We start from the raw sequence: 68,288 nt of genomic DNA, 5'->3' as shown, positions 1-68,288 counted from the left end.
GGAATAGCAAGAGCCCAGTGGAAGGATGAGCCCTGGTCCATCGAGCCATTCCTCCTTGCCACCTGCCAATGTTCGGGCTGTATCATCTCTTGCATTTCTTACTCTCACAGTCACTAACAAAGATGTTTGTCCATCGCTGGTCTCCATGAATGGGAGTCAGGCCTAAAGGGGCTGAGGAGGAACTGAAAGCACCTTGCTAATTCTCCTCCAACTCAGCCAAGGACCAGAAAGGTCATGGGAAGTGGGGCAAGGACCCACGCTGGGTACAAGGTCAGCCAACACCCAGAGTTCTCCCATCCTTTGCCAGTCCACCCTTTTGCGCAGCCTCTGACCCCTGAAGCACTAGTGGTCCTGCCCCGCGCCCCACCCTGACGGGGCTTGGGATGCTCATGACATGGCTTTCATATCATTGGGAACCTTCATCTTCGCCATGGGGTGTGGGGGAAGGAGGAAGTGGTCATGGCCAGCCTTCTCAAGGCAGCCAGAAGCCCAGCCCATGATGGAGTCAAGCCGGTCTCCCTTTCTGTGCATCTTGGAGCGTGCGTGATCAGGCCTGTCGGTCCAACTAGGACTAAGTGGGCACAGGGCCATGCCTGTGTGCCATGTGCTAGGCGTCTGTGCATCCATGTGTGCATGTGTAGTCATGCTTGGCTCTGTATGTGTGTGTGTGTGTGGCTGGGCGAGTGTAGTCCCGGTTTACCTCGATGAGCACCTGCTGTGGCTATGCGCATGTTGTATGTATGGCCACGAGTTCCGTGTGTACGTGCATGTGTCTCACTCCGTGAACCTGTGGGGCATCGCGGCTCTTGGAGTATAAGGGTTCCGTGGGGCACAGAGAGGGGGTGCTTGTGAGCACCCCAATCTCTGATTCTGGCAATCCCATCTCCTCTGTCTCTCTCTCTCTGTGCAGCCTCTGCCTCTGGGAACCACGTGGCAGGTTCACGTCACAGGCCCCCCCCCTCCATCGGCAGCTGCTTCCCTCCTCACCCGACCCCTCCCCCTCGCCTCCCTGGCCACCCTGACTCTTGGCACAGGGACGACACTGATGTCAGAGCCGAGCTGACAGCTTCCTTCTCCCACTGGATTTTCCAAAAAGAGACCACAGCGCGCGCGGCTCCTATTAAATAATCGCGGGGCAGACACAGCGAGGAGAGAGGGGGGACGGGCGGGAATGTGTCACTCAATGATTTCCTGATCTCGGAGGCAGTGACCAGAACAGGAAGTTGGCCTTGGACACACTCGGCCTGAAGCTGGCCATGTACAAGGTTGGGCTGAGGGTCGGGGGATGAAAGGATGCCTGCTCTCCTCTCCCTCCCCTTCCTCCATCAAGCTCGCTGGGGGCACCCAGACTGAGAAATGATGTCAGGGAGGACGCCGGAAGTGTCACCCTCAACAGCCAAGGGGGACCCCTGGGGGAGGGTATTTGAGGATGATTAGTGGGAGGTGGCTGTGGTAGACCAGATAAGCGGGAAATGATCCCATCCTAAAAGATAGGGTGGGCGGAGGGGGACGGGACCCTGTCAGAGTCGGGCTGTCCCCTTGTCTGGAAAGAGAAAGTGTGAACCCCTGAGTGTTAGAGCTGCAGACAGCAGCAGGTGGAGGGACAGCTGTAGAAGAGTGAGGGGAGGGACTGGGCTGCTCCCCCAACCCACTCCCGCCGCAGCTGACCCCTGGTGAAGCATGTTGGTGCCCATTTGACAGATTTGGAAATTGAGGCTCAGATGCATGAATGATTTGGCCAAAGTCCCACTGCCACCATGTGAATCAGAGCTCCTGGCTCCCCCTTCCTCCTCACACCCTGTTCTGTCTCCTTTAGACAGGACAAAGCAAGCTGACAGGTATCTCTCAGGGGAGAGGGGGGCCTTGCTGAGACTCCCCCTCCCTCCCCGGGTCAAGCAGCTCAGCTGCTTATCAACTCCAAAGCTGCATGACCCAATCTTGCTCTGATCCCCTGCCCGGCCCAGCCCCCGCCCTGCCCCACCCCTGGACCCCGTTTCCGTTTCCTCCCTTCTCGTTGGGACCCGTGCCTGGCCCTGGCGTCACCGTGGGCTGTCCTCGGAGGCCAGCAGCTCTGCTGTCTGCTCAACTCGTCCACCCTGGCAGCACAGGAGCCTTGTGGGGGTGAGGGGGGAGCACAAGGTGGCTTGTGGCTGCGACTCTAAAACCCAAAAAGAGCCACTTGTGGCTGCTCAGCTGGGAGAGAGCTCAGAGTGTCCCCTCTTGTAGCGGGAAAAGATTGGAGCAGAGAAGACTAAATGGTGGAGAGGAAGGGAAGGGACCTGCAGGTGGGAGGTGGTGGGAACTCTGGATTCAGGCTTCAAGCAGCCGACCTGCCAGCTCTGGCCTCAGTTTAAGCAACTGCAAAGGGTGTCATGCGCCTGTGAAGTTAATGATGCTCTCCCATGTAGCCCCACAGGCGTGGAAGCCAGGCCCTGGGCTATTGCTTTTACTCTCAGCTGCTGCTTCACAGGCAGGGGGCCTGGAGAGGGAGAGTCACTTTTCCAAGGCCACACAGCAAAAGGAGTCACACCTCTCTAAGAGTAGGAGGGTTGCTCACAGCTCTTGGCCTCCCTGGACCAGGGCTTCCTGGTGCTGCTTTGCTTTCTGAGAATTCTAGGAACTTTTTTAAGAGATTCCGTTTCCCTGTCTAGGAAAGGCTTTAAAGGACCTCACACTCCAAGATCTGTATTGTGGGGTGTAAGGGGCAAAGGGTGAGGAGGGGGGCCAGATAGACAAGGTCTCCCAGGTCCGCCCAGAAAGCTGCGGGCTGCTCAGATGTCCAGTGCCCATCCCCCACCCTCGAGCCCAGCTCCAAGCCATGGGCAACAGCGCCCTCCACTGCCCAGCCAGCAACAGGTGCCACAGCCACGGCCAGAGCCGCTGCTAGCCCTAGGTTTGCCTGGGCCAGTGCCTCGTGCGGGAGAGGGAGCTGGGCAGAGTGGGATTGGGGAGTTGAGGAAGTGAATAAGGGTGGCTGAGGCTGGAAGGGAAAGGTGGAAGAGGCTCTGGATCCAGGAAGGGGCAGGCGTCTAGATGGGATTTGTGTCCTGGTCCAGGGCCTTCTGGTGGGGGGCATAGGGGAGAAACATGGGGAGGGAGGGCAGCCTCAATAATGCGCCACAAGAGGGCGCCAAAGCCATGCACAGTGGACAGGGGTCAGCCAGCCTGGGGGGCCAGCTAAGCCCTCCAGGGAGAGGGGAAGGAGTCGGGGAGAGGAGAGAGGGAGGTCTCCCCAGCAGGGCCTTCCTGCCCGTCCTCAATCTCTTTCGGAGGGAAATTTTCAGTGCTCAGGCCTTGCAGACAACAAGACCCAGAAGAAACCCCCTTCTCGTCATCTGTGCCGCATTCTCCCCACTCCCACCCCCAGGCCAGGCTGTGTGCAGTCACTGCCTTGGTGTGCGCTGTCTCCGCATGGATACTGTGAGCTGGCACCTCTGTTACCGGGCCCATTTCACAGAGTGAATGAGATACAGTGCACTCGCACAGCTAAGCCCAAAGCCGAAAGTGTAGAGGGTGGGGGAGGATGACCTTGACTGGGCCACGCACACCCTGGAGTGTCTCCTGAGGTCCACTGTGGTCCCCATTAGAAGGACAGGGACCCTCTTGCTGTCTGTCTCGGAGGGAAAGTGGAGCCCCCAGGGCTCAGCACCTTGCACAGCGGAGAGGACACGAATCAAGGGTCCCTGGAAATCCAGACATACGCATTCCCAGCGACCCTGCCCCTTCCTCATCACACAGAGCCAGGATTCAGAGCTGGGTCTCCTTGCAGCGCCCGCTCCCTGGTACCCCACGCACCAGGCCTGGGACCATCTCCTCTCACCCTTTAACCCAACCCTGATCTTTAACCCCTTCCCACAGCCACCTGATGCTGTCACAGCTGACTCCCCACTGGGCTCCAAGCATAGATGGGCAACCAAAGCCTGATATAGGTGGGAGTGATAAGAGACCCTCAGAGCCATGCTGGAGTTGGGGTGGGGAAATGTGTACCCCATCAGGGAAGCCTACCGTGGCTGTGGCTGTGATCCAGGCCCACACTCGCCCCCTGTGCAGTCTCCAGCGATGTCCACTGGGGCTCAGGGAAGCAACGCCGCAGTCTTCGCAGTCTTTGGGGCCAGGCCCCCTCTTCTTCCTTCTCCAGCTGAGTCCTCTCTGGAGAGCCGGCTCCTCACCCCGCCCCCACCCCACCCCCAGCCAGACTTCCCGTCCTGAGCTGGGTGGCCCCAGGCTCCCCCCACTTCCACCCCACCCCCAAGCTCAGAGCTGGGGACAGCAGGTGCAGAGAGAGCCCCCCTCCCCAACCCTGGTATCCATGCTCCACCTAGGTACCTGACCCCGGCTGGTGCGTGGTTAGGGTAGGGTAGGGGGGCTTCAGGGTAGCTTCTAAGGGAAGCCACAGGGCCGAAGTGTGGGGAGGGGGGTGTCCCTGTGTGCCCGATGCCCCTGCTCAGGCTGCGTGGCAAGGCCGCTGGGGCCTGAGTCAGAGCTGACTGGGCCGCGCCCAGCCTGCTTGGGTGACCCAGGCCGGCATAAGGCGATGACTGGGCAGCTCTCCGCATGACCAGCCGGGGTCGGCTTTAGGTGTTTTGACTCAGACCTGCCACAAGCCGTGTGCACCACGGCCATCCTCCTCTTGTCCTCCCCAGCCCCAGAGGAATCGCAGGGCCTGTGGCCCTTGACTGCCACCCTTGACACCAGACCCTCCTGAGCCACCACCTTCTGCCACCTGACCTCCGGAGACCCACCTCAGCCCTGCCAGAGACAGGGACAGTCTGCTCAGAGCTCCACCCCCACGCTCCGGGGCCCCACCTGCCCATCCCCCTCCGGCAGAGACCTTCGCCCCACCCCGAGCTAGCCTAGACCTTGGGGACGCCCCAGGAAGCAGGGAGCTGGGCCGGCTGGTGCTCAGGGCCTCCCAGCCCTGACCGTGGACTATGAACCTTCCCACAGCACTGGGACAGGGAGGGGGGCGGGGCGGTTCCTGCAGGCATCCAGGTCCAGGACCAGGCATGGAGGCTGGGAGGTAGTGCCAGGGACAGTGAAACCATAAAGATAGTCACCAAGACCAGAGGACACAAGAGAGAGAGGCCAGAGAAAGACCAGGGATCCCTGCTGGGATCCGGCACTGACATCACCATTAGATCCCAGCAGCCCCATTGTCCTGATGGCAAAACTGAGCCAGAGGAGAGAGAAAAAGTGAACTTCCACCTACTGGTTCATTCCCCAAACGACCACAACAACCAGGGCTATGTCACATCAAAACCATCTAGGTCTCCTGTGTGGGAAGCAGGAGCCTATGAGCTTGGCCCATCCTCTGCTGCCTTCCCAGCAGCATTAGCAAGGGAGCTGAGGCAGGGCAGCCAGGACTCGAACTGACGTCCATACGAGATTCTGCTATCACAGGTGGTGGTGGTGGTGGTGGTGGTGGTGGCTTAATTGCTGCATCATAAAGTGACCCCTTCTGGGAGATCTCATGAATATCCAATTTCAAAATGTTTTGTATCAAAATGAATTTCTCTTTGGAATGTATCCATTCTATCCCAGAGACAGAGCGAAAGTTTCCATCCATTGCTCAGCTCCCACAAATACCAATCACAGCCACTGGGCTGTAAACGGGAGCCTGGGTGACCATTGGTGTGTCAGGGACCCAGCTATCTGCACCATCGCCATGGCTGCCTCCCACGGTGAGTTCTGGCAGGAAGTTGGAGCCAAAAAACAGCTGGAACTTGAACCCAGACCCTCCCATCTAGAACATGGGCGTACCTTCATCGCTACACCAATATCCCTGCCCCTAAACACAGTTTTTAATTCCCTGTTGCCAGGAACTTTCTTGAAGTGCTGCGCTAGTCTCTAGGAAGAAATGAGGCCTCAGGAGAAGCCTGGGACAGACCGGGGTTCTGGAAGTTGAGCTGGACAGGAAGCAGAAGACAGGTGTGGGGCCCCAGGGAGTGGGGAGGTCTAAGAGGCACTCCCAAGGTCTCTCCAAGAGGTGCTTACAGAAGCTAGGTCCCTGTAGTTTGGGCTTGGGGCAGGAGCTGGCTGGAAGTGGTACTTGGCACACACTTTCAAGGGGGGTGCATTGTGGAGGGAAGAGGTCGCCAGAACCAGATCTGGAGCACCCCTTTATCTCCTGGGTTACGGGGTCGTGTAGGGAGCAGCCACGTTGAGTTTTCTGGCTCTTCCTCACGAGTCAATCCCTGACCTTCTTCCTTGGGCACTCAGTGCCAGCTGCACAGTACTGAAATAGTCCAGGAACACAAATATGGGGGCATCTGCCACCCACAGCCACCCACCCCAACAGCCTGGACCAAGGAACCCCTGACCACAGTGCCTGCAAAGCAGGGCAGACCTGAGTGAGGGCTGGCTCCTGCAGCTGGGCAGGACATGGGGCAGGTGCATTCCTTGCTGCCTCAACTTCCCCCGTGGACACCCTAGCCCCTGTCTTCTTTTTAGAGCTGCAAGCTTGGGCCCCATCTGCCTTGCTTCCACCTGCAGTGTCTCCTGTGTGTGCCAGGCCCTGTGCCAGGTGTATCCTCAGAGACTCACCCCAGCAGGGGAGGGCATGGGTATACAAACAGTGCATGGAGTAGGGGGGATCCCTGAGTGGGTCAGCTTTGAGAGACTGTATTGGACACAGACTGGGGCAATGGGTTAGGGCGAACTGCTTTGATGCCGCTGAAGCTGCAAATTCTCTCTCTCTCCTCTCTCTCTACTATTTGCTTATTTACTTGAAAGGCAGAGTTAGAGAGAATCTTCCATCTGCTGGTTTATTTCCCCAAATGGCCACAACAATCAGGAGTGGGTGGGATCAAAGCCAGGAACTAGGAGCTTCTTCCAGGTTTCCTCCGTGGGTAGCAGAGACCCAAGCACTTGGGCCCTTCTCTGCTGCCTTTCCAGATGCCCTTAGCAAGAAGCTGAACTGGAGCAGCCACAGTGTCAGCCCCCTGGAGCCAAGATCTTAACTTGACCCAAACAAACAAACAAACAGGCCACAGCATTCCAGAGGAAGGAAACAGAAAGGTGAAGATCTTGTGCTAGAAGGAAGCCTTGAGCATTGATTGGGAAAGCTCCAAGAGTGTCCAGTGTGGCGGCAGGTCCCACGACAGGGAGGGGTGAGGTGGAGACTGAGAAGGGGCCCACGATGCCAGCCCCAGCCCTTGCACTCATGGACTCCATGACTTTGGCTAAGATGCTTCTGCTTTCTGGAGCTTTCTCATCAACCAGGATGCCCTCATCCGTTCTATCCGGATGCCCGAATGTTCCAAGGCTCAGCCCGCATTCTTCCCACCGCCCTTTCGTGTGCGCGTCACCCAGACCGTTGCTCAAACGTCACCTTTCCAGACAGCCCCGGGGCCACCCACAGTGCCCTGCGGCCTGAGGCTCTCTTGCATCAGCTCCCTCCCTCCCTGTATTTTTTTGGCTGAGCTCACGCTGCAATCTCAGATGTGGCTGTTGGCTCCTGTGCTCGCTTGCCTGCTGTCTGCCCCTTGCCCCGGAGTTCTCCGTCTCCAGGGGACGTGAACTTGTCGGCCAAACTGCAGAGGCGGAGTAGGGGGTGGGGGATTGCGAGAGGGGTATGGCGGGAAGATGCTTCCACCCTGGGAGTCTGACCATGCACACTGCCAGCTAGTGGGTTCCGAGCCTCAGTCTTGCCATCTGTCGAGTGGGTCCGCCATCTGTTGTGGATCCTCATCGTTGCTGTGGCCAAGTCCTGCTCCCATCCTAACGCCTCATTCCAGGAAGTGGGCATGGCCCGAGATGGACACCCTGTCAAGTTCATCTGCCTCTATGCGCCCTTTCCTTGTGGCTGTTACCTCAGCATGTCACAAGTTCAGAAGTGCCTCCTTTGAGGAGGGAACCCTGGGTGTCAGGAGCGAGGGAATGATTCTGGTGTCTTGGGGGCCAAACCCCCATTCTCCCACCCCCCAGAGGTTTTCAGGAAACAGCTGGAAGAAACACCCTGAATATGCTCAAAGTCATAGGCTTGGGGCAGGCACGATAGCTCAACTGGCTAATCTTCCACCTACAAGTGCTGAGATCCCATATGGCGACTGGTTCATGTCCTGGCTGTGACTTTAAGAGTATGTATATTAGGACCTGGCACAGTGGCCTCATGGCTAAAGTCCTCACCTTGAACATGCCGGGATCCCATATGGGTGCTGGTTCTAATCCCAGCAGCTCCACTTCCCATCCAGCTCCCTGCTTGTGGCCTGGGAAAGCAGTCGAGGATGGCCCAAAGCCTTGAGGCCCTGCGCCCGTGTGGGAGACCTGGAGGAGGTTCCTGGCTCCTGGCTTTGGTTAGGCACAGCACTGGCCATTGCACTCACTTGGGGAGTGAATCATTGGATGAAAGATCTTCCTCTCTGTCTCTCCTCCTCTCTGTATATCCGAGTTCATAATGAAAAGAAATGAATATATATATATATATACACACACACACACACACACACCTATATATACTTAAATATATATAGACGGCTTTGGCCATCCCCCCAGGGCATAAGCAGGGAGCTGGATGGGAAGTGGAACAGCCAGGATTTGATCCAGCGCCCCCGTGGGATGCCAGTGTTACAAGCAGAGGATTAGTCTGTTGCGCCCCCACACGAGCTCCTGAGCTAGGATTCTGACTCCAAGGCTGGGTCTCCACCTACTCTAGCTGTCCTGCTATTCTGTGCACATAGCCAACCAGGGGACACTTCTTCACGGGTGTCTGCTGCGTGCCCACGTGTATCCAGCTGGGAGCTGGCAGACTGTAGTATGGCTACGAGCATATATCTGTTCATGCCACAAAGGCTGAGACGCACCCTGTGTCCTGCACACTGCACACGCCTGAGCCCCTCCAGCAGGGCCCTCAAACACCTACACACACAGGACACAGGTGTGTGCTCGCACCTGCGTGGCCCTTGGGCAGACATGTGTCCGTGCACACATGCACTCTCAGACACAGACCCGTTAGGACAACTGACATCCAGGCTCCAAGATGACTCAGGACAAGGAAGTGTTATGTGGCAGAGCGGGCTAAGCCACCTGTTGCAACACGAGAATCTCGGGTGAGCCCCAGCTCAGGTCCCGGTTGCTCCAGTTTCCAACTGGTTCCCATGCTAATACACCTGGGACAGCAGTGAAAGATGGCCCACGTGCGTGGGCCCTTGCACCCACACGTGGGAGACCATGGATGGAGCTCTGGGCCCCTGGCTTTGACCTGGTCAAGCCCTTTGCAGAATGAATCAGAGGTTGGAAGATCTGTCTTCCTCTCTTTCAAATAAATAAATCTTATAGTAGATATATGTGACGCATGAAAAATACACACACAGCACCTATACCCCATCACACACAACCTGGGGAGCCCACAGGCAGCCTGCACCCCAGCTTCCCTCACTCCTTGTTCCAAGACATGAGGGGACACCCTGCTAGGATAAACCCAGCAGGTGTGAGGTGTCCCTGGGACCAGCACCCCGGCTGTGTGGTGCATGTGGCTCACCTTCCCAGCCTCCAACCACCTCAGAGCCCCGAACACCCCTGACCTCACCCTCCAGGACCCTCCCCCTTGTCAAAGTGGCCAGCACACCGCCCCCCAGGCCCCCAAGACAACACAAGGACACACGAGCTTTAGAAACTGGACACGTTTTAAATATATGTTAGCACAATATTAACATTAAATATGCATCATAAATAGCCATATAAATATAAAATTGATTAAAAACTGATATAAAAAAATCAATAAATTAGTCACATCACTCCAAGAGTCAGCTTCTGGGACCCGCTCCTTCACCCCCCAAATCAAGAGGGAGTGGGTTCAGCATGAGAAAATCCCATGATGTGCCGCCAGGGGGAGCACCAGCTGCTTCTTGGCCTCTCACCCCATGGTCATTGGCATGCATGTTCAGGTTTGCCCAGCGTTGGTTTTCCACCCTGGGTCTGGAAGTCCCAGCCACTGACAGGCAGAGGAGGGCCTTGCACGGGCTCTGCATGCCGCCACTGGTTTTGCTAAGAGCCCAGAGAAAGAAAATGGCCTTGCTTGGGGGTTACCCAGAGTTAGGGTTAGGGGCCAGAAGCTGGAACCCCTCACCCTGAACCAGCTGCCTTATAATGAGGTCATGCAGCCGTGGCAGGGGTCTGACCTGAGACGTAATCAGGCATAGGAGGCCGGCTCAGACCCTAACCTCCTCCTGGAAACCAAGCTGCCAGGGCTGGCCAGTGGGGGATGGCAGGGGGCAGGAAGGAGGAAGTCTAGGAGCCATCAGGCCAGCAGGTCATGAGAGGGCTGGGCCGGCTGGCCTCCGACAGCCAACCAGGGGGCACAGTCAGCCAAGCCATGACTCAGCCTGTGTCATCAGACCCCTGAATCAATGGAAAGTCGGCCCCGCGTGGCCCGACCCGGTCACCCCACACTGTGCCTAGGAGAACTCGGGGCTGGGGATTGAGGGAAGGGGGAGGTGCCATGGCCTGACTCTGTGCACCAGCCTGGAGGAGGTACAAAGAGGCCTCCTGGGTGCCCACCCTTCAAAGTGCACTTCCCCGAAAGGCGAGGACTTGCATCCCTGGAAATGCATCTGCCTGGGCTAGGATTGGCTGCGCAGCTGTGCCCTGGGTCTGGCTGTCCTGACCCGGCCAACAGAGGGTCTGATTCTGGATCCATGGGCTTGTTTACCCTGACCCTGGTGGCTGGAGCTCTGTCTCCGGCTCCGGCTGTCCCCCCACTGGCTGAGGACCTGGTGTACGGAGTGCATGAAGCGCTGGTAGCCGCGCAGGAACCTGCACCCATCCAACCTGTCTTGGAAGATGCCCTGGGTGGGGGAAGGCAGTGACGGTGGTGGTAGGGTTCTGGGGCTGGCCTGGGTGGGCTCGGAAGCCTTGAGCAGCCCGATCATGCAGGAAAGGTTATTCTTGAGCCCCTTCAGATACAAGATGGCGGTCTGCAGTTGCTCAGGCAGAGAAAATCGGTTCTTCCAGGCCTCCAGTCTGGACAGGACCCGGTCCGAAGTGGCACTCACAGTCATCAGCAAGCCCCGCCTGCTCAGCGTGCTTAGGGCTTCCTCGCTTGGGAATGCTCCAGGACCTTCAAGATGCTCTTTGCAGGACTCGTTCAGTGGGGGCTCCCCCAGGCCTCGGGAAATGACCTGAGGGGAGACAGGGGTGGGAGGAATGGTGTCAGTGGTGCAGCTGCATAGAAACATCAGGCCGAACGCTGGGCCCTGGATATATATCCATCTCTCCAGTCAGCAGGTCATGGGGACCACGGGCGCTAGTGGGGTGGGAGGATGAGGATGTGTGAGTGGTGACTGGGGACTTCAGGGGTGGGGGGCAATGGGAGTCCTCAGTGGAAGAGAACTTGGTTTTGCTTCCATCTATGAGCAAAACAGATGTACAGGGGATAGGCTGCTGGCCCAGGACCTGGATGTGGCCATGGCCTTGGGGCAAGGGAAGTGGTATTACCACCCCCTAGCTCCCCAGGGCAGGCTGAGAATAACATAGGACTCAGTTTCCCCAGCCACCCCCTACTATGTCCCTTCCAAATCCTCTCCCCACCCTGCCCACCTTCCCAGGGCTGGGAACTCACATAAGGCTTCAGGAGGTTCTCAGGGTTCTGTAGATATGTTGCCTGGTTCTGCAGCTGGCTGAGGAGCTGGGAGTATGAGGACAAGCAGGTGCACCTGACCGTGGTGATCAGCAACAGGAGTCCAAGGCCCACACCTGGGGAGAGAGGGGAGGCTGTCACTCCTGCGCCCGGCTTTGTGGGGGTGCCATGAGTACACAGGAGCTGCTGCCAACGCCTCCCAATACTTCCACCTCCTGCCCGCCTCCCCTGTGAGGCACCTGCAGGGACCTGAAACCTAATGGGAAGGGCCAAGCCTGGTTGTTTTAACCGAGTGGTTCTCTAAGCAGGGCTGGCAGAGGATGACCCAAGGAGGACAGCGGCTCCTGCCAAACCATTCCCCAAGCTAAGGGCTGCTCCGGGACCCTAACTTGTCAGCCACCCTGAGCCCTGCCCCCACTCCCCATGGGCCCCTAACAGACCTCGATGCCCCATGCAGGTGGGCTTTGAGGCAGGCTGTCCAAGACCCAGGAGAGGCAGCCTCTCTGTCCAAATGGTCAGTTTGGAAAGGCCACGGAAAGTGCACATGCCCATTTGACGGATGGATAGATCAAGTCTCAGTGGGAAAGGGCCAGCCTGGGTCTTGGCGAGCAAGGGTCCCCCTGATTTGCCTCCCTCTTCTCTGCAGGAGTAGCCACCTCTGTTCCCCAGGGATGCTACGAACCACACTGAAGGTCTCAGGGGGGCGGGCCCAGTCGTGGCTCTCACCACACACCCCACCCCACCGCCGCCGCCAAGCCCCAGCAGCCACGTGGTCGGAAGGGGCTTGTGGCGCAATGGTCCGGAAGGTGGTGACACCATCGTTCCCTTCCTACGAACAGTCCAAACCCTTGGGGGAAGACTGGCTGGTGAGAAGGGCTGGAGGACCGGCCAAGGGGGTATGCCTGCCACCTCCCCCTCCCTGGGACTTAAACTGAGGGCCCAGCTGCCTGTGTGTGTACACACGGGAGCAGGTGTCTGCCGGGTCTGCCGTCTCTGCTCACTGGGCTACGGGGCTCAGCCTGGTGAACCTAGGGTCTTTGGATAACATTGCAGGGGTGAAGGGGGAGCAGCAGGGGGAGTGGGAATCTCTGTACAGCTGTGACTGTGGGCAGGGGGCTGTGCATGTTGCGTGACTCTGGGACCCTAACTTAGTTGCCTCTCTATTCATCCCAGCTGTGCAAATCCGATCGGGGCAAGAAGGAGCACCCCTCCACACACACACATACACACACCGTGGGTCCCTCACATCTTGCACCACTTCCCTGCTCTGCTTCTTCCGCTAGCCATTCGCCTCCCTCCTGTTTCCCGCACTTTCGTGCTCCCAAGACTGCCTCTGCATCACCTCCCCTTTGGAAGCCTCACAAGGGGGTAGCCCTGCTTCACCTGTGCGAATGAGGGGTTCTCAGTGGACCCATCCTTTGGCCCGGCCTCCTAGCTCCTGTCTCAGCATCCTTCAGTCCATACTCGGTCTCTCCAGGAGAGGAGAGAAGATGGGGCAAGGGGGTGGGGGGGCTCCGGCTCAGCAGCTGTGGCGGTGGGAGGAGGAAGGAAGCGGTACTCACTGAACAGCGACCTCCATGGGAGTGGTGCCCGCATGCTGGGTGCCCGCGCTCTGGCCCCGTGCCTGCTGTGGGGGACGCCTCCCGACTAGGGAACCCTGCGGACTGGCAGCCACTTTATGCCCGCCCGGGGGTGATTGGCCAACACCTCGTGAGGTGGGTGGGGAGGGGGTGGGGGGAGGGCAGGCCTTCTGGGAACATGACCCCAAAAACCAGACTTTCCACAGGCGGCCAATGGGCGCTGGGCGCGGTGCTGTGCCCGCTCCTCCTCCTGCTTTCTTCGAATTCGTTCTTCGAGGTCAGCCCCACGCCCAAGGATGATGCAAACTGCAGCCTCAGCCTCTCTTTCTCGGACTAAAGCAGGGAGCAGGGGGTCCCCACGGCATGGCAGTGGGAACGAGGCATCATGAGCCTCAGGTCTCCGGAGGCCACCTCCCCCCACCAGCCCAGTGTCCAAGCAGGACTCATGGGCCTCATGGGTCACAGGGGCCAAGGACAGCGAGACATCCTCCTTCTGGAGTGCCCATGCCGCCCTCTTGCTGGGGCAGTTGGGACATCTGTGAGCGGAAACCACACTGGGCTGCGGGCACAGAGCCAGACCCAGGCCGGCAGCCCCTGGGGTTGTGGGGGTTCCAGCCCTGGGACCAACATCACCCCAAAGCCTGGCTCCTGCTGTCTCCATCTCCCCTCCCACGCCCCCATCCTGCACCTGCCACCAGCCTCCCCCTAGTCGAGGCCTACAGCCCACAGCAAGGTCCCTGCCTGCTGACCAGGTCCTCTGTGGGTACGTGGAGGTTGGGGGTAGGACTAGACCCTTGGAAGAGAGAGGTGAAGAGGGTTAAAGCCAGCTAGCGTGCTGTGTGACCTGAGGCAAAGCAGTCAGCCTCTCTGGGCCTCAGAGCAACCTCACCCAACCCCCCTCTCCACACACACACCTGTAAAATGAGAAGCAAAGCCCTTGTCCGCCCACTCCTTAAGGCTGAAGCCATCACAGACATAAAAGGCAAAAAGACCTCTCTGGGAAGGGAAAGAGAAAAGTTTAAACTAATTCCAAGTATTTGTAGCGGTGGGGCGGGGGTTGGGGGCGCGGGCTGGGACAGGCGAGCCGTGGAGGAGGAGGTGGGGAAGCTGTGAGCTCAGAGGGGAAGCCGCCGTGGAGGGGAGGCAGTCGCCCGCCCCCGGTGACGGTTGGGGACCAGGTTTCACTTTCTCTGAAAGATAGCAATCGTGGGTTGGTTCTGCGCTTGTCTGCACATCAGAGGGGAAGGAAGCAAACCTGTAAAGGCACCTCCCCACTCAGGTGCCTGCTGTCAACTGAGACCCCAGCCATGCACAGCCAGGCCTGACAAGGGGTCCCAGACCTGCCCCCCTCCAGAGCCAGGACGACTGAAGGCTGAGCGTGCAGAACCCTGGACCAGGGATGCCGAGGGCAACCAGGCAGAGACACGCCCACCACACACGTTTCACATCCCATGAGCTCATCTTGCAAGTCCTGTGGCAAGGGAGGGAGAGGAAGTCCAAGTGCTGAGAAGCTCAGGGCCTGGTCCCTCTCAGCCACCTGGAGCTGGAACTAACAGAAAAGGGCACTCTTGGTGCAGGAACCCATCTCAAGAGAGCTTGAATATAAGGCTTTGCCTCAGTTTGCACAAAGGGCTGGTTCCAAGACTTCCCCCCCTCCTCTACCCCTTCAATACCCACCAACAGATGCTCAAGTCCCTTCTATAAAGTGACACAAGTCTTTGCACCAAACCCACATGTCTTTTCCCATCCATGCCACATCATCTCTTGATTACCCACAATGCAAGATACAATGCAAATAATATGCAAATAGCCAAATAGCCACCCCACTGAATCGTCTAGGGAATGCCGATCCCATGACAAGTCAGTACAGTAAAAATGGAATTCTGGTCCCCTTCTATCTCCCCAGATGACTGCAGCTCTGGGTTCAATCTGCAGAGACAGAACGTGCAGGGACCCAAAGCCTCAATGTCCAGTATGCATCATGTTCTGAAGATCTAGAATTGAGGCCTGAGGCAGGCAAGCAGGCAGGGCTGGTCCCTGCCCAGACCCTACCAAATTAGTAGGTGGCTTCTTGCTTACTCCTCACACGACTCCTGTCGCTGGCTCCATGCATCCTCCGTGTCTTCATGTCTTCTTCGGAAGCCTTGCCTATTTATTGGATGAGGCCCGTACAAAGAGCTGACTCTCCTTTGAGTGACCTGGATCCAGATAAGGGATGCAGGGGTAGGGAGAAGGGGAGGCCAGGTCTGGAATAGGCTAGGTGCGTCAGCTGTGTGCTGGTGAGGTCAGCGCTCAGTGACGTCCCCACCGCCACCAGCAGGAAGGTCTTGCAACACTGCGTGGCCAGTATAAATAGGCTTCCCCAACCACAGGCCCAGGGACGTCCCTTCTTCCCTGGGGCCACGTCAGCTGGGTCCACATGATTTGGAGAGGAAGAGAGGATGGGTTTGGTTCCTCGCAATTGCTGCTTCTTTGTTTTTCCAACCCCTTGCACTTCCACCTATGCCTTCAAAATGCAAGGGCGGGATTTGTAAATGACCTGGGGTTTTTTTTTGGGGGGGTGTCCTGTCAGTCCAGGGTGATGGGCAGTAGCAAGCAGGGTACCTCCCTCCTGGACTCTGCATCCAAGCCGAGCCTCACACTCGTACATCCGCAAGAGTACCTGCTCACAGCGCTGGCGAACAAAGCCCCAGGGTCTGTCCATAGGAAGATATACTCACATACTGGGCCCTGCCATGCAAAAGTGTTTTTTTGTAACTTTTTGAAAGATTTATTTGTTTTTATTAGAAAGTCAGCTATATATAGAGAAGAAGAGACAGAAAGAAAGATAAACAGAGAGGAGAGACAGAGAGGAAAAATCTTCCGTCCATTGACTCACTCCCTAAGCAGCCACAATGGCCAGAGCTGTGCTGATACGAAGCCAGGAGCCACTTCCTCTGGGTCTCTCATGCAGGTGCAGGGTCCCAAGGCATTGAGCATTCCTCAACTGCTTTCCCAGGCCACAAGCAGGAAGCTGGATGGGAAGCGAGGCTGCCGGGATTAGAACTGGCGCCCATATGGGCACACATAAGGCGAGAACTTTAGCCACTAAGCTACCACACCAGGCCCCATAATTTTTTTAAAAGTTCATATTTATTTTATTTGAAACACAGAACAAGAGAATCTTTCAGCCACTGATTCACTCCCCTCAAAGGTCCCCAACAGCTACAACCAGATTCCATCTGGGGCTCCCACATGGGTAGCAAGGACTCAAGTACTTGGGTCATCAGCCTCTGCTGCCTCCCAGGTGTGTGAGCAGGGAGCCAGATCAGAAGTGGAACAGCTAAGAGTGGAAGTGGCACTGTGCTGTAAAAGGTGGGAGCCCCAGGTGTTACTGTGTCTCACTGGAAAATGTGTAAAGTGGAAGGAAGAGAGGAAGGCAGGCTGGAAGGAAAGAAGGAAAGAAGGAAAGAAGGAAAGAAGGAAAGAAGGAAAGAAGGAAAGAAAGAAAGAAAGAAAGAAAGAAAGAAAGAAAGAAAGAAAGAAAGAAAGAAAGAAAGAAAGAAAGAAAGAAAGAAAGAAAGAAAAAGAAAGAGAAAGAAAGAGAGAAAGAAGGGCCCAGCATGGTAACATAGCAGCTAAAGTCCTCTCCTTACACACACCAGGATCCCATATGGACCCTGGTTCTAACCCCAGCAGCTCCAGTTCCCATCTTACTCCCTGCCTGTGCTCTGGGAAAGCAGTGAGGACGACCAAGGGCTTGGGACCCTGCACCCGCGAGGGGACCTGGGGAAAGTTACTGGCTCCTGGCTTCGGATCGGCTTAACTCTGGCCGTTGCAACCATTTAGACAGTGAATCATCGGACAGAAGATCTTCTCTGTCTCTCCTCATCTATGTATATCTGACTTTCTAATTTAAAAATGAATAAATCTTTCAAAAAGAGAGAGAGAGAGGAAGGAAGGAAGGAAGGAAGAGAGAGAGAAGGGAAGAAAGGAAGAAAGGGGTCTGGTGCAGTAACCTAGTGGCTAAATCCTCACCTTGCACATGTCAGGATCCCATACGGGTGCCAGCTCATGTCCTGGTAGCCCCGTTTCCATCCAGCTCCCTGCTTGCAGCCTTGGAGAACAGTAGAAGATGGCCCAAGGCCTTGAGACCCTGCACGTGTGTGGGAGACCCAGAAGAAGTTCCTGGCTCCTGGCTTTCAATCGGCTCAGCTCCAGCCATTGTGGCCACTTGGGAGTCAGCGGATGTAAGATCTTCCTCTCTCTCCCCTCATCTTTGTACATCTGCTTTTCCAATAAAAATAAATAAATATTTAAAAAAATAAAGAAAGAGAGAGGGGGAAGGAAGAAAGCAAACAAGAGCAAAGCAGGAAAAGGTGATGGCAGGTGGGAGAAGCCAGACCCAACAGCCCACAGCCTCGAGTCCCGTGGCATGAAACATCTAGAAAAGAACAATTCATGCAAGGCAGAGGAATGGTCACTGCTCAGAGGAGCTGGGGGACCCAGAGGCCTTTGGGGTGATGATAAAAGTATCCCGCCCCCGATTCACACAGCAGTGGCTCTTGCACACCCACTGACACGCATGTGTGAACTATACCAGGGATTCTGGGACTTCCACAAACACTTTGTAAGCGAGACAGCTTAGGACTGTCAGAACATTCGATGAGACCCGGCGCGTACCCAGCAGCCCCCGTGGCAGCCGACAGTGCATATTCACTTATGTCACAGGGTGGCCATCTCAGGGTGGTTGGGTAAGGCCCGGTTGCATAAACGCTGGGGTGAGTGCGGCTCCGCCAGGCGCCTGCCCCCGGAGGTCATGGAGGTCATGCCGGGCCCTGGGGATCCCTGGGCTGGTAACCAGGGAGCCTGGCCTGTCCATGGCTGCAGTAAACCATGTCCACCTGTTCCCAGCGCCTTCCTGCCAAGGCTGGATAACCAGCCCCCTTCCAGGGGAGGTACAGGTTAGGGCTCCTTTCTTTTTGTTTTTAAGGTGAACGTACTGAAAGGCAGAGCAACAGGAGGGAAGTGAAAGAAAAGAGAGAATAAGAGAGAAGAGTCTATCCTCTGATTCACTGGCCTCAATAGCCAGGGTAAAGCTGGGAGCCTGGAACTCCATCTGGGTCTCCCAGGAGGAGCGCAGGGACACAGGAACTGGAGCCATCTTTTGTCGCCCACCTGGCGCATTAGCAGGGAGCTGGATGGAAAGTGGAACAGACGGGAATCTGATACAGATGTGGGCGTGCCCAACCGCGGTGTCAGGGGCTGCCCTGGGAACTCCCTCCTCGGTAGCCTCTTTGTCCCCACAGTTCCTCAGCCCAGGCCAGTGTCACCACTCCAGACGCTGCTGCATCTTGTCTCTGAAGGCTGGCTGGAGTCCCAACTGCTCTGTTCCCAATCCAGCTTTGTGTTCAGGCACCTGAACCACACCTGCACCGCGAGTGATGGCTGACATCAGGAGAGCTGGAGAGCTGGATGGAGGTCCAAACTCCTGGCTTTAGCCTGGTCCGGTCCCTAGCTGCCACAGGTGTCTGGGGAGTGACCCAGCAGATGAGAAAACCTCTCTCAGCTGCTCTGCCTTTCAAAATCCATTGAGCTCAAGAAGAAAGAAAGAAAGAAAGAAAAAAAGTCACCTTCAACATTAACCCAGGAGAAGGAAGTCCACTCGAGCCTTCACTTTTCTCACGATGACAACATGCAGCACTTATTTTGAAATGTCAGGTCATTGCCAAGAGCATTTTCGGGCACCGTGTGGGGCACACTTCCGGAGCTTTCTGTTGGGCTGGGGCCTCCTTTTGTGCTCACCTTTCAGGTGAGCCTTCATTGTCTCTGCAGTCAGTGTGCCTATATTAGAGATGGCAAAACTGAGGCCTAAGAGCCACAAGGTTGGCCGGCACACTCCCTGGACTGTGGGGAAAAAAAAAAAAAATCTCAGCTTTTGGGGTTGGGGAGGGGTTACACTGAAGAGGAAGGAAGAGGAGAAGGCTGGCCCCGGGCGGCCAGCGGAGGTCAGGACGTGGCAGGTGTAGCTGACCGTGTGCCAGGGAAAGAAGGAAACATGGAGAATGGGGGGGGGGTCCCTTGCAACCCCTTCACTGGGCCCCCTGCGGCCACAGGCTATGCTTTCCTTCTTTCTTTTTTTAGATTTTTAAAATTTTTATTGGAAAGGAAGATTTACAGAGAAGAGAAAGATCTTCCATCTGCTGGTTCACTCCCCAAGTAGCTGCGATGGCCACAACTGAGCCAGGAATTTCTTCTGAAGTGGGTGCAGGATCCCAAGGCTTTGGGGTCATCCTCTGCTGCTTTCCCAGGCCACAAGCAGGGAGCTAGATGGGAAGTGGAACAGTTGGAAACACAAACCGGTGCCCATATGGGATCCCAGCAGCATGTACAGGGGAAGGATTAGCCAACCGAAGCATCACGCTGGGTCCTACGCCTGCCTCCTGAACACCCCAACCTACTGAGCATCCTTCCACAAGATACCCAGGCCTGGTGCAAGTCTGACCTCTTGAGGGAAGCCGTCCTCAGCCTTGCTCCACCCCAGCTTGGGTCCCTGCCTCGCTGTGACATGCACACCTCCATGTAGCACTCTCCAGAGGACACAGATTGTAAATCCCAAGAGGCTGTGCATTGGGCTGGTTTGGCTCACCACTTGCTGAGCCTTCAGAGCACAGCAGATTCGGGTCATAGCAGGCGCTCAGGGGACGCACGGTGAACAGGTGAACAGGCCATAGCAGGCGCTCAGGGGACGCACGGTGAACAGGTGAACAGGTCATAGCAGGCGCTCAGGGGACGCACGGTGAACAGGTGAACAGGTCATAGCAGGCGCTCAGGGGATGCACGGTGAACAGGTGAACAGGTCATAGCGGGCGCTCAGGGGACGCACGGTGAACAGGTGAACAGGCCATAGCAGGCGCTCAGGGGACGCACGGTGAACAGGTGAACAGGTCATAGCAGGCGCTCAGGGGACGCAAGGTGGACAGGTGAATGTGGCTAGGCTGCACCGCGGCCAGCAGAAGCTCCAGGGAAAGTGCTCGCTGGCTCCCCCTGCCCCACACCTGCCGCACCTGCAGCCAGGCCTCAGAGGGCGGCACCAGGAAACCGCGGATGGAATCTTTCCCAGAGAAGTGCGCTCTAGATCCTCCTGGCTGGCCACAGCACATGATGTCGTTTCTGAGTAGCCTCCAAAGATGCTGATCTCTTCCTTTAGAGGATTATTTTGTGAAGTGCAGATTAAAAAAATCTGCTTCTTCACCCGTTTGCAAGATTGCAACACTTTCCTGGAAATCAAACGCAAAGGAAAGAAAAAGCCCCAGCATTTCTCATGCTTCCTTCAGAGTGCATTTCAAACAGATTCCTCAGAGGTGGGCTGGGCCCTGACAGGAAGAGAACATGACTACGTTTTGGGAAAGAAAAAAAAAAAAAAGTAAAGTGTTCTACCTACCTGTAAGTCCTTAAGGTCCCACTGGGTGTGTTGGCACCAAGCTAAGCATGACTCAACAAGAAAAAGTGCTGAGCCAAGTAAATCGCTGTGCTCGCCTCTTCACACCCAAGTTCCGAATGCATGGGCCCATGAGCTGGTAGGTGCGCATGTGTGTGTGCCAGCATCTATCCCTTGAAAGGGTCTGAAGAACCATTGGTGAGATGTCTTTGTCTCACCCCAGGTTACAGGAGGGTGCACTTGACCCAGCCTGGCCTTTGTGGCACTCAGGGTGCCCCCCTGGGTCCCAGGCAGGAAGACGGGCCTCTATCACACCGCACATAGCAAGGGGGTTTCTTGGCTGGCATGACTCCAATCCTGGGGAGGCAACATCCTCAACCTCTCAGAGAAAGAGTGTGAGTGGGGAGGTCCCCAAGTCCCTGGCGAAGCCAGGGCCACCCCGAAGGGCCTGATGTCCCCTTTGGTGGCTCTTGGCTATGGAGCTGGGAGTCCTGGGGCTGGGTGCTTTGGTGGGAGGAGGGTGGACAGGTTCAGAGTTCTGAATCCTGACCCGCAGGCATGTGGCGGGCAGGAAAGGTCACAGGTTTTGTTCAGCAGAGAAGACAGCTGGAGAAAGGGCTCATGGGGGGGCTGTGGCTGCGGGTTAGCGTCTCTTCCCCAAGCAAGTCGGGGCGCAAGGAGGCGGGACTCGCTGCCAGGAATGCCAGTCAGGGCCTTGGAGGAAGTGACCCGCAGCCCTGGCTGTCTGCTGGGCTACGTTCTTCCCCATCTTCTTTGGGGAGCACACCAGTCAGGCAGCATCTAGACAGGTCTGGCTGGCTCTGTTTTCTCTCTTTCTTTGTTGTTTGCCTTTGCAAAAATGATCAATAATTTTTTTAAAAAATGCAATGTAATTAATAAAAACTATATATATTTAAAAAAATGAATGAATGAACCATTTACCCGAAATGAACCTGATAGCACATGGATTTTAGCTCAATTAAGAAACTTGATAAACATCATTAAGGACACACCCAGCTCAGGAGCCTGGGTGGACTGGGGAGCCAGGAGTCCTGCAGGGACAAGTGAGTGGGGGGTGAAGCTGCTGCTCCATCTCCTTGGCCGTGACCCATGGCAGGTCAGGGCAGGGGCACACAGGCAGGTGCTGAGGGGACAGGCAGCTGGCCAGGAGGCTAACCAAGGTCTGGGAGGTTTCTTGGGGTAAGAGGGCACCTCAGAAGGCTGAGGGGGGCTGTCATCAGGGAGGGCCAGTGGGGACAGGTCCCTGGAGTCAGGGCGGGAGCCCAGGCTGGGCCCACCGTGGGCAGAAAGGCTTGGGCGGGCTGGCTACAGCCGCAGACAGCAGCGAGAGACAGAGTGGGCGGGGGAAGTAAAAGAGAGAGGCTGGGGAGGTGGAGGCCGAGGGGAGGGCTGAGAGGTGGGGAGAATGGGGCACCAGCAGGTGAAGGCTGGGCTCTAGGGGGAGGTGGTAGCAGGTGGAGCCGCAAACTCCAGGCACAGCCCCTCACCCCCACAAGAGCATATGGCCCCACCCATGTGCTCCAAGACAAAACCAGCCGCTCCCACTCACACAGAGCATCCCCTTCTGTGCTCACGTGTGCACATTTATAGGTGTATATGGACACACAGAGAACCAACCACAGCTGTTCTAAATATATCGTGTGTACCTGCCCATTTTGTATGTGTGAACTGTCACACACACACACATGCCCATGTTCACTGCCCAGTGTGGCTCTATCCACGCCCACCCATCCAGCATATGCTGTGACATTCCCCACCCTCCATCAGGGCAGCTTTGGCTTCCAGGAGCCGCCTGGGGAAATGAGACGAAGACCGTGGCCATTGCTCAACCAAGCAAGGGTCTGGGTCAGGGAGGGGCCGGGGCTGAGGCCTCGCGTGCCTGCCCACGCACTAGTTGCCAACGGCAGCAGACGCAGACAGTTGGGCTCGCGAGGCATCTTGCAAAAACTGTGCCCTATCCCTCAGGGGTCAGCCGGAGGGGAACACGCCTGGATCCCTGCCGCGGGCCACACATCACTCCAAGAGGAATTCTGCTCGTGCCACGCCCACCTCTTGCTGCTAGATTTCCACCTGCGGCTTTGGGTTGCACACAGCTGTGAAACAGCTGCAGAGATGGCGGCATGCGGGTGACTTCCCATCCAACTTCCCCTCCCTCCCCACCACCAGCCCCGCTCTCCCCTCCTCTGGATCTGGGGGACGAAAGAGATAACAACCATGGAACAAGCCAGCAGGCAGGGGACACCAGATGGCCCCGCTTCACACGGATGGAAACAAGGTTGTCACCTGGACGTCAGCGGTCACTTCCTCCCTATCGGAGCGGAAGATCGCGGAGGGTGGAAGTGGGCTGCTGCCTCTCCCTGGGTGAGGTTTTCCACTCCCACCACACCCCATACACCCAGACTCACACCCTCCTGTCGGCAAGTGCTGGACACCCGGTGGTCCGAGGCCTGGGGACACCTGCTCAGGACAGCACATGGATGCGGTGTGTTCCCAGGGCTGAGAGGGCCCCACACTGAGCCCAACCAGCAGACTCACTTCTAGTGCCCAAGACCCTCTGGCAGGAGAGACGGGGGTCTGGGTGGCTCCCAGAGGTCCAGAGCTCGTGGTCCACCGCCCTGGCCAGACCCTAAACAGTTGAGGTCAGATCTGCCTCCGCTGAGGGTTCTTTAAACCAGCATTCGCAGCACTAGCCCAGAAACACCCCAACATCCCTGCCAAGACCCCAATTCCTCAGGGAGCTAAAGCCCTGGGCACAAACACCCGAATGTAACAGATATACACACACACACACACACACACACACGCATTCCACCATGAATCAGACCAGCCCGTCTCCTTCCCCACCAACCCAGGACTGTGCCTTCAGCCTCTTGTGCAGCAGGCCAGTCCTGCGGGCAGCATTCAGAGCTTGCTGAGGCCAGGCTGGGACTCGGGTGAGGCCCTTGGTGAGCCAGAAGGACAGAGCCACCCAAAACAGGCAAGCTAACGGAGGTCAGAACTTCCGGGGCCAGGCAAGCCGCAGCAACCATGCGGGAGGCCATCTCAGGAATCCAGGTTCTGAGTGGCGCCCAGGACAACCCCTGAGCCACAGGGAGGGAGAGAGAGTGGAGACATCCTGCCCCATAGTCCCCAAAATCTAGGTCAACGCTGCCTTCCTAGGGTCCCCCATAGGAACTGCCAACTAGGTCTGTAGGCACATGGGGAAACTGAGGCTGTAGGGAAGGGTACCCGCTCACTCACCCACCGGGGCCTCCACTCTGCTCTGCTCTGCTCTGCTCCTGGTCTCGCCTGGGGCCCCAGTGCCAGGGGTTAGGCCCCCAACCCCTCCCCACCCCTTGTCCTGGCTTTTTCTAGGATCTCGGAATACACAGAAGTCACACCCTTCCCGTCCTGAGCCTGTGGGCGGGTCTGGGCTGAGGGCTCCTGATAACCGGTCCCTGCCAGGCTGCACCAGACTTTGATGAGATTCTGCCCCCCAGGCAGGCAGGCAAACAGGCAGGCTGGCTGGCGGGGTGGGGGGGGGCTCCCCTCTCCAGGGCAGTAACACCTACCTAGGACTCACCCCAGATGGGAAGGGCCAGGGAAGACCTTCAGAACCTTAGATGAGGTGCAGAGGACAGCAGGCAGCACTTAGGCAAAGGTGGGCTCTGGGGGGTACCGGCTTTCACAGGGCTGGGCTGGGCAGGGCGGCAAAGGGCCAGGAGCAAGCCCTGAGGCACGCTGACCCGACCCCCTCTCTTCTCCACCCCATGGTGATCATGTGACCCAGGCCAGCTCCCAGGTGAGTTGGGGGTGTCAGAGGTGGCGGCCCCAAGGTTGGGTCCTGCTGATGGATTCCCCCCAAAAAAACTCCAGTCCAGCCCAGTCACTAGAAAGTCCTTTATTTAAAGTCAATTAGAAAAAAAAAAAAAAGGAATAAGAAATGTAAAAATACTTTCTTGGAAGCCCCTAAAGGGGTCAGATACTGTTAGAATTTGCCTGGCCTGGAAAGACATCCCAGTTGGAGGCAAAAAAAAAAAAAAACGGACATCAGAACCTTATTCCAGGGCTGGGGGCATCCTGATCGTGGTGGGGTGGGGGTTGGCTCAGGCCTCAGGCAGGGACTGTGCAAATGCCAAGGCCACAGGGAGGGGAATGGGTTAGGGGTTGGGCTCCCTGCCCCAGCACCGTGTTCCCAGGGTACAGAGACACGTTCTGCCCATTCCACCTGTGGGCATACACGCCAGTCCATGTGAGAGCAGGTGCTTGCCTGCAGCTTATATACGAAGAGGGACAGGGGCTCATCCCAGAACTTGAAGGAACAGCTTTGGAAGCCTGGGGGTGACAGGGTCCAGGGCCAGAAAGGGTGCCTCAGGAAGCCAAGCCCTCCTGCCGCCGCTGCAAGACCTCGATGACGCTGTCGATCCCGTCCTCGGGCACCTGCAGGCGGGTGGGCAGGTGAGAGGAGGGAGGGCTCAAGGCTAAAGCTGACCACAGCCACCCCTACTTTCCACCCACCTTGGCTGGACCCTCTTCCTGTCCTGCTCCCCAGCCCAGGGCACTCACCAGGGCATGGTCAAAGTTGAAAGTGCTAATGTAGTAAGCAGAGACATCGGCGGCGGCCAAGGGCACAGCGATCTGGGCCACGATCCCACACTCATCTGAAGGACACACAGGAACCCCGTGTGGCTCACCCTGGCTGCCCCCCTCCATCTCGCCCTGCCCCCCAGCATGGAAAGAGGCTCTCACCGAAGCCCAGCGGCTGCCCGCCAATACGGACCATCCTCCACAACTCCCCCGAGGAGCTGGTCAGCAGCAGGTCGCTGGGGAACCTGGGGAAGCAGGTGGATGGGGGTGTGTCCACTATGGCCAGCTCTTGGTGGGTGGCGGGGGGGGGGCGGTGATGTCCCCACCGCTTTCCCTCCCTGAGGCTGCCTCAGAAGGACCCAGGTGGAGGTCACAGGTCACATACTTCTTCTGTGTTTCAGCGTCCATGACAATGGAGATGTAGCCCTCAATGAGGGAGAAGGCGAAGAACGGGATGGAGCCGGGGTCGGCACTGCTGGAGGCTGCCTCCTTGGGCATGCTGGGGACGGGTGGCAGGGTCAGGAGCCCACTCTACTTCCCACCCAGCAGCCTTCAGTCCCCCACCCCCCCATCAAGAGAGGACCTCCCGGCTCTGCTCCACCATGCCAAACGCCAAGGGACTTCACAAGATGGGGACCCTCCCTGAGCGCCAGTGAAGGATCCGGGGGCATCCCAGGCTACCAGGAACCTCCATGACCCAGGGCAGGGTACAGCCAACACACAGGGCAAAGGAGGGGGATAGACAAGGTAGTGCACCCCAGGCCCCCACCTGTGGGAATAGAAGAGGACGTCGATGAGGGTGATGGCGATGGCGGGCAGTGTCTCAGGGTCCACAGTGAGGACGCAGAAGCGGTTCTGGGGGCTCTGGATGGGGTGCATCGTGGGGCTGGGCCCTGCAGGGAAGGGACAGACCAGCAGGTGAAAAAGTGCCTGGGGCAGGCACGCCCCCTGGTGGCCGGTCAGGGAGGGAACAGGGCCACCTGGGCTTCCGTCTCCCCTGTGGGTCAGCGCTTGCCCCACACTCACAGACCCGGGGTAGGAGGGACAAGGCGGGCCCTGCTGTAGTGTGGGTGTCCCGGGGCAGCCCTCACCATGCTGAGCGCGGGGGAAGCCGTTGCTGGAATCGTCCCTGACCACGGGGACCGGTTCCCCGCCCACCTCACGGTAAATGTCAAACTCCTGGGCCAGTGTGTGGATTACCACCGAGAGGTCTTGTTCGCGTACCTGGGCCACACACACACACACACAGAGGCAGGTGGCATGTCAGGTGGCTGTCTCAGGGTGCCCTTGCCTCTCCTCCCACCTGTCAGCCCCGGCACCTGCGGGCAACTCACCAGGATGAAGTCTGTCTGGTATGTGGACAGCATCAACACTGACACGTGGTGCTCGGCAAGGGGCGCGATGACGGAGCGGGCGATCTTGGTGACCCCAGCAGCCTGCACAGCCGCCCCGCTGGGAGATGACACACTCAGCACCAGCCACGTACCCTCGGCCACTTGCAGAAACTCAGAAGGGGGTAGCTCTGCGGGCAGGGGCATGAGCTTGGTCAAGGTCTTCAAGATGAGGGTCTATCCTTCCTCATCTGAGCCTTGGGGGAGGCACATCAAAGCCAGGGCGTGGAAACCAGGACGGTGTGGTTATGCGGGCTGAGATGTGCTCCCAGGGCAAACCACTGGGGACTACTGCTTTCCCAGCAAGCCCAGAGCTCTAAGATCACACTGAGATGCAATCCCAGATCTGCCATTTGCTTGAGATGGGATATCAGCCTCAGTTTCCTCATCTGTAAAATGGGACCACAACACACACACACACACACACACACACACACACACACACACGCGCGCGCACACGCGCGCCTCCTTTTCAGTTAGCTACACCCTGCAGCACCACCAGGGGACGCCAGCAGACCAGAATGCTGTTTCTGTGTTGTGGACCTGCAGCACACACAGGGAAGCTAAGGCACAAAGTGGGGCCGCTGTAGGCTGGGGGCCAAGCCCCAGTTGGCTGGCCTGAGCACTTTCCCGGCCAGGCCTGCAGCAGCAGAAGCCAGAGTCAGCTCCAGGACCAGGCTGGTTTCCAGTCCCAGGCAAGGCCTGCCCTGGAACTCCTAACAGGCTCCTATCTTCCTTTCCCAAGCCTTGGATTCCCAGAGCAGCCGGTGGAAAAGGAGGTGATCTGAACAAGGCAGATAAAGCTAGGGAGGAAATCACGCCGCTCCTCCACCCCGGGACTGTGGCCTGGAACCGGAATCCCGCTGCTGGCCCCGAGCCTGCAGGGTGCCCCCCGCCTTCCAAGGGTTTCAAGCCCTGGTGGTAGTAGAGCGGGTGGGGGCAGCTTCCTACATCAGCACCTTTTCCGCCAGAAGGGACACACAGCCAGCCAGCCAGCCAGCGCTGGAGCAAAGAGCAGGACTCGAACCCAGACCCACCGGGCCACTCCCCCTGCTGCTTCCGTCTCCCCACCCCTGAGCGGCCCCTACCTTTAAAGCCCTCGTCGTCCACCATGAGCGTGTAATCCTCGGGCGTCTCGGTCAAGCTGAAGAACTTGCACCTGGTCAGGGGCGGGCGGGCAGCATCTTCAGCCAGGAGTGGACGGGTGGTGGGAGGAGGCTGGACTTCGCCCCATTCGCTGCAAAAGGCACCCCCACCCCCCGACACACACACACACACACCCCGCTGCCCGGGGAATACCTTCCCCCAACCCTCCTCTCCTTACTTCCCCGGTCCAAGGCAAAGGGGAGCGAAGCCCCACTCTGGGACCAAAGGCCATGCTGGCCGCCCTCTCCCCCAGCCCCTCCACACCCAGAGGTGGGGGTGTCAGACCTTTCCTGGGCCCACCCCCCAGGGCAGCTCCTGGGGCAGATGGCAGGCTTCAGGAAGGGATTCCTGCGGGGGGCCTGACAGCTTGAGGTTCAGCGTGGGCCACCCGCGGACTGTGTGGGTGCCCGGACGGGCCCTGGACAGCGGCCTCCGCGGGCCGGATAGGCGGCGGTCCCCGGTGGCGGCCGGGAGGGAGAAGCCTTCCCCTACCCACTCCCTCCACTCACCCACCACCCGGAGCCCCCCACGACCCTCCTCCCGGACCTCCCGGCCCCGGGTGCGCACCGGCTGCGGTGGGGCAGGAAGAGCAGCTTGATGAGCGGGTGGGTGTAGAGCCAGAGCCCGGAGCGGGCGAGGCTCAGCACCCGCACCCGATGCTCCAAGATGTGCAGCTCCATCGGGGATCGCGTGCACCCGACCCCGCCGTCCACTTAGCAGCCCCTGTCCGGGGAGGCGGGGCGGCCGGACTTAAAGGAGCCGCCGGCGGAGAGGCCGCGACCCACGCCGCCCACGACGCCGCGGACCCGCCCCGCCGGGCAGTCCCGGCCGGGCAGTCCGCGCTCCTCGACGGCCGCGCCCGGAGTGACGCGCGGCCTATCCGCGGTGGCCACGCCCCGTCAGGCTGCCAGACCCCGCCCACCGACACGCCCCCCGGGCCGGGCCCCGCCCCTTCCGCTGAGCCGGCCGTGCAGAGTTGTCAGGCTGGACAGGACAGACGTGTCCGCCTTCGGCCGTGCCGGGGCTGCTCGGAAAGGGGGCCGCGCGACACGGAGCGGGCTCCGCCGGGCTCGGGAGGCTGCCCACTCCCCCGAGCCCCCCGGGCCTCCCGAGCCCGAGACGGCAGGCCCGGTGACTGGTTCCCGACCGCGTCCCAGGTGCAAGGACATCACAGCAGAAAGATTGATTTGAAAGAGACAGAGAGCTCTTCCATCTGCTGGTGGTTCACTCCCCAAATGGCCGCTGCAGTGGCAACCTGGGCTCGATCCAGCCCATAAGAGAGGTGGGGGGCACATCGGCGAGGCCAACACGGCTGGTCTGATCAGGTTGAAGCCCCTGGGATGGCCTGGCTCGTGCCTCTCATGTGACTTGCAGGGGCAGAGCAAGTGGCCCCAGGGCTGGGAAGGCCAGAGAATGGTGGGATATGTACTCATGTCCAGTAGAAATAACCTCAGGCAAACCCATCTAAGAGGCTTCAGGCTGCAAACACACACACAAGGCACGTGGGAGACCCTCAAGATAAGCCCAGCAGGGTTAGCCTCGTGGCAGGGCTGGGCATGCTTTGGAAGGGGTCAGGGGTGGGCCTTGTGTGGCCTGGGCATCCTTAAGGTCTGTGATCTCAGTAGGCTGAAGCAGGTCCTGGGCCTCCTGGTGACCCAGCAGGCCCTAGCAGGCCCATTCCGCCTTTGCCAGCTCAGCGCCTCCACCGTAGGGCAGATGGAAGCCTCGATAAGTCTCCTGCCCAGCCTCTGGGGCCTGGTAGGTTCCTATGGAAAACACAGCAGCCGTTGCATCCTGGCCTGTCCCCTTGGAGGGTGGGGGCTAGGAGGGCTGAGCCCAATGTCATCAATGGCAGGTGTAGTTAGGGTTAGGAAGTGGGTGGCCTGTCCAGGATATCCTGGGTTACCCGTCCACCTCCCTGAGGCCTCAGCGTCCCCAGCTTTACCAGGATGAGATGTCCCAGACCCCCAAGAGCCTGCCTTTAGGTTCCTCCCTTCCCCGCCCTGGCGCGGCCCGGCTCAGCTTGGTCCCCTGCCAGGAACATACGCTATTGTTTGACTGGGAAAAGCTGCTTCCTCGGCAGCCAGGGATGGGGGACCGGCGAGGGAGGGGGGAGTCAGGGGAGGGCCCTCTTCCAGGGACACTGTGTCCTGGCTCTTGCCAGGCATCAAGTTATGACAGTTATGACCACTAGGCCTGTCGGTGAGCCCTTAGGTGGCACTCGAATCACCTGGGACTACAACTAGGAAAAGCAGCTGAGTGAGCGAGGGGTCAGGATGGACACCTGACCACCACTCAGCTCTCTCTTCCTTGCCTGTAGGAAGAGGTGGGGAATGACTGCAGAGCCTGGGTAGGCAGGTGACACAGCCAGCCCAAGACCCAGAGGGAGGCCTGGGGCTGCACAGGTGAGGGTTCTTGGGGTACCCTGTTCCAGGGTGTGTTGGGATTCGAGATGGGCATTCTGGAACCCGTCAGGGCCTGTCGTGGTGACCTGGGAAGACCCTGCAGGCACCTCAAGGCACCTGCCCCCCAATCCCTTGGTGATGGTGTAAGGAGGACAAGGCCTGGGGAGCACACCTCGCTTTGGCCAGCATCACCTGCTAGTCCCTGCGTCCCACTGGAGGAGGGGAAGTAGGGATGGGGTGAGGCTGACCCTGGGCGTGGCATCTCCTCTGGCACGGGTGTTCTGGTCTTGGGCTGGGGGCACTCCATGTGATCGGGGATGTGGAGACAATATAGGGGGAGCCAGAATGGCACCCCCTTGCCAGGTCCCAGCTGCAACACCAGCTCTCTACACAAGGCTGTTTATTTCTGTACAAAATCATGTTTCTATTTTACACAAAGAGCACCCTACCCTCTCCCCTCACGCGAGCACCCCAGCTCTGGGGGCAACACCCCCACCCCCCATGAGGAAGGACTGAGTGGGGCCCCACCCACTTTGGCCCTTGCTTTTTTTCTGGCCTGCACTGGCCAGGCCAGCCTGAGCTCCAACCCTAGAGAAAATAAATAAGGAGGCTCAGGCCGAATCTGTGCTGGGCCTGCCAGGCTGTCTCCTGGCGCAGTGGCCAGGGCCTGGGAGGAGAAGGGGGCCAGGGCCCCCTGGAGTGTCAGTCCATGAACCGTGTAGCTGTGTGGAGGCCCCATCTGGAGACCTGAGCTGCCGGGGTTACAAGTAGGTGTCTTCACTCTCCTGCGATGCCAGGCTCTCCTGGGAGCGGTGGTGGGCTGAGTCCTGGGGGGCCGAGTCCTGGGGGGCTGGCTGCTGCGGAGCCAGGTCTTTTGGGGGAATGTCCTCTGGGGGCCGCGCATCTCCTGCAGCGGCTTGATTTGGGGCCGGTGGCTTGTCTGGCTGTCCGCTTGCCTTCGTCCGCTTCCGCTGTTCCTTCTGGGTCTCTTTGGGAGGCTTGGATTTGGCTTTGGAGCCGGGGAGGGGGACGTCTGGAGGCAGGCGGATGGACGGCGAAGGCTGCAGGGAGGGCCGGGGGCCGGGCTCCGCGTCCAGGATAGCCTTGGCACCGTGCAGCCTGGGCGGGGAGCGGCACTGCAGCTCTCCACGGGTTTCTTGCCAGCGCCGCAGCTGGATCAGGTGCTCGCGCTCAATCTGGCGCTCGGTCACGGGCAGCTCAACTATCTGGGTGGGGTGGGGACAGCGATAGACAGGTGGGCACCAGGAAGAAGGAGCCTCCCCTTCTGCTTACGTCAGCATCTGCTGGCCCCGGAGAAGAATGCTGGGAAGGATGTGGTCTAGTCCCAAGTCGGGATCACAAACAGAGGACTGTCCACAGCCTGGGGGCCATCTACCTAGCAGGGCAGCATCTGCTCTTGGCAAGCATGCCCTGCGCCGCCCCTCCTGCCCCGTCCCAGTCTCCACCTGCCCACAGCAGCCCACAGAGCCATCACTTGCCAGCTGGTGACTTCACGGGGAACTGCTTTGTGACCTTGCTTCCATGGGCCTCCATTTCCTCATGTATGGAAATGGGGCTAATGCCATGGCCCATGGCCACTGCTGGAGAAGCAGGTGCAAAGATGGACCAGTGTTCTGCTTCTGTGTTCACTGCCCTACCCCCCACCCCCTAAACCACTGGCCTTGTCCCATCTCCAGCCTGGCCCTCATCTCAACCCACAGAAGCTGGTCACTCCTGTGTCAGCTCATCATAGAAACAAAGAAGAGTACCACGACCTTGAATGTAGGACAGGGATGGGGGGGGACTACAACCTGTGGCTCCCTTTCACTCCCAAGAGGCAGAGTCGGGTCCCTCTGTGCCCCAGTTCCGGTCTCATCATGACAGTAGGACTGGGCTGGGCTGCTCAGCAATGAGGTTAGCATGGTGCTAAGTCCCCTTCTCAAGAGCCCCCTCCCCCTCCCCCTCCCCACCCGCCGCCAGTGGCAAGGGGCAGTGGTGGCCGTACCTCCTGGACCAGGAAGGCCTCCTGCATGATCTTCGGGCTGAGGCTCCGCAGCCGCTCAATCGTCTCGTACTGGCCCTGGCAGGCTTTCAGCTTCTCGGGGGAGCCCAGCGCATGTTTGAGCAGCACCAGCCCCACCCGGAAGATGATCTTGACTCCTGCACGGGGTGGAGGATGAGGGAAGGACATGTGGTGAATGCCAAGGGGGCCTCTCTGGGGCAGACAGAGGTAGCCCGGCCTGCCTGAGGGGTCACCTTCACAGAAGAACATGTCCCAGACGCGGAGCACCGAACTCCAGGGCAGCGTGCGGGCGAAAGCACACATGAACCACTCGGTCATGTAGAGCAGAGGGTCGATCTTCTGGCGGCTGAGGTGCTTGTGGGCCACGGGCGACACCTTCTGCAGCAGCGAGAAGAGGATTTCTCCGTCCAGCTGGATCGCTTCCTGGGAGGACAGAGGGGCCATGGCCTACCGGCTTCAAGTGGGCGCAGATGTAGCGGGGGACAGAGGGAGTGATCAATGTATTGAGTAAACAGGGACTGTCTGGGACCCTCTGCTCCGGGGAATCCACTGGCAAAGCTAACAGCTGAGTGAAAGGAGGAGTTTTCTGGGGCAGAAGGGGAGAGGTTGTGGCCAGTACTAACATTAAAAGTGTGGAGGGACCGTCCATGTCAACAGCCATGGTGGCTGGAGGGCAGCGAGGGAGGTTGAGTGTGGAACCAGGGATGCCGGCACCTAGGAGACCTAACTCTGGAAGGTCTTGGCGCTGCTTTAGCCTGGAGACAAGGGCAGGCCAGAAAGGTTGTGACCTGGACAGGAGTGGTGGTGTAGGGACCAAGGAGGAGCCAAGGAGGTGCCAGGGAGCACTCACCAGCTTCTCACTGTAGTAGCCAGGCAGGTATTTCTCACAGATCTGCACCAGGCACCAGAAGGCTTGCTGTGAGACGGGGAGAGAGACTGAGATCTTGCTGCTGGGGTGCCGCCTGCCAGGCCAAGGTCCAGGGGTGTGTGGCACCTACCTCAGCTGGCATGTGCATCAGCAGGACGGCAGCGATGGGCGCCTGGGCCTGGCAGTAGCCCTCCTCAGGGCGGTACAGCGTGTAGGCCTTCAGCACACGGAACAGGTCCTGCTGGCTACGGACAGGCCAGGCAGGGCAGCGATGATGGGCATGGCTCTGCTGCCCCACTGCCTCGCCTGTGCCCCCCTGCTGCTCAGAATCTGGCCTTTCCTAGAGGGGCAGTGTGCTTTGCTCATGGTCACCAAGGGGTCAGTATCCAGGGCAGCACCTGGGCTCTCACATGACCAGTGTGGCAGGGGAGGGCACAGGCTCAGGGAAAGCAGGGTCAGGGCCAGAGCAGGATGCCAGCCAGCCACAGGGCAGTCAGCTATTGAGGTCTGGGAGGGACGGGAGGGAGGACTTACTCAGCAGCTGTGCCCCCCAGCCAGGCCAGCTTGGCTGCAGCTAACTGTCTTGGTCCCCTTACCTGCCACATCTCTCCCTTCCTGCAAACCTCCCAATGACCCGTGCGCCCCCCCACCCTACCCAAAACTTCTTTCTCTCTGATGAAGCCAGCTTCTAGAAGAGGGCCAAGCCATGGCGACCTCAGCAGTAAATGAAGAAAACAGCCCAGGTGACAAACTCAATGTCCACTCCCTGACAGTGGAGTGCTGGTCCCCCCGACTTCAGGGTCCCCCTGGGAAACTCCCTTTGCCCCCTAGAGGTCAGACCCAGAAGCTCCTCCCAGCCCGCAGGCCCAAGTGGCTCACCCATGGCCACCCCGGGACACAAACATCTCGTGGAAAGGAAACTGCCGGTGTAGGTCACGTTCAATCACATCCAGCCACTTGGGGTCCCCAGGGGACATGTCCAACTCCTGGAAGCAAGGGTGAGGGCACACATGAGGGGCTGGGGGGGCAGAAGGGGACATTCGGGGCAGGGCATGGCCATCACAGGTATCAGAAGATACCCTCTGCTGGGGCAGTGACCATCCAATCCCGCCACGGCAACCTGGGCAGGGGCAAGGATGGAGGGGCTCTAGAAACCAGGTGGTCCTGGCTCTGGGAGCATGAGGACAGAGTGCCCCCTCCAGCCGTAGCTGGGAACAACTGCCCGGCACTTCAGCTTGGCCATATCCCTAAGAAGGAAAGCTGGTTGTCAAAGCCATAGCTACCATCCTGGGCCAGGTGTAGGCAGGGAGCACCTGTGGGCCTCGCTGCCTCCTCCTTTCATTACACCTTGTTCCCAGGTGGGATAACAGGCTCAAGGAAAAGCCCTTTGCCCAAGGCCTTATACCAAAATAATAATAATACAATAAATATATAAACAAACAGTGGAGCTGGAACTAGAGGCAGGCCTGACCCACAGTCATCAACCCCGGCTCCTGGGGCTGCTTGGCTCTCTGTGCTGGCGGCATCTCCTCATCAGGGAAGGATGTGTACAACCCAGTCAGGGTGCTGCTGAGGAGGACACAACATCTGTCGAACCATTATCCTCCGCTGCTCCTCTGGGCGCTGGGGCTTGACAAAGCTACTTTTCTTTGAACTTCCGTGAACATTTTATAGCAATGTCTACCCTTGTGAAAGCAACAATGCTATCACTAAAGGCAAAAATCCTTCTTGGTCCTGTGACAGGCAATCACAGGGAGGACTTGTCAAAACTCATGAACTGCCGGTTCTAGATCATGCCTTTTCCTCTATATAAATGTACACCTAGAAAGAAGCAGCCCGAAGGGAAGGGGCCGAGCAGAGAAGCAGAGTAAGGGCAAGTCAGCTGCAGGGTGGGGACGGCCTCAGGGAATGTCCCTGGGGTGTGTGTGTCAGGGGTTGCCAGGCAAACACATGGAGCAGGAACTGTCCAGACCCTGGCCAAGGCCGGCAGGTGTCCAGCTACAAGCCCATTGCCCCCATGGGCCCCTCAGTTGGGGAGGAGGAAGGATCCGGCATTAAACTGAGGAACCACCAGAAACTTCCGAGTAGGCAGAGGGGAGATGATGGGGCGTGCACCACCTGAATCATACCTCTCACCCCTGCAAACACGCTCAAGTCAGAGGCTAGGGTATGTCTCGTGGACCCCGGGTGCTGTCTGATCACAGTTCATGTTTGCTTTTGTGAGAAAGCAGAGGGACAGACCTTCTGAGGCCGTGGATTAAGCCGCACTTGCACTGCTAGTGTCACATATTAAAATGTGGGTTCAACTCCTGGCACCTCTACTTTCTATCCAGGATTGGAGACCTCGGGAGAGTTCCTGGATCCTGGCTTTGACCTGATGAGAGGTCTCTCCCTTTATCATTCTGCCTTACAAATACGTAATTAAATACAGCTTTAAAAAGGAAAGAAAAAGAAAAGGCAGAAAGGCCCCATGAATTCTCCTGCTGGTTCCCATGAGGCAGGGCCCTCAGAACCCCAGAATCCAGTTTCTGGGTACCTCAGCACCCCAAGGCACCTGACAAGGGGTAGCTGTGGGGTGTCTGAAGTGAGAAAGTGTGGGGTGTGGGTGCTGGCAGACAAATGCTACTGCAGGCACTGGCCAGGGTTATGGCCTCTGTGGCATGCGAGGCGCTGATGACATCATGAGGAGGGGAGCCAAAGAAAACTAGACACCCAAGCAAGGGCGTGCAGGTTCTGTGTGTCCACGGGAGAGGAAGAGCCAGTCACCATGGCCTGCAGCTGGCCTGGACCACCAAGGCGCTGTCAGCCACCTGGGTTGTGGGTTAAATGGCAGGGGAGGCTACCGTGACAACCCCAACCTGTACCCCTGCTGGGACCTCCTCACACCAGTCATCTGCCACACCCCACAGGGCTAGCAAGTCTTCTCTGGAGAGACCACTCTTGCACACACACTGTGGACACGTTTACCACCAGGAGGCTGGCTGCGCTGCCCATGCTCCTGGCATTCACAGCCGGGTTTTGGCAGCCTTAACTAAGCTCCCACCCCATACCGCTGTGAGTTTCCGGTTCTCTCAGGATGCAGCTCCTGGGAACTGAAGTGAAGCAGCCAGTGGAAGACGACCCTGGGGTCTCCAGGCCCACTCTGGTGGGACGCGGTGTAGGTGCTCTGTGACACAAGCAGAGCTGACGTAGGGCTGTCCCCAATCACACACCCCATCAGTGGCCCTGCCCCTTCCCCTCCAGGCCCTAGGGCTGCCAACAAATAGCTTTGGCCCTCTCCAGGTCAGCTGCTCTGCCCTGCCCCCATCCACTCTCCTCAGAGAACAAGTTTGGCAGGACAAGAGTGTTCCCTGAAGCATGAAGTATGTCAACAAAGAACCGGTGGCTGGCAACTCTGCCACTCTGCCTGTCACCAGTCCCAAGGGCCTGGGAGAAATCCCAGTGCCTCGGGCCAGGCAAGCTGGGGTCACCCATGGCTCCCCCAGGAAGGAAACACTGTTCTCCCACAGGCTATGGGGCCGGAGCTGGCAGGACCACGGAGAGGGCAGACAGAGGAAGGAAGGACTCCATCAGGATCCCTCTCTGGCCACTGAGTGGTTTCTGACTCCTGAAGATATTGGTTTGGCTCTGCTACCCCCAGAGATGACGACCCCTTATGGTGGCAGACTGGGCATGAATGGGCTTGGCTGAGGAGGGAGAAGGGGTAGGAGGATGGGATGCCGGCAAGCGCTGAGGGCCCAAGGTAGTCAGGGGAGCAATCTGAGGGGTCCTCCTGACAACTGAGTGGGGAGGCAGCTTGCAGAGCCCAAGGAAGTCCACCCCAGTGTCAAGGCAAAGAGCTAGAATGGGTGGGGCTAGCAATCCATGCATCCGTAGGGGTCTGTCCTCAGAGCAGCACAGCCTCCAGGAGCTACAGGTCCTGACCTGCCAGGGCCCAGACATTGGGTGTGGGGACTGGAGGTGCTGCTGAGGCTCAAGACAACGTGTGGAGGAGTGCTCTTCCAGGGAAACACAGAAGGATGGAAGGAAGGAAGGAAGGGAGGGTCGGTCCGCAGGGAGGGAGACTCACGTCAAACTTTCCTGGGTTCTGCTGCAGCTTCACCTTGCCTCCTGACAGGTACTGCCACGCCCGGCCCCGCAGAGAAGGTGGGATGCCTTTCTGGCACCGGAGGCGGATCTGCAAGGCAGAAGGATGGTTGTGCCAGGTCCCCCAGGCCTGGCTGCCCTCTGCTGGGCCTTGAGCGAGCATTTCAGGAAGGAAAGAGGTCTCTTCCATTTTGTCTACAGAGTGAATCCAGTAGTGGACAGAGGAGTGATGGTCTCTAGACACACTGCCACCAGGTGAGGGCAGAGTCCCACCACTCCTGGTCCAGTGACAATACAGGTGTTCCTGAGGTCTGTGATGGGATTCAGGATCCCATCCCATTTTCTAAAGCAAAATGGAACTGTGTAAAGTTGGGACAAGCCCATGGTCTATCTCTAGGGAAGCAAGTGTGTTGGGTGCCCTAATTACTTCACGGGGAGTGGGAGGGTTGGTTTAAGCAGCTGTGTACCGGACTGGAGCAATCTCAGCAGAGACCTCCAAGATTCCTGCTCTTCTCACCTTGACCCGAAGTTCCCTAGGTCAGCAGCCTGGGACAGCGGTAGCTGGCCTGGGTGTGTGTCTTGCTCTCAGACCTTGCTCAAATGGCTTTTCCTGCCACCCATGGAACAGGAGAAGGCAGGGAGGAAGTGCTGAGTAACTCATTCGGACTGGCTGTTCTTTTCAGACAAAATTGTCTACTGCCAAAACCCAGGTGGAGACTACCACATCTCTTATGAATGGGGCAAAGGAGGAGGTATAGAGTGGGAAAAAGACCCAACTGGGTTTTTTTTTTCCCTGTACCGCACAGCTTCTTGGGTTTTCCACGTAAGTGCCTGGCATGGCACAGGTGAGCACGCAGATGGCTGGCCCCTGGGTTTGGGAGCGGAACGAGGCTCTGATGGTAGCTGTCCGCCCTGACCCATGGGATGGAAAACGGTGACTGGTGACACTCCCAGGGACCCTGCACTGAGCAGCCTGGCCCTGGGATCAAGGAGTTGCGAGAGGGGAGAGTATCTCAGAAAAAGAGAACATCTGAATATGGGTTTGAACCCAGCACTGACCTTGGGCCAATCACATGGCTTAAGGGCAAGATGGAGATGCTAAAACCTGCTTCTCTGCTACGTTGTTGAAAGGGGCTGCATTGGAAAGGATGGGGTTTCGGGGGAACGTGTTGAATTGTGGGATCTGTGTTCAGTAAGCAGAGGCTTCTTTCTTATCTCCCCATCCCTGGGAGATGCTCCACACAGAGGCCTGGGGCCTCGGTTTAGACTTCACTTCCCCTCACATGGAAACCCCCTGTTGTAGTCCCAGTGGGTGCTCCCAGAGCAGGGAGCGCAGAAGGCTGGCCTTCCTGATGAGCAGCGCAAACAAGAGAAAATTTTCCGAGGGTCAGAGAGCGGGTCAAGAACCAGGCAGGAGCCAGGCAGCAGGCAAAGGGCAGCAGGGCAGGGCAGACAACAGCAGGGCCTGGTGGAGCAGCAGAGCTGTCTGGCTGGAGGCAGAGGAAGGGGGCAGAAGGAAATTGCCCCAGACTCTGGGAACTGTTTCCTGCTGCTGTGGGACAGGGAACACCTAAAGAAAACCCCTTTGGGCAGACTCTGGCAAAGGGACTTGGGACAGCTGCACAGGCATGGGGCCCGTAAACTTTCCCTGGGGTAAGCCTGGTGGGAGCACCCCGTGTCAGCACCCTCACTGCAGCCTTGGGGACTGCGAGCCGTGAGCACAACTGGCCCTTCTCGCTCTGGCCTCCAGGATCCTCAGCATAGAGGTGGTATTTACTGGAAGGAGGAAACGGGATAAGGTGCTCCCCAAAAGCACAAAGGAATTCTTCAGGCAACGCCTTGGGAACGGAGGAGGTCTCCGAGGAGAGCTGAGGACAGCCGCACCCTTGCCTGCAGAACCCCAGGCAGGGGCAGGGCCCTCTAAGGAAGATGGTGTTCCAACTGCAGCCCTGCTTGCTGCAGCCCCCAAATCCTGTGCTGAGCAAGGTCAGGAAGTACCAACCCCGGAGCCCCCAAAGCAGGACCACAGAAGAATCCAAGAAGAGGGAGGTGAGGCCTCCCTGAGACAGGTGAGGCTGTCCAGGCTGTGATTCCAGCAGGGCTCCACAGCAAGGCAGGAGAGCCGACGGGAGCAGTGCCCAGTGAGGCCACAGCTGAAGCCGCAGGAGTCGGGTGTGGGCATACAAGTCCCGGTGCGCAGCACAGCAGTGGGCTGGGCTTCTGGGCAGGGTAAACGAAAATGTGTCTCTATTGGGCTCTCAGCCACAGTGCCAGGGAAGCAAAGGGGAAGAGGAGATGCTGCTGGCCATGCTGCCAAGAATGCCCAGGGCTCCCCTCTGGGATCCCTGTTGGCAAGGGAGGTTGGGGGCAAGCCACGGGCCCTGGCAGCCAGCAGTGACAACAAATGGTTAGAGAGCAAGCCACAGCCAGGCTGCGTCAGGGAGCGTGATAAGGCAGGAAAACAGACCTCAGAACCAACCAGGCAGGAAGCGGTTGAAGAATAACTGCCTTAAAGGAGAGAGAGAGAGAGAGATGAGGATTTTTCTAAATCAACAAAAGCAGAATGCCCCAAAGTTCATGAAAACAGGAAAAAAAAAAAAGACCCAGTCTGGGGCCTGGGTGAGCCTCTCCAGCTGCAGCCCCAGGCCTTAATGTCTAGGAAGCACCTATGGTCACCACCTCACGGGAGCCTTGTCCAGGATTATCACTCACACCTGAGAGAAACTGAGACGGGTGCATTTGTGTGGTGACTTCCCCAAAATTACACAGAGGCATGGGGCATTAGTATGATGACAAGAGGAAGAGGGTAGGACTGGGCCAAACCTGTACCCAACGTGGGTCTTAAACTTGCCACTAGGCCTCAGGCCAGCTGTGCTAGCCTGGACTGGGATTAGGACATGTGGACCCAGTGGATGATGGGGTCCAAAGGGTTTATTCTGCTGCCCGGGAAACTTGTACAAAGGCATTCCCGGGGGAGACTCTGGACAGGCCTCATCGGGAAAGACAGCACATCCTGCCAAGGATGGCCTGGAACATGGACTGTCATGCAGTTTAAGAGCGGTGGCAAGGATGCTCTCTCGTGGGGCGACAGGAGCAGGTGGGGCGACAGGAGCAGGGCTAGCGCCTTCAGACAGAAGGGCGAGGAAGGGCTAGGGGAAGGGCTATAGCTGCTTTCCTTTTCATCAGCTTGTCGGGAAACTGTGTTGCAACTTCACTTTCTTGTTGCATTTTTTCCAAGAGCCAAGAGGGAAGTGATCAGTTTAATCTGGAAGATGCCCCAGGCCCCCTTACTATGGTGCTTAAGTGGGGCAGGTGTTGAAGTCACACTGCCTGGGTTCAGATCTTGATTCTTAGGTCACCCCTCAAGTGGGGTTACCACCACCACCACCCCCCACACCCATGTGCAGTGTGGATGAGGTCTACTGCACATGCTCACACCCATCAGCTAAGAGGTGGCTGGTGGTGGCACTTACAGCTTTCTCCCAGGAGGGCCACAGGTCACTGCACATGCAGCTTTGAGGTTTCACCCGAGGACCAAGCACTGCATGAATCTGAAATTACCTCCAAGAGCCCAACCTTCACTTGGGCTCTCAAGATCCCAGCCTCCCTCCCACTCTCCAGCCAGTTTCTGCCCCTCATCTGGCAGCTGGAGGGCACCGGAGGCAAGCCCTGTCCCCTAAGCTGACACAGCTGCCCCTCCCCCGCCAGACCTCACCTTTTTGTGCTTCTTGGCCATCCATTTGTCCCAGTTGTTGAGCATGTCCAGCCACTTGGACTCTCTCTGCCTCAGCACCTCCAGGGGTACTTCCTCCAGCCTGTGGAGCAGAGGGCAGGGCCGTCAGATGTGCCCAGAGAAGCAGGGCCCGGCTCTGGCTCTAGCCTCCAACCCCAGCCTGGTTACACCTGCACTGCCCCTGCTCTCCATCCCTGCATGCCCTCTGGGACTAACTTACAAACGGCCCCCTGTCTGTGACCGGGAATGCGCCCTCTCCCTGGGAGTCAGAGACCAGACAGACACCTGCCCAGTTTGTGAGCCTACTCGCCCAGGGTGATCAGAGGCTGGAGACTGGTAAGTCTTGGTAAGGGAGCTGCTTGCAAGGGCCTGTGTGCCAGGTGCAGGGCTGGACACAAAAACTCATCTAACAAGTACAGAAACAACACACTCACCTCTTCACTGGAGCCAAACTGCTTACTCCGAGATTCCCCCAGTTATGCCTTGGGCCTTTCCTGTCTCACAACCTTTACTCATGCCAGATCCTTTGCCAGAACGCTCCCAGAATCGTCTCCACCTATTGCAATCCTACATACACTTCAAAGCCCCAGCCAACACCAACGCCTGTTTGTATTTGTCCAGTATCTACTGACTGAGCAGTTATCTCACTGTGCTGGCATTGTTCTAGGGTCAGGACCTCCTGCAGGGAGCGATGAGGGGCTAGGAGGGGAGAGATGCAGTCCTGTGACCAAAACAAAATCTTGATCCTCATGGAGTTGATGTTCTGATGGGCAACAAAGTGTGTGGGGGGGAAATATCTTGGCATTAAACCTCCCTGCAGGCGGGCAGACCTGCACCCAAAGCAAGCTGAGGTGAGCAGGGAGTCCCTGGCTTCATTACACAGTGCTTTAATAGAGCGGGCTTCCTGCCAAGGCGCAAGGCCCTGGGGAATGCCTGAGTTCACAAAACCGAGGGGCAGAGAGAAGGAAGAGGCCACCATCCGTGGGACTGGCACTCCCCACAGGCTTCCTCTGGGGCCTGCAGGGCAATACTGACGGCAATCAACCAGAGTGTGCGTGTACCTCTCTACACACACTCACACACTCTTACAGTTTAGAGTGGTGTGACTGTAAGATTTTTTTTACATTTCTTTGTGTGTATGCATGTGTGTGTGTGTTTAATTTTTTTTAAGTTGATAGTATTAACAAAATTAAACGTGTATGACAGATAAGGAAACAGAAACTCAAAGGGGTAAGATTCACAAGGACAGTTACCTTGTTCAGTGTCAAGATCAGTGGAAAAACTTGGACTCAAGATTCAAATCAGCTCCCAGCCCGAAGCCAGCAGCCAACCCTGCCTGACTTCCCAGAAAGGAACCCGGGGGTCGGAGGCTCTCAGGGCAGCACGGAGGAGCTTGCGGGAACAGGACGTGGTGGGGCTGGGGCCTGACCCGGGCCTGCGCTGTGCGATTCTTTTGCTGCCGGAAGGAAATGGGCTGCTGTGACTGACTGGTTGGAGAGTGGAGGGCGGGGCCCCTGCAGAGCCGAGGCTTCCCAGATCCGCAGGAGTTAGGTCCTCATCTTTGCAGCACTTGATCATTTAACTGTCCGGGCCTTGCAGGGCGTGCAGTCCTGAGCAGCTGGCCTGAGAAGGCCACCCTCCTGGAACTGTTGCTACTCTCCTCAGCTGCAGGCACCCTCTAGAGGCACAAGGGCCAGTCCCTTCCTTGGGCTTCTACAGCCATGTGGGAGACCCGGATGAAGCTTCTGGCTCCTTGCTTCAGACGGGCCCAGCTCTGGCTGTAGTGGTCGCTTAGGGAGTGAACCAGCAGAGGGAAGATTCTCCATCTCCTCCTCTTTCTCTCTCTCTGCAATAATTGTGACTTTCAAGTAAAATTAAAACAGCTTAAAAGAGATGAAGAAACGCAGAGACCAAATTTTTTAGCTTGCCAGTTTACAAAAGGGATGCGTAACCCCAAACATCCAACGGGGCAGAAACCAAAGGCCCACGCTCTCCAGGTCATTACACCTGCCATGACCCATGATGCACTTGCTTATGCAACAAGTCAGGGGACAAGCTTCCTTGTTAACCAAAGGAAAGGGAGCCCACACTAAGTCAACACAGGGAGTTTTGGCTTCAGATAATATTTGCTCCAACCCTTTTGTGGTACAGATGGGGAAACTGAGGCGCTGAGAGGACCCAGCCTTCCCCTGAGATGATCCGTTTCTAAACATTCCTATGTGATTAAGATGGGGCATCTCAACCCCTGGCTCTCCCTTGTATAAAATCCTTACTGCAGTGCCTGGCTGATACCCATCCCCCCAAGTGCAGACACACAGAGGAGCATGCTAGCTAGCTAGAGGGTTTTTTTTTTTTTTTCTAACTGATGCCAGATAACAGCTTTGGCAGTTTTAAAGCCCCAGCGCCAAACCTCAAACCGGAATTTTACAACAGGGTACAAAACAAATGACCATATTTCCTGGATTCTAAGATACCACTGATTTTTTTTCCTAAGATTTATTTATTTTTATTGCAAAGTCAGATATACAGAGAGGAGGAGAGGAGGAAAGACAGAGAGGAAGATCTTCTATCCGATGATTCACTCCTCAAGTGAGTGCAATGGCCAGTGCTGAGCCGATCCGAAGCCAGGAGCCAGGAACTTTCTCCAGGTCTCCCGTGCGGGTGCAGGGCCCCAAGGCTTTGGGCCGTCGACTGCTTTCCCAGGCCACAAGCAGGGAGCCTGATGGGAAGCGGTCACTGGGATTAGAACCTGGCGCCCATATGGGATCCCAGAGATTTCTAAGTGAGGACTTTGGCCTTTAGGCTACTGCGCTGGGCCCGTGAACACCACTGGTTTTAAGTTACACCATTGATTTAGCAAGATCATGCCAGGAACAAAAAAGATCGCTTTTTTTTTTTTTTTTTTGCTTTTTTAAAAAGACTTTTAAAATTTATTTTTACTGGAAAGGCAGATCATATTTACGGAAAGAAAGAGAGATAGAGAATGATCTTCCGTTTGCTAGTTCACTCACCAAATGTCCCTAAATGGCCAGAGCTGAGCTGATTCAATCCAAAGCCAGGAGCTTATTCCAGGTCTCCCACACAGGTGCAGGGTCCCAAGGCTTTGGGCCGTCCTCTACGGCTTTCCCAGGCCACAAGCAAGGAGATGGGTGGGAAGTAGAACAGCCGGGACACAGATTGATGCCCATATGGATGCAAGGTTAGGATTTAGACATTCAGTCATCATACGAGGCCCACAAAAAACTATTGTTTTATCAATTAAAAGATCTAGCTTGATTTAAAAGAGCTTTTAAATTTTTATTCTTGTTCATTTGAGAGAGAGAGAGATAAAAGTGAAAGGAGGAGACAAAAGAAATCTCCTATTTGTTAGTGCACTCTACAATGTCCCCAGTGGCCAGGGTCTGACCATGCAAATGCTAGGACCCCAGAACTCCTTCTGGGTCTCCTGGATGGTAGCATCGAGACCCGGATGGTAGCATCTGAGTACCTGAGTTATCAGCTGCCGTGTTCCGGGCTGTATATCAGCAGGAAACTGGAAGCTAGACCAAAAGCTGAGGGAGACTTGAACCTAGGAAGCCTGAGACAGGGTGTGGGCAGCCCAAGTAGCATCTTCATAATGTTCCAAATAGCCAACCTGTTGTGATCTGTGAAATGAAGTTGGGGTCGGGGGGGGGGGGTCCCTGACAGTGTGGGGGCCCTAGGGTGACGTCCCCCTGACAGAGGAAAGAAGGCATGAGCTGGTCACTGGTGACACAGAGGCCGATCCAGGATAAGGGGCCTAGTGGCTGCTGGGTAATGCTTCATCTGAGAGCCTTATACTGCAGAAAACCCTGTTCCCTAGGTGGCCTGACGGGATCTGGGGACCCAGTCTCTACTGGAAGCTCTGCAGGGATGCGGTCACCCCCCTATAGCTGACCCGTTTCTACTGTTACAACATTCCTTACTTTATATCCAGATTTTACCAGGGGCATGCAATCCCCAGATTCCTTTCCTATTGAATGTATCCATACTCATCCCTTGTTATCCACCCATCCTTCGCTGCAATGTCTTTTCTTCTCCCCTCCTCAAGCCACAGTAACCCTTCAGAATCCAATACATTAAAAATCAGAACCGGGCCCGGTGTGATGGCCTAGCGTCTGAAGTCCTCACCTTGAATGCTCCAGGATCCATATGGGTACTGGTTCTAATCCCGGCAGCTTCACTTCTCATCCAGCTCCCTGCTTATGGCCTGGGAAGGCAGTGGAAGATGGCCAAAAACCTTGGGACCCTGCACCCACATGGGAGACCTGGAGGAAGTTCCTGGTTCCTGGCTTTAGATCGGTTCAGCACTGGCTGTTGCAATTACTTGGGGAGTGAATTATCGGACGGGAGATCTTCCTCTCTGTCTCTCCTCCTCTCTGCATATTTGACTTTGAAATAAAAATAAATAATACAAGCTCCAGCTGCTCTGCTTGCGATCCACTTCCCTGCCGATGCGCCGGGGAAGCAGCAGGTGGTGGTGTCAGTACTTGGCTTCCTGCCACTCACTTGGGACATCCAGATGGCGATTCTGACTTTTGGCTTCAGCCTGGCCCAGACCCAGCTATTGCAGACATTTGGGGAGTGAATCAGCGAATGGGTCTCCATTTCCTTTCCCTGTCAATCTGGCTTTCACATAAACCTTTGGAAAGATGAGAACTACAACAACAGGAATAGGCTTAGCAACAATAGTTATCTCTTGTCCATTATTTGTTACTTACCATATTCTTTCTCAATATGCCACACAAGCATTTCATAAAAATCCTACCTCCAAGTCACTCTCTCCTTTTTTAAAAAAGAAGATTTATTTATTTTTATTGCAAGGGCAGATTTACAAACAGAACAGACAGAAAGATCTTCACCCCCCAGGGGCCTGCAATGGCTAGAGCTGAGCCGACCGGAAGCCAGAAGCCCACAGCTTCTTCCAGGTCTCCCACGCAGGTGCAGGGTCCCAAGGCTTTGGGCTGTCCTCAACTGCTTTCCCAGGCCACAGGCGGAGAGCTGCATGAGAAGTGGAGCAGCTGGGATATGAACCAGCACCCATATGGGTGGAGGATTAGCCAGTTGAGCCATTGTGCCAGCCCCCATTCTCTCCTTGCAGTATAATCCAAGACTTAGTAAGGTTAAGTGCCTAGCCAAAGACCAGCTAGCTGTAAGGGTAGAACTAGGTCTCAAATCCAGGCCTGCCTGATTCCACTGCCCACGCTCTTGACCTTTGCACTACATTCTGCCTCCCAGGACAAGGGCAAAACATGGTCCACACACCTGCCTGCCTTTCTCTCGAGACTTGTTTTCCAACTAAAGACACGTCTTGGCTTAGAATATCACTTCTTACACATTTCAAACTGAGACCCTAAGGAAGAAAAACATTTTCTATTGAGTTTATGCACGTACACAATGGAAAGCATGTTTCACGAAGCAAGTTCTCCTCACGTGTGCTGATGCACTCAGTGTAATAGCACCCTAATTTCTTTTCTTTTTGATGCTGGCCACAATCTCCTAAAACTTGTCTCGGTACCAACTCACGAACAGGTCAAGACATGAAGTCTGAAATGAACATTTCATTACAACTGGTTCAGCACTGGCTCTCTCACACTGATCCAGGTCTTCAGCATCCATCATTCTCATCACATGCCTTACAGGTACCTAACAGGTGCCTGCCTGGTTTCTGTATGACATCATTACTTTCATTGGCACTGCATCCAGGGCTGTTTCTGTCTGAAGCAATTCTACATGTTCTCCTAATAATCCCACAGAGCCTTCACAGATATTTATATTTTTAAAGATTACTTATTTATTTTGAAAGTCAGAATCGGGATGGGGAAGGGAGGAAGAGAGATCCTCTATTTGCTGGTTCACCCTCCTCATGGCTACGACAGCCAGAGCTGAAGCCAGGAGCCTAGAGCTTCATCTGGGTCTCTGACATAGGTAGCAGTGACCCAAGCACTTGGGCCTTCTACTGTTGCTTTTCCCAGGCCATAGGCAAGGAGCTGGATCAGAAGTGGAGTAACCAAGACAAGAATCTGGGGTTACAGGTGACAGCTTTAGAAGCTATGCTATCAAGCTGGCCCCAGATTAAGTACTACTTCCATTTGGTTCATGAAACTTAAGACCCAAGCTGACCAGATAGCTTGTATGATCTAGCCAAAACCACATGTTAAAAAAAAAAAAAAGTGGCTGCACCAAGGCTTCCCCCTACCACAATGACTCGTGTGCAGCCTCTGACTTCCCAGGGGGAGGCTCTGGGGAAATCAGGCCCTTATCTAGATGCCACTGAGTGGCTAAACCCTAGTCCCCAGGGCCCCTGGAGACAGTCTAACTCCCTCCTCCAAAGCTCTCACTGCCCCTGTCAGGGGTCTGTCCATTCCTAGCAAGATAGTCAGACCAATGTGCTAGATGGGGATGGCAGAACCTTGGCTGGAGATGGCAGGGCTGGGAGATTAGCCATTTGCTGGCTGCCCCCTCTCCTGAGGGACACAAGAGGACACAAAGCCTGTGTTGGGCTGCCAGGCCACAGCCTGGCCCAAGGCAGCAGTGACACTCCGCTGACACCACACTCCACGGGATCGTGCTTCCCTGAACTTCTCCTGAAATACAGAGGCCGGCAGCTCCCAAAAGCTCAGGGGGACAAGGTGATTCCCAAGGCTACTGAGACTAAAGGCCAGGGGCAGATTTGGGGGTGGGGAGGCTCTCCCTCCAGTCTTTCTAGCAGACCTCAGTTGTCCCAGCTTGGCAAACTCAGCTAGGCAAACTCAGCAGGCACAGTGTCCATGCCCACAAACCCTTTAGCCTATGGCAGAAAACAAAACCTTGGTCTCCAGGAACCTGTCTGCAGCCTCCTCCTCTAAGCCTCACTCCCTAAAGCAGCCCAAATGAAGAGAAACAGCCCAAACAGAAAGCGCTGGGGTCACGGACTAGAATTCTCCTCCTCTCACCCCTCAGGAAAACTAGAATAGGGGTGGGAATGTAAAAAGTCAGGATCTTGTAGTCAATCAAGCTGGAGTCCACCCTAGTTCTTCCATTTACTAGCTGGAAGAATAAGGAAAACCACTTGGTCTCCTAAGCCTGAACTTCTTCATCTTTATATTTTTTGCTTGTTTGTTCATTTTTTTAAAAAAATATTTATTTTATTTTTATCACAAAGTCAGATATACAGAGAGGAGGAGAGACAGAGAGGAAGATCTTCTGTCCGATGATGATTCACTCCCCAAGTGACTGTAACAGCTGGTGCTGCGCTGATCTGAAGCCAGGAGCCAGGAACTTCCTCCAGGTCTCCCATGTGGGTGCAGGATTCCAAGGCTTTTTGGCTGTCCTCAACTGCTTTCCCAGGCCATAAGCAGGGAGCTGGATGGGAAGCAGGTCACTGGGATTAGAACCGGTGCCCATAAGGGATCCCAGAGATTTGAAGGCAAGGACTTTAGCTGCTAGGCCACCACGCCGGGCCCTGCTTCTTCATCTTTAAATGTACAGGTCCCACAGTTTTTAAAACTGCAATGACAAGTAAGTGTGCACGGGCCCCAGCCTGGTAAGCTGTCAGCAAACTGTACCTTAACTGGGTGACTGGCATTATCATTTACCTAGCACTTCCACATCCCTTTGTCATCTGACTGGTCCTCACACATAGCTTCTGAGGTGGAGAGGGCAGAATTAGCCTTATCTTACCTGTGAGGCAACTGGAGTACCAAAGGATTATGTCATTTACTCAGTGACACGCCAACTGTCACCACTGGCTTCTGAACCCAGCCCGACCACATTACAGCTGTGTGAGACAGGGCAGGGCCACTCCACCCTTGGGGCTTCCGGTTCCTTTTCTATAGCATAGGTGCCATGCCGCCTCCTCAGAAAGCAGCGGTTAAGATGATGTGGGGCAATCAGAGACAATACATTCCAAGTGCTAGCTGTAGACCAGCTCTGCCAAGCGTAACGTGGGCACACAGTTCTCCAAGGAAGTAGCTTTGATTATTACCTTCATGGATGTGTAGAACAGTAAGATCCTGCACAGCTAAGTAATCTGCCCAAGGTTTCACAGCTCGAAGGGGAGGCTTCCGCTCGAACACTAAACTACCCAAAGTGTACCAAGGGTCTCAACCCGTCACCTTCCCTCCCCTCTGCTCCACCACCTCCTGTGCTGAGAAGGGTGGAAATGGACAGCATGAAAGTGGGTCTTCAGAACAGAGAGGGGAGAGACAGGGGAGGTTCCACCAAAGTGTGGAAAAGTGGAATGTGGGTGCTGCAAGAGACAGGGCGGCCAATCACAGATTCAGGGACAACAAGGGTGGGATGGTTTCTCATTCCCACCCAGAGCACCAAAGAGAGGTGCAGCTAAACACACAAGACTGGCTTACTTTGCACAGTGGGTAACAGCCTCCAGAATTCATTACTCTAAGAGGTGGTAATGAGTGAAAGTATAAATAGCTTTTGGGCCAGTTCCCTAAGAAGTGCTCATGGGAAACCGGAATGTGAGAGAGGGCAGGGTGGTGGGGTGCAATTGTCTGTCAGGACTGGGAGGCCGGCGAGATCACCCAGTGGGTTCACTCCACAGCTGGGGATGCCTGTGAGCCCTGGAGGGTAAGTGGCCTGCCCAGGGTCATGCTATGAGTCAGCATGGTAAAGGACAATGGTCTGTGGCAGCCCGATGTTCCCTTGGGTGGGCGGCCCGGTGCTCCCAGCCTGGAGCTGCCCCTGTCTGGGGGAGAGAGTGTGGCTTGCTTCACTCCCCTTTGCTGCAGCTCAGGCCACTGCTAGGCAAGTCTCTTTCTTCCCATGAGGAATTCCCTGGCTCCACTCCCTCTAGCCCCGGGTCAGTGCACAATGGTAAACAGGTTCTCTCCACCCTGCACTGGCCTTGGTGCCCTGGGCTTCTGCCCAGCTCTCAGCTCCACCCTGCTCCATGTGAGATGCAAAGGAATGGCTCCCAGCTCCAGCCTCACCAGCTCCCTGGAAAACAAGGAATCCTCCTGCTCCTACCCTAGACCACAGCAGAAACCCCCATGTCGGCTATCCCTGACCACAGGAAGCTCTCAATACCATGTCAACAGATCACTCTCCCCAAACCCAAACCCCAACCCTCACCAGACAGAAATTGCCTGCCTGGGGGTGGGTCCTTGGATTTCAACCTCACTGTGGGTACCCAGAGCCATGGTGACTCACATGGCATCCCCCCCCCATCCTTATCTAAGATTGCATTGATAGGTCTTACCAATTAAGTCTTGACTTATTGCTTAACTAAAGCCCCTCCTCTGCCCAGGCTCCCTACATCCTCTCTGTCCAGTAGTAACCTCAGGTCCTCCTGCTCTTGGTCACATGCCCACTTAATCCCCTAGCCCTCTCCCAGGCCACCCTCCCGCAGGTTTACCCCTCCCACCGCTACCTTGACCCCTCTTGTCTTCAGTAGTCTCGCTCAGAACTCTCTCTCATGTCTGTGATGACTCTCCTAATAGATGCAGCTACAGCCACCGGCCCCTCATTACATTCCACACACATTCTCTTAGGCTCGTGTTCCAGGCCCCAAGTCTACGGAGATGAACGACTCACAGTGCCTGCCTTTGGGGAAAGGGAGGTGACTCTGGCAGAGGAAACAGATAACACACAGGTGCTGGAGACTGCAAGATGGTCCCCAGGGTGACAGCAGGCCTGGGAAGGGAAAGCCTCAAAGGCCAGCTAGCTGACTTCAGAGCTGGGGCTTGTGAAGAGTATACAGGAAGTGGCCACACTGAGAGAAAGAGGAAAAGGACACCCACGCGGAAAGAGTAATGTGTGCAAGTGTGAGCTACCAGGAGAGAGCGTGGCTTGCCTGGGGAATGTGAGCAGTCCAGTGGAGCGGGTGCCACCCACCTGTCAGTTCTGCTAAGGTGGCATTCCAGAAGGGGCAGCAGTTCCACTGGTCTCGCTATTTGCCATGTGCCCTGGGCTGAGAGCAGAGCTGGGGCCCCAACTGACACTCCCCTAGCTGCATGTTGGCACTCCAAGTCCACGCGCCCTGAGCCATGAGCTGATAACCCAGCGTCCCTTGCCTTGAGACCAGGTGGGGATACAGTACAGCCAGGGCTGGATAAGAGGCCTCGTTCTGGCTGGATGCCAAGTCTAGATCTTCCTCGAAGGCCGGCACAGAGCTAAGCAGGGATCTTTCTGATGATGGTTTTCTACGTTACAATTCTAATACTCAATTAACTTCACTGAATGTTTGGAATAGCACTTACCAGGCAGGCACTTGCTGCGCACCAGATGCTAGGCTTGGCACTTAATTATTTCATTTGCTTCTGGCAGCACACTCCTGAGCTAAGTCCTCCAATTATCCCCCTTTGCAGATAAGCAAGACTTGGGTGTTGGCCGGGAACCGTCTAAGAGACAGCCCTGGGAGTGAATCCAGGCCCTGTGCTTCTCCCACTGGGTGCTATCTGCTTGGCAGGACGTACAGTTACGTTCCAGGGAACTTAAAAGCTCAGTGAACCCAGAGCCATGAGTCAGGTGACCCCTGGCAAATCACTCAGCTCTGTGACTTGGTTTATGCTTCTGTGAAGTAGGTGTCGTGATGATAACTAAATCTCATGGGATTAGACGAGGCAGGGTAGGGGAAAGTCTGTCCACTAGCAGGGCTCCCTGTGCAAACAGCCTTACCATGACTGTGCTCGGAGGACAGAATGGAGAGGCCACTCAGAGGCAGACTGGTGGAGTCTAGAAGGTTCACAGAAGCAGGGTGGTGGCATTTCACGGGCACACTCAGACTCCCTCCCCAAGAGACAGAGGCCCTGGGCATCTCGGATAGTTCACCTGAGCTCTTGAAGCTTACAAGAGCCCCACCTCGGCTCTTACTTCTGCTTTCTCTTCACGGGCTGAGGAGAGAACAGGTCCTCAGAGACAGGGGGTTGCCTGAGCACTCGGCTTCAAATGACTCACTGAGGAACTGAAGGGGGATTCCCGCGCTGCCCTGGCAGGCTTGTCCATGAGCTGAGTGGGACTGGCTCCTGCCTCACCCCGAAGGCCATAGAGTGAGTGGGCAGAGCACATGAGCGAAGCCTGACCTTCCCACCCACACTGCCTTGCTCCTTCACCATTACACCAAAGACCTGAAGTACAGTCTCAGAGGGTAACTCACACATGGCTTGTCAATTCCACCATACATCACAGGGCCCTAATTGTGGAAGACACTGTGCTGGGTGCTTTATCAACATCCTCTCTCTTGGATCCTCTTAACACCCTCTATGATACCACTGGTCCAGTCCCAGAAGCAGGGAGGCCACAGGCCTGGAAGGTGCCAGAGGCAGGAGTCAAAGCCGGGTCTTGCTGCTGTCTTCAACCTACCTGCGCTCCCTGGCTCCAAGTTTAGTTTTATATTTTGGTGAAGCCAAGATGGGGAGGGAAGGCAAAGAAGTATCTTCCAACAGGGGGGCTGGCCAGGAGGGTCCCTGCGGACACATGGCCTCCAGGGAGTAACTGAGGAAGAAGATGAGTTTCCACATTTGTGCTCCCTCACAACCCAACTATTCCTGTCCCCTCACATATAGACTTGTGCAGACTTGGGACAGGAATTGGGCTGTAACATAACAACTCGGTGGCAAAAACATACTGAGAAGCCCAAGAGGAGAAATACAGACGTTTGAGGTCAAGCTGAAATCTTTAGGGTGGGACAGGGAAGGAAAGCAGGAGACACAAAGCGGCCCCAGTCGAAGTTACATGGAAACCTGGGAAGGAGGGGTCCAGATCTAGCCATATCATATGCTCAGCCTCGGCTTCCTTGACTAGTAGGGCAAAAAAAAACGTTCACCCTGCCAATTTCTCATTGCTTCTGTAAGGGCTACTGTAAACAGAAAAGCATAGTGCAGACTGAAGACCTAGCCAAACCATAGCATCCTCTGATTACAGCCCTAAGCCATGGGGGTCACAGGTCCTGCACAGAGCATGCTGGGAACGTGGCGTGAGGGGGTGGTGGTGGGGTGGTGGGATGTGCTGTGATAACCCCTTGCACTCATGTAGCAGGTATCACGTAAAGAACATGTTAAAGGTGAATCTCAGAATATTAGAAGTAGATGGCCACATTAGCATTGTCCCATTAAGACTGTCTTACCTTCTGTGGGAGAAAGACTAAGCCCCTTTTCTCAAGGTCACAGGGGTAGTTAGTGGCTCAGGGAGGTCTGGAGCTTGAGTGTCCTGATCCTGACTCAGCAGTCTTTATTTATACAACACTGCTAAGCCAGTTATCTCCTTTGAGTCTCACAAGCCTCCTCACACAGCCACACCTGCAGCTAAATTGTCGCATGTCCTGCTTCCCTGCTCAGCTGGAAGGCCTCAGAGGGCAGGGCTGGTTCTCTACTGAGCCTAGCACACAGGGCAACAAACACAGCAAACGCTGCATGAAAAACAAGGAACATGGGCCCTGTGACCGGGGAGGGGGCGTGCCTAAGTCACAGAGCACGAGGGGGAGTGGGGTGGCCGGCACGGACATGCTGACCCCTGCGCCTGGGCCCCAGACCGTTCCCACATACAGGTCTCAATCCCTATTTGCCACCAGAATCTCTTATCTCTAAGAGCTCCTAAGGGCTAAGGTGTTTGCCTTCTCTTAGGTGCTGGACTTGTTCCCACCTGTCCCAGCTCAGGCACCAGATCCAAGAACAGAATAGAAATGCTGGGTGAGTTCAAGGCAGACCATTTACCTTCCTTTAAGAGTCTGAGCTATGGGGCCCGGTGTAGTAGCCTAGTGGCTAAAATCTTTGCCTTACATGCACCAGGATCCCATATGGGTGCCGGTTGTAATCCCGGCAGCTCCACTTCCCATCTAGCTCCCTGCTTGTGGCCTGGGAAAGCAGTCGAAGACGGCCCAGAGCCTTGAAACCCTGCACCCGCGTGGGAGACGCGGAAGAAGCTCCTGACTCCTGGCTTCAGATTGGTTCAGCTCCAGCCGTTGCAGCTGCTTGGAGAGTGAACCACTGGACAGAAGATCTTTCTCTCTGTCTCTCCTCCTCTCTGTATATCCAACTTTCCAATAAAAATATATAAATCTTAAAAAGTTTGGGCTATGGAGACTGCTGCAGTGGTATAGTAGTAGGTTGAGCCTCAGCCCATGGTGTTAGTATCCCATATGGGCACTGGTTCAGGTCCCAGCTGCTCCATTTCTGATCCAGCTCCCCTCCCTGCTAGTGTCCCTGGGAAGGCAGTGGGAGAGGGCTCCAGTTCTTGAGACCCTGCATCCACATGGGAAATCCGGGAGAAGCTCCTGGCTCCTGGTTTCAGACTGGCCCAGTTCCTGAAGTTGCAGCCACCTGGGGAATGAACCAGCGGATGGAAGATCTTTGTCTGTGCCTCCCCTCTCTTTGTAACTCTGTCTTTCAGGAAAAAAAAAAAAAAAGAAGAAGAAGAAGAAGGAAAAAGAAAAAGAAAAAAAGATAAATCTTTAAACAAAGAGCTTGCGGTATGCCCAAAGATGCAAGCCTACCCTTGGAGCTGCTCATTTTTCCTGCCTTCAGGCCTCGGGCCTCTCTCCTCGAGGAGGGGCCTGGCTTCCCTCACAGTCTTCCTTGCCACCCAATATGTTTACCAGGCAGAGACCACAAAGCTCAGAACCACTCACTCCACTCCCTCTCCTGCTAGAGGGAGACAAAGAACCCGTTGATGTGGCTCAGGGGACTGTGCCAGCCATCCTGGACACCTTGGGGAGCCCAGGGCTATGACAAAGCCGAGTCAGCACAGCCTACTGCCCACCACCGTGGAGAGCCACAGCTGGCCTCGCCTTCCTATAGCCAGAAGGCTCCAGAAGAGGGTCTATGAGATGCCCCAGATGGCAACGCTGGGCCACACAGCCAGTCATGAGCCAAGCCCTCATGATCTGCCAGCCTCTTTCTCCTCCCAGCTCCAGATCTGTGTCTAGGGCTCCATGCAGCTCTTTCGGATTACCCTGGTCTCACTGCCTGGGGTTCTGGCTCCTTTCTCTGCCATCTTTCCAGACCCAGGCTGCATTCTGAAACACAGGTGGGCTCAGTGTGACAGTCAAGGTTAGATTCACCTGCCTAACCTCTCTTCCTTGCCCATCCTTGCTTCATGTCATTCTCCTGCTCCTCATTATTCTGGTCATTTCTGACCGTGGCACATGGCATTCTCAAACAGCTGGAATTCTAGCAGGGCACTTTGCACAGGGGGCTCTCTTTCCATCCACTGGAATGTTCCTTGCTGTGCCTTCTGAGGTCTGGATCTGCACCAACACCTGTAGGCACAGCTGCCTGCTTCTTTCCATACTTTCTCAGAGCAACTTTACATCTCAGCTATAGCCTTTTTCACCTGACACTGTAAGGATGTGTTCGTGGTTCTATTTTCCAGCCTGTCCATGAATCCCGTGAGGGTGACAAGATGGAGACATCTTGTACAGATCTGTATTGCCTGTCCCAGTCACAGGTTCTGGCTGAGCAGGGGCTCAGTATACGTTTGGTAAATAAGCTCCCTGCTACAACGAGCAGCCTTGGCATGCTCTCCAGGGATGCTCACACTGCTATTTGCCTGCCTGTACGAGGGCAGAGAGCTAAGCTGGATAGGGCATGGGATGGAGCGGGGGTAGGAAATACAAGCAAGGGAAGATGAGACAGACAATGCCAAATTGCCAGATGCCCCAAAATCCTGGAAAGAGGGAGCTTCCAAGAGGGTTAAGCATCAGGAATGTTGGTTTCCCAGTCGTGTGGACAATTTTCTCCTTGTATCCAGGATAGCAGCGGATTTTTTCAGGCAAGGACTAATCAGATAGAAGCTTCTTTCCACTCAAGTGTGCTGTCTGCAGGGTAAGGAAAGTGATCAGCGAGGGTACTGACCTCGGGTGGCTGAGGGCAGCTCTCTGCTTCCCTGGGCAATGTACCGGAGGCCGACAGGCTCTATCGGCTTGACAGTGAGAAAGGAGGAAGGTGTGTCAAAAGACCTGGGATCCCCCTTGGCTTGGCTCCACTGTTAACTCTAAGTTTCTCCAAGCTTCAGATTCCCCACGAGGAACATGTGAGTAATACCTGCCTTGCCTGCGAAGAAACATTTCTTCCAAAAGGCACAGACTGGATATTAGTCAGCTGGTTATTAGACAGCATTTTGGGGTCAAGACCAAAATGGTGTGGAGGCTAGGCTATAGGAGGGCTGTATCTGGCCATGTTTCTGGGGCCTCCTCAACCAAAGGACCTGCCTCTTTAGGCTCTTACTCGGATGGCCAGGATCCTTAACTGAGGCTGGTCGAGCTCACCACACTGCGACGAGGAACTAAGTAGGTTTCTGCTGACTCCCACTCCAGGTAGGGCGACCCTGGTGGTTGCGAGCACCTGGCACCCTGCCTGCTGCCCTCTTAGCAAGGTAGAGCCACCGGATTTAGCATCCCCAAAAAAGGCGCCAGTGCCCAGTTTTGCCATTTACCAGCTGTTAAACCCCAGGCTGCATTTCCAAGTTTTCAGTGTGCTTATCTCCAGTGAGGATCCTCCCTGTCCCAGGGAGGGGAGGGCTTACTCTTGCCCATGGGGTCTGAGTCTCTCACTGACAAAAGACAGAGCTAGAGGTGGGAAGTCAAAGCGGAAGACAGGAGAGGGAAGAATGTTCACTGGGCACCTGCTCTGCTCCAAACACTTGCTTTTCAAACATTAGTTAATTTAACCCTCACAACAACCCTGCCACGTGGATATTAGCACAACAGTTTTGCATGTGAGAAACTGAGGATCAAAGAGGTAAAGCGACACACCCAAAGTCACACTGAAGTCAAACTCCAGGGCCTGAGTGAAGAGGGGCTCACAGAGCCTCTTCTTTGCAACACCTCCGCGTAAACAGATTGAGTGGCTGGACCAGGGTCAGGTCTTGCCACCCCTGTGGAGGTCTTGTTTCAGGTCCAGATGTGGGGAGGACAAAACATCAAACAGGGTCTACTGCCTTATCTCTTTCCCACAGCTTAGGGTTTCCTAGCTGGCGGACACACAGGCACCTTCCCAGAGCAGCAGCTGGTACATTGGCCCTCCCCAACTCCTTTACCAAGTCAAGTCTTGTCTGAAGCCCTAGAACACCCACAGGGCCGCCAAACCGGATTTTCTTTTGAGCCTGAGTGAAGGGAAGAGGGAGAGAAAATGGGAGAGCTTGTGGTCTAGAGTCACACACCAGGGCCCCACATGTGCAGCTGACACCTTCCAGATGGGCCACCCAGGGACCCCTCCATCGCCTGCGCCACGCTCTCCTGAGATCTATAATACCTCAAGCAAAATGGAAAGCTCTAAGCTTTGACAAACTAGGGAAGGGTAGTGGGAAGGTAGGGAGGCAGGCTCTGGCTTGCCAGGAGGGCCCTGGCCCCACCTCAACCAAAACTGGCACAGACCAAACTACAGGGATGCCAATCGGGCCAGTACTATGATTTCTAAAATCAGAGTGCTACTGCAATGGCTTCGAGTGAAAGGCAGGTCCAGGAAATAGGGGAACCAAAGGAGGGGACAACACTGACTGTTTTCAGTTTTGTGCCTGGGCCCAGTTCCGATCCTTTACTCCCATGATAGGAAGCCGACACCCACAGCATCCTGGAGAGCACAGTCCTTACCTCATCTGGCCTGCAGACTGAAGCCCAGTGGGCAGCCCCAGGCCCGACAGTCACATGGGGAAAGGAAATGGCTTCTCTCAGGCCATTTCTTTGGGGCCAGGAGACCCGGTGTCCAACAAGTTCCCTTCTTTACCTTCCTGCCCATCTCTGCTGTCCAAGGAACACCCAATGAGTCTGTTTCTCCCACCCCAAAGTGATGATGACAGTAACATCACTCTCTTTTCCTTCCCCCAGCTGAGAATACTTCTCCCCTTATCTGGTCCTTCTTGGGCCTCCATGGACCAGCTCAACCTCCAGCCAAGTCACAACAGCTGCTACCAGCATGCCCTCTCTGATCTGTGCCACCCACAGCCACGGCGCCCTCACTGCTTCCATAACTCTAGCTCCTATTCAACAGTAGGGAGGTCTCACATCAGTCCCTCCAAGGATTTCTTGCAGAAGCAGGCACAAAAAACAGACTGAGCTGCACAAATGGGAAGGCTGGGGGATAGCTAGGACTTGGGTCTCTTGAGTTCAGTTCCCAGGTCGGCTCCTAACAGACCAAGGAAGGAGGGAGAAGTAGATCACCTTTCTTGGGCCTCTGGCTAGCTGTATGATGGTGGCCAACTCTAAGGCACCGTTTAGTTTTCTGGGCTGGAACGTGTAACCAGTAAATTATCCTACAAATACTTAGCACCTGATTAAGTTATTCCATCATGGCTCTCAGCAGAAAAGGTGTGTCAGCTGTGTGGAAACCTATTAGTGTAATGGACTGGTCTTGACAACACACCATTCCCCTCCTGTGCCAGCCCTAGTAGCCTGCTGTACTACGGAGAGACTTCACAGGGAAGAGGAGGGCATGCAGGTGCCTGCTTGTTATACCAGTCTGACACCTGATTTCCTGCTGGTGCCAAGGGCCATATTTATGATTGGTGAAGGTAATGGAAGCTGCCTGACTTACAGTCAGAATCGCGGGATTATTAAGCAAGTCAGTCTCTTTCTCTCTCTCAAGAGTTATTCATGTGAACGAAAGAGTGACACAGAGAGAAAGAGCCAGAGAGGGATTTTCCCATCCATTGGTTCATTCCTCAAATGGCTAGGCCAGAATGAAGCCAGGAACCAGGAATTTCATTTGGGTCTCCTACATGGGTGACACTTGGGCCATGATCCACTGCCTTTCCAGGAACACGAGCAATAAGCTTGATTGGAAGCAAGAACTGCTCGGAGCACAGACTTGAATCAACAGGCTGATGTGGGTTGCCATCATGACAAGCCTCAGTTGAACCTTCTGTGCCACAACACCAGCCCTACAAGTTACCTCTCTAAGCCTCAACTTCCTCAGATGTTTAACAAACAAGAATCAAGTTGGACAATCCCTTAAGATCCCTTCTAGCTCAGGGTGTGCCTTTCTGATTTACTGATAGCAGGTACCCAACAACCACTGCACCTTCTTTCTTCCTCATTCTCTCAGCCCCTGGCAACTATCAAGATTGACTATCTTTATTTATTTATTTATTTATTTGAGTGATAGAACAACATAGATGGAGATAGACTGACAGATTAACCCATCATCCGCTGGTTAACTCCCCAAAATGGCTGTGGATAATTAAGATTTGGTCAGGCTGAAGCTAGGAGCCCAGAACTCCATTTAGATGGGTGGCTTGTGGGCCCGAGTGGGTAGCAGGGGCCCAAGGACCTGAACCATCCTCTGTCACATCCCCAGAAAGGAGCTAGATCAGAAGCAGGGCAGTCAGGACTCCAACTGGCATTCCAGCATTCCAAGAGAGGATGGTCAATGTTGCAAGTGTCAGCGTAACTCACTGCACCGCAATGCTGGCCCCAGAATGGCTGTCTTGAGACAACCTTTGGCCCACGGTGGCTGAGATGAACCTTGAATCTGGAGCCAGAGTCCCGGCCATCTTCACCACAGCTATCGGTGCTAATGTTTCACTTTTTTGGGACAGAACTTGGATTCCTAGTCCACAGCCATGAGACTGGGTTCAGGGCAGTCACCCTGAAACTTCCCATAACTTCCCCTCTATGATCTTGAGCTGGGATTTACTTTTTTTTTTTAAACCATAATATAAACTAATAAGAGAGCAGCCAAGTTGGTAAAGACTAGAGATTTTAGGTGAGGCAAGGAGAAAGGGGTGGGCTGGGAATCCCACCTCAGTCCCGGCCCTAGCGACAGTACCAACGTAGACATGCAGAGGGTGTCTGTAGAGCCACAGCCCTGGGTCTGTGGTTCGGGGAAAGGGGGAGCAGGGAAAACAGATGCCTGGCTGCCTGGCTGGGAACCTTAGCCAAAGGGAGGTGCCCCCACTGGGACCTCTTGCTCTGCCCGCAAATACCAGAGGTACGCCCTCATTTTTTTCCCTCCTCCATTTCTCAGATATTTTAGGAGGAGAAAATAAAGAAAACAAAAACATTTTGGGGGGCCACTACTTATGTCACGCAATGTGCTAGGCCCCTTCCCCATCATCATGTTGGAAGTTGAAGTGTTACTGTTGTCCCTTCCCGTGAGTCAACAGGCCCAGAGATTCAGGATCTTGTTCAAGGTCACACAGCCAGCAAGTACGATTTCTAAAGCTGGCCTTTTTCCACTGCTCTGCACCCCGAGATCTGGTCAGCTGACTGATAAGCATACAGTAGAAATTCTCATACCCCAGAATTCACCAGCAAACCCCCAGCTCTTTCTTCCAAGACCCGACAAAGCAGAATGAGAATTTGTTCTTTGGCTCTTCAGACACTGTATTCTCCTCCCTGGTCCCTGTTCCTCCATGACTGCTCCCCAATTAACAAACACAACCTCCCTATTCCCCTGCCAAGTTCCCTTTCGGGTTTCACAAGCAAATTCCTCCCTGGGAAGCTGTGAGAGAGTATCCAGTCAGGAGAAGAAATCAGATCAGCTCTCTGAATGGGGCACACTGGGTCTGCTGCAAGCCACTGGGAGAAGGAAACTCCCCTTTGGGGAGTGGCCAGATCTCTTTGCGGCCTGGTGAATGAGAAGCTTTGGGGCTGGGGAAAATCCCGGAAGTGACCTTCACTGGGGCTGATGTGTGGGGTGGGGTTCTTGGGCAGTCAAGGCATTGCCATGGTCAGGAGGGAGGCTGCAGCACCCCTGCCACAGGTTAGACACAGTGGGGGCAAAGGATGTGTGAGGGGCTGTCTGTGTGGAACAGCAGGGTCATCAGAGTGAGGCTTGTAGCGCTGGGCACGGCTGCCGTCTCACGTGACAAGACAGCTGGCAGGACAGGAGGGTCTGGAGTCTTCTGTTTCTTAAGCAGACCCCCTGACTCCCTACCTAAGTTAGGGCAGGGTTCATGGGGTTGGGGCGTGGGGGACAGGCAGAGTGAGGCTGCCCTGCCTGACCCAGCTTGGAGGGACGGGGCTGTCACAGTGCTCTACCTACTACCTGGGTACCTGGGTGCTTGCGCTAGGGGTGGGGCATCTGGGTGTGCTACAGCAGCAGTCTCCCCACCTCCCACGCCCCAGGTCTGGGTTTGGGAGGAGGTGTGGTGTGGAGCTGCACACCTGGCCATTAGGTGCTGGGAAGGGGAAGCGTGTGTCTGCCCACTTGTTGCCGGTGACAGCGGGCAAAGAGCCTTTGGACTTGGGGTGCAGGGAGTGGGGCAGGTGGGGAGTGGAGCAAAACCTTGTCTAAGCCTTGCTGGGATGTGGTGGTCTGTCCCCTACCTTGGAGCTGACCGATGTCAGGCCACAGAGGCCTGCGTGTCAGCCTGGGTGGGTCAGTTTGTCCTGGGATGGGTGGGGTCAGGGAGCTCGGGATGGGGGGCTGCTGTCCGCGGGGTAGGGGAGAGGGATGGCGACTACCTAGAAGAGGGGTAGCCATCTGTGAGACTGTCAGGGCTGGGAGCAAAGTCAACTCAAAAGGCCAGGTGGCAGCAGAAAGTCTGGGGCTTGTGTCTGTCCTTCTGTCGTGTCTCGGTCGGTCCTGGCGAGGGACGGGTCAGTCTGTATGGGGCGGAGAAAGGGAGACCGAGGGGCCTGTCTGGAACTTAGGGCTGCCTAGGGGGGTGCTCTGGGTGGGTGAGTGGGGAGGACAAGGGAAAAGCCCAGAAGGGGGCGGCTGCCCCTGGTTGGGAGGGAGGGTCGGGCCCCAAGGGTCCCCGAGGGCGGCTCTGTTGGCGTCCAGGCCCCGCCGCGCACCTCCCGCGCCCGATCGCGACCCCCCGGCCCAGGGCCCCGGCTCTACTCACGCGCCCTCGGCGCTCTGCGAGCCCACGATGAAGCCGAACTTGTCGATGCGGCGCTCTGCGAAGCCGTTGGCCTCCGAGTCGGAGCCCAGAGAGCTGAGCTCGTCCGCGGCTGCGGCGTCCGGCCCCTGGGCCAGGCTCTCTCGGGTCCCAGATAAGCTTCCCGCGGCTTCGGGCGCGCGCGGCCCATTCTCTCCGCTGCTCTTCGCCATCCCGGCCGCGCCCGCCGCCCGAGCGCCAGCGGCCACCTCAGCCACCTCAGCCGCCTCAGCCTCCCGGCCCGCCGCCGACGCCGCCGACACCCCGCCCACACCCCGCGCTCATTGGCCAGCACAAGGCCTAAGGCGGGGCTTTAGGCCCAGCGGGGAGCTCCCCCCACACCCAATAGGCGCCGCGAACCTCCAGGCCCCGCCCACCTCCCCAAGCTGGCGCCAACAGGCCCAGACTGAGGGGGCGGGACAGCCGTCACTCCCGAGTCCTTTCCACCCGGCTGCCAATCAAGGAGAAACTCACCTGGACCAGCTCTTACGGCTTTTCCGGGTTGGCCCTGGCCAGGCCTGTCACCTGTGGCTGCCCAGTGCTTCCACGGAAAATTCTACATCTGCTCCCCAAGTCCCCTCCCATCAGGAGAACCCAGAGAATGGAGGGGGATTGTTTCACTCCTTCAACCTGTGTGGCACTCTAAGGAAGCCCGAAAGGGTGCAAGGATTACATAAAGGCTCAGACCAACTCAGCAGTGTTTCCTCGCTGTTTCTGGGGAGGTCTTATTAAGAATAAGGACCAGGTCTGGAGTGGTGACACCGAGGGTTAAGGTGTGTCACAGACATAGCCTGATTGTCCACTTCTCCTTGCTAACTTGTTTGGGAGGCAGCAGATGATGGTCAGGTCCTTAGGTTCCTGTCATTTGCGTGGGAGACGCAGATGGAGTTCCTGGCTCCTGGCTTCAGCCTGGCCCAGCTCTAGCTGTTACAGGACTTGGGGACTTAACAGCTGAGACTCGATCGCATGTCCATTGGAGTGAGGGAGGATAGTGCCAATCACAGGTGGCCACTTAATCTGCTGCATCACAATGCTGGCCCTGTGTTCTGCACTGAGTCCTACAATGTCCTGTTTTTCTTTTATTACCATTGTTAGACTCAGGGAGAGTCCAACCCCGTGGAGGGGAGTCACACCGTCATTGGCAAAACAAGTCAAACGCAGAGGCTGCAATAAGCATGAGGATTTTATTGAACATTCGCGAATGGGCAACAGAGTCTCTGGAGGCATCCAGGACTCTGTGCGCCCCAAGCAGGTTAAAGCACCTTTTTAAAGGACAAAACCGCAAACTTCGCATAACAGCTGGCATTTTACTTTAAGATTAGAATCTCTTTTATTCCTGCAGCTGCCTGCTCCGGCCTTGCTACCTTATCTCTATTCCTGCAGCTGCCTGCTCCGGCCTTGCTACCTTATCTCTTTTATTCCTGCAGCTGCCTTGTTCATGTCTGGGAAACTGAAACTTTTACTTCCTTCATGAAATAGCTTTTCTATATTTATTCCAACATGGCTCTACTCTTGCTCAGCAGAAAGCAATATACAGAAGCAAAATCAAGCGGTTATTCTAAGCTCTTACACCATATGGGATCTCGGTGCATGCAAGGCAAGAACTTCAGTCACTAGGCTACTGTGCCGGGCCCTCAGATGTATTTTTACAGAGAGAAGGAGAAACAGAGATCTTCCACCCCTTGGCTTACTCCTGAGATGGCTACAAATGGTCAGAGCTGGGTGGGACTTGGGCCATCTTTTGCTGCTTTTCCAGGCACATTAGCAAGGAGCTGGATTGGAAGTAGAGCAGTTGGGACTTGAACCAGTGCCCCTATGGGATGCCAGGACTGCAGGTGGAGGCTTACCTACCATGCCATGGCACGAGCCCTTCCCATATCTAATCCTAGAGCCTGTCAACTCTTAGAGCTATATCAATAGCACCTCAGCTTAGCCCTTCTTGGTTACAAGTCATAAGCCTGTTATCATCCGTCACTATAGGAACAGGACAGTGAGACCTGAGATGTACTGGCTGGGAGAAGCCATTAGAAGCCCCAAGGCAAACTCAGGAGGGGGTCTTTAAGCCTGGAGTGATTTCGCCAGCTGTTTCCTTGATGCCACGTGGCCCAGACATTCTTAAAGACTTCGCTGTGCAATCTTCACATTCCATGGGTTTCTGGTTTTCCATAAACAGGGCAGCAACAGGCATGGAGTGAGGACAGACTATTTTGGTGTTAAACCCTCAAGTGTGGAAGGATGTTCTTCCCGTGGCTCCAGGATGGTGGGTTCTAACTCCCAGCTCCTAAGAAGGGCAGAGAGGATCTGCCATCAGCTGGGCGGCTGGGGAGGGACAACTATCCTAGGAAAGGGAGAGAGGAGCCAGGCACATCTGAGAGATGTGAAGCCCTAAGCACGGCAGTCTCCACAGCACAGCCCTTGGACTTCTTAATTCTTGTCCTAGGGTCATATCCCAAGCATCCTTGCAAACCTTTAAGGGAACAGATGTAGACCCTAGGAGTAATTAAGGTGGGATGAGGGGAGACCTTATAAGCACCTAGATGGAGCTGGGGTTATATTGTCAAGGGTTAAACCACCATTTGCAACTTCAGTATCCCATATAAGGAGCACCAGTTCCAGAGGAGGATGTTCCATTTCTGATCGAGCTCCCTTCCAATGCACCTGGGACAGCAGCAGATGACCTAGTGCGTGGGCCTCTGCCTCCATGGGGGGACTCAGACACCAAGTTCTGGGTTCCTGGCGTCAAGCCCGGACTAGTCCTGGACACTGAAGCCATTTGAAGAATGAACCAGACAATGGAAAATCTCTTTCTCTGCCTTTCAAATAAAATAAAATAAAATAAATCTTAAAAAAACAAAACAAAAAATCTCAGCACCTTGCTGTTCTTTTGGGGAGCCTGTGTAACTGTCATTGGACTCTAGATCCTTAGGTCCCAGCTCCTAATTTGGTTACATCAGACCACCCACCACTCACATTTTTGCATTGTGACCTTGAAACAATTACTTTTTCATCTGGCAAATGGAAACACTGGGGAAAAAGAAAAAAGCCTCCTTGAAGCTGTTGAGGCCTTAGTGTAACAATATGTGTTAAGTCTCTGCCACATGTAGATGCCTAGAAAAAAGAAGTTGAAAGTGGTGGCATCTGTAGCTTCAAAGCTCTAGCAAATTTGTCTGGAGTGTTTCCCACCCGTTTGTGGCTGCAGCAGGAGCGTTAACCCAGTCTCATCAAGGACACACAGCCTGGGAGCCAGTGGCGACATGACAGTGCCCCTCAGTAACTGGGTGTCTGGGGTGAGCCTGCAAGGCAAGGGTTGAGTCCCCTGTGCAGATGCTTCCAGTTGTAATATCCTGCTAATGCACTCTCCGGGGAGGTAGCAGGTGCCAGCTCAAGTATTTGGATGTCTCCCACAAGGGAGACCTGGATTGAGTCCAGCCTCCCCAGCACTTGGGGAGTGGATTAGCTGATGCGAGGTTTCCCATTCTCCACTGCTTTCCCAGGCCACAAGCAGGGAGCTGGATGGGAAGCATGGATGCCGGAATTAGAATCGGTGCCCATATGCGATCCTGGCACGGTCAAGGTGAGGACTTTAGCCACTAGGCCAAGGTGCTGTGCTCATAGCCACTTAATTTTTAAATAAATAAATACTTGATTAGGATGTGAAGGGTCAAGGGTTAGAGGAAAGTGGGTGAGACCACTGTTTCGACCTTCTTTTTTTTCTTCCTGTATCTGGGAGAGGGTAGAGATAAGAGCAGAAGCCACACCCAGCCTCCCAACCATCTCAGGGTCCCTGATGTGAGGCATGCTTCGAGGGTCCTGTTCAAGTGGTTTTGATAGTTCAACAGTTCTGTATTCCTGTCAACCTTGGCATTCCAGTCAACTTTTAAATAAACAACATTTTAAAAGCTTAAAAGCTCATTGGCTAAATCCTCACCTTGCAAGTGCCAGTATCTCATATGGGTACCAGTTTGTATCCTGGCTGCTCCATCTTCCATATGGCAAGTGAACCAGCAGATGGAAGATCTTTGTCTTTCCTTTGTTAAATCTGATCTGCTTTCCCAATAAAAATAAATTTTAAAAATTTACACACATACATTCTTTCCATTTCCTGCACATATACACACAAACTGGGCAAATAACCAGAAAAACCAACAGTTCTGTACACGGCGAGGTGCAGCTTTTAGGCAGTGCAGTACCAGGCTGCACACTGGTCCACTGATGGTCACAAGGACATGTGGTCCTTGGGCCTTCCACGACAGAGCGAGCCAAGACAGATATTCATTCAGCAGTTCCGGAAAACTGAGTATGCTTGCCGGAGGGCAGCTCAAAGAGCCCATTCACTCACATTCCGCCCAGCAGCATTCCTGGCCGCCACTCGCAAGCCGAGCCCAGGAGGCCCCACAGGGTCTGCCTGTGTGCAGACCAGCAGTGCTCTGAGCCCCGGAGCCTAGCACAAAACCAGAGCTTGGGGTGTCCCCTGACCCCTCCTCCCTTCCTAGGCAAACAGCTCAGAGATTTTCTTAGTGTTAGCCAGGGAGGAGCGACTTAGGCATCCAAACCATGAAGCCTGCTCAGGAAGCCAAATTTTGGCTTTAGCCCCAGGGCAAACATCGAACAATTAGACCGGAAATAAATGTCAGATGGGGTGAGGAGTGACATAAGCCAGGGTAAGAAATGACATCAGCAAGGTCAAAAACATAAGGATCCAGCAATTTTGAAGAATCACTTGACTGGTATGTGGAAAGGTTCTGTCTATGACTCCCCTCCCCTCCCTCCTCCCTGTTTTGGAGTCAGAAGCTCTGAGTTTGGCTGAGAATTTCGGTCCTGTAATCTTGGTAACAGCTCAGAGATGATCTGGTGGGGGCAATGAGGAGGGGGAATACAAACAGAATAGTGGGAGTTCCCAGGGGTTACCCAGCAGGAAATGAGCTTTAGTCTTAAAACCAGGAGACAGGGGCTCAGCGCAGTAGCCTAGCAGCTGAACTCCTCACCTGGAAAGCGCCGGGATCCCATATGGGTGCTGGTTCTAATCCCAGCCGCCCTGCTTCCCAGCCAGCTCTCTGCTTGTGGCCTGAGAAAGCAGTCAAGGACAGCACAAAGCCTTGGGACCCTGCAACTGTGTGAGAGATCCAGAGGAGGCTCCTGGCTTTGGATTGGCTCAGCTGCTTGGGTAGTGAATTAACAGATGGAAGATCTTCCTGTCTCTCCTCCTCTTTCTGTATATCTGACTTTCCAATAAAAATACATAAATCTTAACACACACACACAGGAGACAGGCTCGCTCTCACCTTCCTTCCACCCTGTGACAGCACAATCCCAAAACTACCACCTGTGTCCATCCTATCCTACATACATTCTCTTATCTACTGTGTGGCTACAGTAGGGGAAGGGGCAAGATGGAGGATGGGGGACATTTAAAGAAAAAAAAGTTGTTCTTTCAAGTAAACATAATTGCTAAAGAAACCTCACCATATCTCTGCTCACCAAGGGGAGGCACTTGCTCAGTGCCAGAATCAGTCAGGGGACAGTTGACTCCTGGCCCCTATGTGTTGCCACATTACCATCCTTGTTCTGTGGGCCATGTGTGCTAAAGGTGTCCTATGAGTCTGCCTGTCAAATGCACAGGCCAGGGCTTTGGAGGGTTCCAGGAAGTGCTCTATGAGGACAATACTATCAAATATTTCTGAAAGGCCTAACAAGATCCTATTACACATAGGACATGATGGTATCAAAAGTTTAGTTCTAAACCCTAGGACTCCTCAGAGCAGAGAGGAGCCACATGATGCTGTGCCATCTTTTCACTACTCCTGATCTGGACAGGGCTCAGGGTGCCAACACACAACTCTCGTTACACTGATTTCACAAGAGGAATCCAAGTTTATTAGACCACAGCAAAATACAAAAATCATCAATGACCACAGCAACCTTAGTCAATCAGCCAAGTGCCTCTTGGCACAACACGCCAGATCAATCCTGCAGGTCCCTCCAGGACTCTCGGCCCTGACGTGCTGCTCCAAGGAACGAGTGCCTGCAAACCAAGGCAGCGGCCTCGAAAGCCCTGCTAATTCTTAGTGACGGGATAAAGAGTTAAGGGAATGAGCCTCTGCAGGACACTCTCAATGTCCAAACTAAGAGGGAAACAACGCATGGCTGCAGGGCGGCCTTCTGGGTGTCCAGGGCAAGAGTGGGCAACAGGAGACATGAAACAGCAAGGACCTGACAACCAGTTTCTCTCTCTACTTCTTCCTGCCACCTCTCTCCTTGAGGGCCAGATGGATGATGGCGCCATTGGCCATGTTGTAGTAAGCCAGTGAGTTGGAATCCTTGATGAAGATGCCCTGGAAAAGACAGCAATGCCTCAGAGTGGGGTCCCCAGCCTTGAACACACAATGCAGCTTCCCATCCTTGAATTCTATTTGTATTTGTATTCTATTTGACACTTAGCAAAACTGTGCTTGAGATCACCTTGACCAACAGCCTTGCTTCACAGGAGGCAGCTGCAGCCCACGGCAGGGATTTGTTCAAGACCAAAAGGGTGACCACAGCACAGCTGTGTGACCTGCCAGGAGGCAGGCGATGCTGGACTGTACTGCATGGAGCCAGGCTACCCGAGGCCACACTGGCTGTGATAGCCTCACCTCTGGGTCAAGAACCCACCACCACCGCACTCCCCAATCACATCCTCAGCTATCAGCACCTCAC

At 55.6% G+C, this 68,288-nt stretch overlaps 4 protein-coding genes across 6 annotated transcripts in view; all 4 read right to left on the bottom strand.

Moving 5' to 3' along the window:
- Positions 1 to 9,619: 9,619 nt before the first annotated feature.
- On the bottom strand, positions 9,620 to 13,238 carry OSM (oncostatin M). The gene is made up of 3 exons (XM_041003817.1): positions 13,138 to 13,238; positions 11,558 to 11,691; positions 9,620 to 11,117 (listed from the first exon to the last, which is right to left on the bottom strand). Exons 1-3 carry the CDS (start codon positions 13,169 to 13,171, stop codon positions 10,560 to 10,562), a joined length of 726 nt encoding a protein of 241 aa, XP_040859751.1. The 5' UTR covers positions 13,172 to 13,238; the 3' UTR covers positions 9,620 to 10,559.
- Positions 13,239 to 24,461: 11,223 nt separating this feature from the next.
- Positions 24,462 to 28,484, bottom strand: CASTOR1 (cytosolic arginine sensor for mTORC1 subunit 1). Its single transcript, XM_041003632.1, has 9 exons — positions 28,267 to 28,484; positions 27,642 to 27,712; positions 26,497 to 26,684; positions 26,254 to 26,386; positions 25,932 to 26,055; positions 25,548 to 25,661; positions 25,325 to 25,407; positions 25,142 to 25,236; positions 24,462 to 25,015 (listed from the first exon to the last, which is right to left on the bottom strand). Exons 1-9 carry the CDS (start codon positions 28,377 to 28,379, stop codon positions 24,947 to 24,949), a joined length of 990 nt encoding a protein of 329 aa, XP_040859566.1. The 5' UTR covers positions 28,380 to 28,484; the 3' UTR covers positions 24,462 to 24,946.
- A 2,172-nt stretch (positions 28,485 to 30,656) lies between these two features.
- On the bottom strand, positions 30,657 to 61,839 carry TBC1D10A (TBC1 domain family member 10A). 3 transcript variants are annotated; one of them, XM_041003626.1, is made up of 9 exons: positions 61,557 to 61,839; positions 40,797 to 40,896; positions 37,065 to 37,172; positions 33,875 to 33,981; positions 33,126 to 33,240; positions 32,978 to 33,043; positions 32,361 to 32,550; positions 32,110 to 32,264; positions 30,657 to 31,330 (listed from the first exon to the last, which is right to left on the bottom strand). In XM_041003626.1, exons 1-9 carry the CDS (start codon positions 61,763 to 61,765, stop codon positions 30,866 to 30,868), a joined length of 1,515 nt encoding a protein of 504 aa, XP_040859560.1. In that variant the 5' UTR covers positions 61,766 to 61,839; the 3' UTR covers positions 30,657 to 30,865. The 3 variants fall into 3 exon arrangements, with proteins under 3 accessions (XP_040859560.1, XP_040859559.1, XP_040859561.1); XM_041003625.1 differs by having other exon boundaries at positions 40,797 to 40,917; positions 61,557 to 61,838; XM_041003627.1 differs by lacking the exon at positions 61,557 to 61,839 and adding an exon at positions 42,068 to 42,440.
- A 5,604-nt stretch (positions 61,840 to 67,443) lies between these two features.
- Positions 67,444 to 68,288, bottom strand: part of SF3A1 (splicing factor 3a subunit 1) — a 17,357-nt gene continuing 16,512 nt past the window's right edge. The window contains exon 16 of the mRNA XM_041003673.1: positions 67,444 to 67,924. Coding sequence (XP_040859607.1) covers positions 67,823 to 67,924 — 102 coding nt within the window. The 3' untranslated portion in view covers positions 67,444 to 67,822. The remainder of the gene's footprint in view (positions 67,925 to 68,288) is intronic.

This window comes from Ochotona curzoniae, unplaced genomic scaffold, assembly GCF_017591425.1.
Source record: "Ochotona curzoniae isolate NIBS_2020 unplaced genomic scaffold, NIBS_Ocur_1.0 scaffold_274, whole genome shotgun sequence".
Classification (NCBI taxonomy): domain Eukaryota; kingdom Metazoa; phylum Chordata; class Mammalia; order Lagomorpha; family Ochotonidae; genus Ochotona; species Ochotona curzoniae.
This window is presented reverse-complemented; position numbering and strand designations above follow the sequence as displayed.

What these genes read in the sequence shown, in the direction of transcription:
- CASTOR1 (XM_041003632.1), bottom strand. Translation starts at nt 28,379, where the DNA reads ATGGAGCTGCACATCTTGGAGCATCGGGTGCGGGTGCTGAGCCTCGCC. An exon ending in CGGGCAGCCGCTGGGCTTCG is followed by an intron (nt 25,237 to 25,324) that starts GTGAGAGCCTCT and finishes TGTGTCCTTCAG; the next exon opens with ATGAGTGTGGGATCGTGGCC. An exon ending in TCAACTTTGACCATGCCCTG is followed by an intron (nt 25,016 to 25,141) that starts GTGAGTGCCCTG and finishes ACCCGCCTGCAG; the next exon opens with GTGCCCGAGGACGGGATCGA.
- TBC1D10A (XM_041003625.1), bottom strand. Translation starts at nt 61,765, where the DNA reads ATGGCGAAGAGCAGCGGAGAGAATGGGCCGCGCGCGCCCGAAGCCGCG. An exon ending in GTGTCCCGGGGTGGCCATGG is followed by an intron (nt 33,241 to 33,874) that starts GTGAGCCACTTG and finishes GCCTGTCCGTAG; the next exon opens with CCAGCAGGACCTGTTCCGTG. An exon ending in TGATGCACATGCCAGCTGAG is followed by an intron (nt 33,044 to 33,125) that starts GTAGGTGCCACA and finishes CCCGTCTCACAG; the next exon opens with CAAGCCTTCTGGTGCCTGGT.
- OSM (XM_041003817.1), bottom strand. Translation starts at nt 13,171, where the DNA reads ATGCGGGCACCACTCCCATGGAGGTCGCTGTTCA. An exon ending in CCCATGGAGGTCGCTGTTCA is followed by an intron (nt 11,692 to 13,137) that starts GTGAGTACCGCT and finishes CTCTCTCCCCAG; the next exon opens with GTGTGGGCCTTGGACTCCTG. An exon ending in AGAACCTCCTGAAGCCTTAT is followed by an intron (nt 11,118 to 11,557) that starts GTGAGTTCCCAG and finishes GTCTCCCCTCAG; the next exon opens with GTCATTTCCCGAGGCCTGGG.